This window comes from Pholis gunnellus (genome assembly GCF_910591455.1).
Source record: "Pholis gunnellus genome assembly, chromosome: 3".
Classification (NCBI taxonomy): domain Eukaryota; kingdom Metazoa; phylum Chordata; class Actinopteri; order Perciformes; family Pholidae; genus Pholis; species Pholis gunnellus.
The window spans coordinates 3,307,184-3,379,272 of NC_136529.1; the positions used below are offsets into that span (position 1 = coordinate 3,307,184).

The 72,089-nt window shown below is 41.5% G+C and overlaps 5 protein-coding genes across 5 annotated transcripts; 3 read left to right on the forward strand and 2 right to left on the reverse strand.

The window, feature by feature from the left end:
- Positions 1-1,895: 1,895 nt before the first annotated feature.
- On the forward strand, positions 1,896-3,688 carry LOC306693975 (P2Y purinoceptor 1-like). The gene has a single exon (XM_079156665.1). It carries the CDS (start codon positions 1,985-1,987, stop codon positions 3,017-3,019), a length of 1,035 nt encoding a protein of 344 aa, XP_079012791.1. The 5' UTR covers positions 1,896-1,984; the 3' UTR covers positions 3,020-3,688.
- An 18,859-nt stretch (positions 3,689-22,547) lies between these two features.
- serinc3 (serine incorporator 3) lies at positions 22,548-38,623 on the forward strand. Its single transcript, XM_079184345.1, has 10 exons — positions 22,548-22,648; positions 24,999-25,160; positions 25,774-25,967; positions 31,786-31,865; positions 31,974-32,111; positions 32,431-32,600; positions 33,851-33,941; positions 35,334-35,535; positions 37,104-37,331; positions 37,495-38,623. Exons 1-10 carry the CDS (start codon positions 22,610-22,612, stop codon positions 37,628-37,630), a joined length of 1,440 nt encoding a protein of 479 aa, XP_079040471.1. The 5' UTR covers positions 22,548-22,609; the 3' UTR covers positions 37,631-38,623.
- A 662-nt stretch (positions 38,624-39,285) lies between these two features.
- On the reverse strand, positions 39,286-54,535 carry LOC306715797 (tyrosine-protein phosphatase non-receptor type substrate 1-like; the record flags this gene model as incomplete). The annotated part of the gene is made up of 5 exons (XM_079186273.1): positions 39,286-40,134; positions 40,750-41,067; positions 45,628-45,960; positions 47,200-47,538; positions 54,205-54,535. 5 exons carry the CDS (start codon positions 54,533-54,535, stop codon positions 39,791-39,793), a joined length of 1,665 nt encoding a protein of 554 aa, XP_079042399.1. The 3' UTR covers positions 39,286-39,790.
- Positions 54,536-65,888: 11,353 nt separating this feature from the next.
- On the reverse strand, positions 65,889-67,539 carry tp53rk (TP53 regulating kinase). Its single transcript, XM_079156672.1, has 2 exons — positions 67,303-67,539; positions 65,889-66,642 (listed from the first exon to the last, which is right to left on the reverse strand). Exons 1-2 carry the CDS (start codon positions 67,523-67,525, stop codon positions 66,164-66,166), a joined length of 702 nt encoding a protein of 233 aa, XP_079012798.1. The 5' UTR covers positions 67,526-67,539; the 3' UTR covers positions 65,889-66,163.
- A 1,260-nt stretch (positions 67,540-68,799) lies between these two features.
- mrps33 (mitochondrial ribosomal protein S33) lies at positions 68,800-70,429 on the forward strand. Its single transcript, XM_079156678.1, has 3 exons — positions 68,800-69,129; positions 69,609-69,861; positions 70,065-70,429. The coding sequence occupies exons 2-3, from the start codon at positions 69,647-69,649 to the stop codon at positions 70,168-70,170; spliced, it is 321 nt and encodes a 106-aa protein (XP_079012804.1). The 5' UTR covers positions 68,800-69,129; positions 69,609-69,646; the 3' UTR covers positions 70,171-70,429.
- Positions 70,430-72,089: the final 1,660 nt, after the last annotated feature.

A 72,089-nucleotide genomic window follows, 5' to 3' on the forward strand; every position in this document is an offset into this window, starting at 1 on the left:
TAAACCCTAAGCCTATTTTGAGACCTCTGCTCGAAAATGTCATACCCATACTCAAGAGAGTGTAAATCTCTAACTACAAGGTCTATTTGAATAATTTAAATGGCATAATAACACAAATAAATGTGAGCTTTGTTAATATGTGTACATATCATTGTATATGTTACTGGTAAATGCTGGCCGAATGTTACACACAGCTCAAATAGAACATTTTCAGGTTCACTTTTTGTTTCCGCCTAAAAAGCACTTTTATTGATTTGAAATGATGCAGACGAAGGCCTAAACTCTCCCAAATCATATCACAACACGTCAGCAGTTCTTTTAAAAAAAGAATTGGCTTTGATAAAGTGAAGTATGCCTGAGAAATCAAGGCCGGTGTGCAGGTCAGCTGAGGTCAGCCAACGTCAATTCTGATTTTGGAAGCAGCACATATAGCTGTTTCATTGTACTTTTGTATACTATATAACTATATATTTCACTTCTTTTATCACTAATAGTGTTCAATCTATCTAATACAGCAGTTTGGCATCATCTTGAGAGCCTATGGGCCATATGAAAACCTGTACAACATGGCTCATCTTCGTCTGAATTTCAGTTTTACGGAATGCAATTGATCCTTACCAAAGTCTGTGATTGGCCGATTTGCGCATATGACACAGTTCTGAACCCGGAAGAGTCTGGGCAGTGTAATGATACGTTCTTTGAGTTGTTTGACTGAATTTTAAGCCAATAAAATAATCGAAAACCGTGATCCGCCCCCATGGGTCAAACCCATTGGCCGAAACTGAAATTATTACTCATTCGTCATAGAAGCTTGTAAAGAATTCGTTTTTTCGAAGAACGAAGGACAGAGAGCTACTGCAAATAGAGGAAAGGATTAAAACCATTTCGGGGCGATTGTCTTCCAGAAAAAACATCTAAAGGGTATGAAGCGTTTCAATATTTATGATAATGCACTGTGTGTTGATCCGAGGGAGAATAATTGTAACTTTGTAATGGTTTGAAGTAGAAGAATTCTGAAGCTATGGTTCGATTCAGTGTCTTGTCCTCGTGCTCTTGGATATGCGGTGTGTGTGTGTGAAAGTGCCGTAGATCGCAGCTGGGATCGGTAACGGTGAATATTGCTTGCCTTCTCCTGGCGAGAAATAGGTGAAATTGTAGTAGTACTTGTAGTATCTTGAAGTACTTTGTCTATATATATGTTTTTGAGTGATTAAAACAGGTTACATGGTCCATTTTATCAAAATTTCTTTGTCATGTAGGTTTTTAAAAAATATCATTTTATTTGTTCTCAGAAGTGATTTGTACCTACATGTGTGTACTCTGATCCCCCTTTAAAGGGGATCTCGGGTGCAAGAGGTAATTTCTTTCTAAAAGATCTGTTTTGACTTCGAAACAAAGCTGCAGTCATTAAGAGACATGTCTGTTTAATCAAGAACACATTGCTAAATGCTGATGAAAAAATGTTCAATAAAACTGACTTGATGGTTTTATGACTAGTATGAATAGCACAATGGCATCTGGTTATCTACATTTGATTGAAACCTTGGCACACAATCCACCTGGTGTGAAAAGTTATTACATAAACGTGTTTGACAAGAGGGAGGGAGTGTGTGACTGATTCAACAGACAGGGCCACATCTCAAGGAGCTTTGATATCTAAGTTATTTGACTAAACGACAGTTAGTTGCGCGTGCAGGCTGTCGTGACAGGCAGAGATGATGTAAATGATTTCGCAGGATGTGTGGTGTGTTCTTGGTAAATAGCTGAGGTGTGATTTGTTTTGCTTTTTTCCCATTTCCATGCGTGCCGCGTGGCTCTCGGTGTGTATCTCAGCCGCCTCCGCAGACTCGGAAGTGGGCGGGCGTATGTTGCTTTCGCATTCCCTTCCAGTATAACTTTGCGCGACGCACACGTAGTACCCAGAGGAGATGTGTGGTCTGGTTTGTGGATAAGTTAAACGAACGAGAGATTTAAAAAAGCAGACATGTCTGGAAATGTCACGCATGGAGCCTGCGGGAGCATCAACCTGAAGTTAACGCACGCCTTACTGCCGCCCGTCTTCGTTACCGTGTTCGTCGTCGGGACGCTGTCCAACATCTGGGGGCTCCGGAGCGTGTGCGCCAGCTGGCGCAAAATCGGGAGCATCAACGTCTTCATGCTGAACCTGGGGGTGGCGGACCTGCTATACCTGGCCACCCTGCCCTTCCTCGTACAATACTACGCGTGCAACAGCAAATGGCTGTTCGGAGATATTTTCTGCAAGGTGACGCGCTTCTGCTTCAACCTCAACCTGTACGGCAGCATCGGCTTCCTCACGTGCATCAGCGTCTACAGGTACCTGGGCATCGTGCACCCCATGTGGGTGATGGGGAAAATCACCAGCCGCCACTCGCTGGCCGTCAGCGCCCTGGTCTGGCTGTTCGTCATCATCCAGATCCTGCCCGATATGTTCTTCGACAAGAACGGTGGGGATCCGAACTCCTGTTACGACACCACTTCGAACGAGCAGATCCGAGGCTACCTGCCGTACAGCATCGTCTGGACCGTCACGGGGTTCGTCGTGCCATTGGTCATCATCCTGGTCTGTTACGGGCACGTCGTCGCGGTTCTCGCCACGAACGCCAACGTCAACCCGCTGCTGAAGCAGCGGTGCTTGAAGCTGGTCGTGATTCTGGTGATCCTCTTCTCCGTCTGCTTCATTCCCTACCACGTGTTTCGAAACGCCAACCTGATGACCAGGATTATGAAAGAAAATGGGGATTGCCGCGCGAGCTTCCGTGGCATCTACATCGCGCATCAGGTGGGTAGATGCCTGGCGAGTCTGAACAGCGCCTTAAACCCGCTCATTTACATCGTCGGTAACGACGAGTTCCTCATGAAGCTCCATCACCTCAGCGGGCGGGCCCGGCGGTCTCTGGCCGGCCTGACAGGAGCCGTCCTCTACCGCAAACCGATGGAAGCAGACCCGGATTCGCCGTCGGATACTCGCGTTAATAACTCCGAGCTGATGCAAGGATGAGACGCACAATCGGGTTCACCCAAGGTATACTGTTATCGTGCACCGCCAGAACTCCCACATTGCCGGGAACACAGTACAATGATGGCCGATGATGAGCAGGACATAAAGCCTACTATCTGCCGTAAATCATCGGGTCACCAAGGTGTCAGCACTCTGCGTCTGCTGCCCGTTATAAAGACAGATGTTGTTATTTGCAGCTGGAGCTCATGTTTACATCTCATGTCTTGTCACTATTGTACCGAGGTGCTGTTCATGTTTTGCACTATTTTAATGTGTTGCTGTATCCTGTGATTGCTTTGTGCAGAGGAAGTCCCGGTCACGTGCTGCGCTTCAGCACTTGTTTGTAACTCCAGACATATTGCACTATACTTTACCTTTGCACTGTTACAGGTGAAGCTTTTGACATTCCCCCTGGTTTATGGAACTGAGACTTTTGAGAAGAGCCACGTGTAACTGTTCCCTCAGCTCTTTTATTATAAGACAATAGACGTGGATTTAATAAGGAACTGCAACGATGATGTAAGAAATATTCACAGTGAAAGTACAAATACCACGCTGTAACAAAAAGTAAAAGTCTTACTTCAATGTAAGTACAGAAGTGTTATCAACAAAATGTACTTTTGGTCGTCAACAAAATGTACTTAAACACCACAAATTAAAGTACTCATTATGCAGAATGCCACCTGTCACACTGATGTATTATTCGGTCACTGGGTCATTATTATGTGAACTGAAACTAATGCAGTCGTCCTGCTACACAGGTTTATATATTCAGTTATAGTTGAAAGTGTTTCAGAGAGCTTTTTTAATTTTTTATTACATATAAATATATAGGTTATGGTATATAGTACCTTAAACTATAAACTATATATGTTTGTAAACAGTACAATACTGTTTTGGGCTATAGCCTAATGATATTGATCATTATGAAAATTATAATTATAAGCAGATGGTTATTAAGAACACTTTTTTCTTTAATCCTCATGCAGATCATCATCTAATTGATATATTCATTACATGAATATAAAGTAATGAAACTGACAGCTTCCCTAATTACTGAATTGTTTTGACTGTTTCAAAGTACAGCTGTTTCAAACAAATGACTACGAATATTATTACCAAACTGTGCATTTATTCATTCCTCGCCCTTCAAAGGGAATGGGACGCCACCAAACGGTGCTGCTGGTGTTGCTTGCAACTCATAAGTGTGGTAGCTCATCCGGCGGTCAGGGACCAGAGCCGTGGATCCGTGCAGGGACAGCGAGACCAAGCCTCGTACCACAGGGGGCTCATAGTTAAAGTGTTTTTTTAGGTACGGTCTTGATGTGTTAAACTGTGTCAAATAAATGCGTAAAAAAGCATAATAATTCCCTCCGGAGTGTAGTGGGGTAGACGTATAAAGTAGACGATCACAAAATGGTGCAAGTACCTCAAAAGTACAGTGCTGACACACAACTATAGCAACAAAACTCTATTTATTTTAAATGGTCTGGCTTCCCCTGTGATCTTAAACAGGTAGAGATGACTAATAATATCTCATCCACTGCAAAAAAAAAGATTTTTCTGAATGCTGATAATAATAATGCTGATAATAATACATATGAGGACTAATTTAGAAACGTACGTGATGCAACTGAACATCAGGGAAATTCTACCTTGAACAGATTAGGTGATAGGTGAAAAAATGTGACGGCATGACTTATCTGATTGTCATGACTTATGATTGTTTTGCAGGCGTGCTATCAAAAAGTGATCAGATGTTGTTTTTTTAAATGAGTACATCTTGACTGCAGCCGCTGACGCCGGTCTGCAGAGGTATTTATCTGTCCTCTGCTAACTTCACAATCTGCTGAGAGAATCTCAGGAAGCTGCAGCCGCTGCATGAACAATCTCTGTAGCTCTCTGCAATGCTACGGTTACAACTCGTCACCAAATACGACACAGAGTCCACGTTCAAAAACTCTTTCTTCTTGGTAGTTTTTTCCAGCCTGTGAACACAGCCTTTGATTTAAAGAATCATTTCATTTTATGAATCATGCACCAATACAATAACTGGTTACAAGTTCCTACTTGTACAGGTGAAGAAAACAAGACTATGAAGAACAAGGGAGTCACATTGCATCATTTGTTCTTACTGTGTAATTGAATGATAAAAAGTGGAGAATGGTCAGTAATACTGGTAATACAACACCAGTAGGAACCATTAAGTATTTTTATTGGTATCATATTCATAGAGCAAAATGACACTGTACATTTGTTTTTAATAGTATTTTAGATCTATAGGATATGGAGAAATTTCGCAACATGTTCAACTGTTTGTCATCTGCAACGTTACGGGAAAGGGTGTAGCCGCCGGGTTCAGCCGCCTCACTTCTCTGTGTCAGGTAGCGACAAAGTGAAAGTTTAGATGAATTCCTGAGAACCGTTGATCATTACTGGATCTATTATTGAGGGTTCTTTGGAACTGCATCATCCGTGAAGCAGAGCATCCGGTCCTCAGTTCTAATGGAGCAGGAAGTCCAGGCCGAGGGCGTGGAGCCGGCAGGCTTTCCCCAAATGACTTATTAGATCCTTGACCTTGACACACGAGTTCCTGGCTTGGTAGAGGTGAATTACTCTGGCTTGCGAATCAGACCAGGCTTGTGCTATAAACAGGAACATAGAACATATGAGGTTATACTCTCCCAGTCCAACATTCCTTCTGGCCCATTGAAGTGTACACAAAAGCCACAAGTGGTTTCTGGTTGGACCGAAGGCAGAGAGATAATAATTCAATACTTCTCGATTCTGCACAAATAACATATGCACAAGCCGTTCTCCCACCAAAGCAATGTTGTGTAAACAGTGTGTGGTGAAATGATATAGAAATACAGGAACTTTTGCAAAATTTCAACAGAGCATAGAGCGTCATTTTTCCTTCTCCTGTGGTTTCACACTGCAGAGGTAAGACATTCATTTAAAGAGACGGTTCACCCCAAACGCCCTCATTCTGAACCAGAACCACTGAATATATTCCTGTCTTGTTCAGCGGTCTCAAAGGCTGACAGATGAGAGCTCGCTCAATCCGTGTGCTTTGTGCTTTGTAAATATTACCATCTCGCTCATTCTCTGATTCTGTAAACGCAGTCTGGTAAGAAAAACACAGAGCTGCATGATGAATGTGCACAAGCACTTAGAGGAAACACAAGGATCAGCTACACCCAGAGACCCTGCAGTATTACACAGGGTTGGAAAATCAGAGACATTGCACTTTCAACCTCATACTTCAGACTGTTGCAACACCTCTTCAGGCTGATTTCAGTTTTGTTTCACTGTCTGACATTGAGCCTGACATTGAGTTCTAATAGCAGGTGAAGTATCCGTCCCTGAAAGTCATTTTCAGTGTTCTGTAAGCTGGAGTACTGATCGATAGAAACAGTTAAAGTTGTTCACGTAGAGCAAAGAAGTGTACGAGTTGTTCTTTCTGTCCGTGGATTTGCAACAACTTGTACAGCTGCATCTATCTCTACACAGTTGTCTCTGAACCTTAAATGTTAATTATTATAACATGACGACAAAGGTCCCCGAACCTTCATTTCAACCAGAACCACGATTGTTTTCTAAACCTAACCAAGTTGTTTCTGTGCCTAAAACATAACCAAGTGTTAATTGTTGAAATCAGAATGAAACATGGACTTGGAAAAACATACTTCTTTCAATTGATTTGAAGGACTTTTTAAGATTTACAATATGGACGTGATTCCACGGATACTGGTCTGACTACAAGCAATTTTAAAACCATTTTCCACCGAAATTATGCCAAAAAATTAAACACACGGAAACCTGCTACAGACGATGAACTCCTCTCCCATTGCCAGTAGATGAGTATTCTTTTCTGATTGTTTTTCTGGTGTTTCACGTGTGATGTAACCGTGCCGGAAAACAGGGGTGGTAAACGGTGTAAATGTTACAGCGGATACTTCCTCTTTATATCTGTTAATTACTCAGTCTCTCTTTCAAACTCTCAGAGCAGAGCTGGTGATTGTTGGAACAGTGGAAAGGTTGTATTTTGTTTCTGTCCAGTTTGAATAAAGTGTGTATTACGATCAGAGGTCAAATGATTGGTTGTGTTGATGGAGTCTTGTGTCTTTGAGGAGGGCATATTAATTGCATGTATTGTACGTTAATTGAATATAATTATTGTCCATCCCTGTTGATTGTATTTATCATATATTCACTTCAGCGTGCGTCACATGGCATTGTGCCGGGAAAGGGGCAAAAATGAGCATTTACACTCGGGTGTCCTGATTCTATCACTGCTGATCGGAGCTGGAGCCGATAAAGACCTACTGTGAGCCATTTGTCCTGGTAATGAATGCCGATTGTAACCTTTCCACTGAAGACAGAAGCCAGATGTAAGTGTTTTTTTGTCCAGTGCTAAAAAGGCTTTATATGACTTTAATGAGGATAAAAGTCAACAGAGGGGGAGGAAGGACTACTGAAAATGTTTAAAAGCTTTATTGCTGATATTCAAATCATATTTCTCTATTGGTTGCATATTGTATTAGCTGTTTCTTTATTTTGAACACCTGATGACCATGGCAAGAAATAAAATGCTTTCCATTATCTCACATACCATTCTCAAGGTGAGCTTACTAAGCCCTACGTCATTGATCTGCATGGCTCACATACAATCCGTATTTTCTGTTTAGTGGAGGTTTCACTCTGCAGCTGCTGCTGATTCAATGTCACAATTTATTTAGAGTGTGTGTTCCTGGATGAAAGAAATTCTGTTGTGTTGGTGTGTCGAGATGTAAAGGGTCTGTTGAGGTGTCGGCCCTCACAGCAGCATACATACTGAGCGAATACATTTTGGATTTCATTGGCATAAAATGACAAAGGTGAGAAAATATAACCTAGTCTGTCTAAATCATCAATGATGAGAGGAAACCATCCCCATCTGATCAATCATAGTTTACTGAGCTAATGTGCTCCATCAGGACTGAGTGGCGCATGGTTGTTACAGAATTGAATTAAGATTGCTGTCTCCCTGGCAACATAAGCAAACAACCCGGCAACTGTCATAAGATTGTGATTCTTATTAAACTCCCATCTACACCCACAGAAAAGATACGAAACCTGAAATCTGGAAGCTGTGAAGCTCCTCACTGCTAAAAGCAAAATAAACATCCTATTTTTAATATTTTGCTATAATTCTTTTTTTCTTACAATGGATTATTCGTGGGGATCTCAGTCTGTAGTCCTTGTATTTTAAATATGTTGGTAAGAGGAAGGTTCTGGATATTTTAATGTGAACATAGCAATAATATAACATTTTTGAGATCACTTCCCCTTTTTAATGTTAATAAACCACAGAGTTCGCAGCCTTTGTATGCCATGTTTAACTTGACTAACAGATGCCTGAATGCATCCATCATAATGACATATTTACAACATATTAGACAATTTTTTCTCCTCAGAGGCCTCTGTCTGAACTCATTAAGATATGAGCAAGTAAAACATCTCACAACTCACAAAAAACAAACATTTAGAGAGAAGAACAAAATCATCCAAGCCCAAAGCTGATAACAGTTTTCATGTGATTACTTAGGTTCTGATCACACTAGCCCTCATCTAAATATTTCATGTGGGTCAGAAGTTTAACGGGCCGCTGTGCCATATGTGTGTATTTTTCAACTTCATTGTCCACCAAGAGTCAAGGTATTTGGACTAAGCAGTTTAAAATGCACAGTTTTTTAACTCAAGACAAATTATTTAATTTGCAATAAAGCCAGTAAATATATACAGGTTGAGAATTCTTTTCATTCTCTTCATGTTCAAACAGGGACATCTTGCTCTTATTTGGAAACATCCAAGGTCGCCAGGACGATGGCGTCGGTCCACAGTCCATACACCATCTCGGCATCTACCCTCTTGACAGAGAACTCATAGCACCTGTCAGGTATCAGGTTGTTGACCTGTAGGTTGTACGACTGGCATGTAGATTTAGTAACGCCATACAGCAGTGGTTGGGTGAAGGCTTTTGACGTGGATCTCAAAGTCTTGGTTCAGGTCCTGAGACTGCTCGCCTGCGACTTCCCAATGCAGATGTCACGGTGTTGGATGTCACGCGCGACTTCAATCTGTTGATCATCACTGGCAACTTGATGTCCAGTGATGCCCTGAGCCATCTTCTGGGAGTGTTGCCTGTGTTGGGGATGAGTGGGTTGGGCACGTGCAGCGGGTGCAGCGGGCCCAGATTCCGAGTCAATCTGCTCTCAAAGTTGTAAAAGTCCTGGTGGGTTTGCAGGAGCCTCTGCTGCACACATGCTGCTGTCTACCAAACCCTGGTCGTACCTGACGATAAAGGCCTCCAGCTCCCGACAGCCCCTGATGATCTCCTCGTAGAGCAGTGCCTGAAGAGTGAGGAAGAGCTTCACCTGGGTGTTTGCCAGGGCCAAGGCACGCTGCAGCCTCTGCTTGTCAATGAGAGTCCACAGCAGGCTGTCAGAGACGTGCATAGTGTGCCGCTGCTCATCCACAGTCGGCGGCAAATCGTGGCGTTGGATTTCAAGGAAGTACGAGCTCCTCTGCATGAGCTGCAGCTCTTCTTGCATCACCTTGGAAATACATCACATGAACTCGTGAATCCACAGGAGCTCTGCTCTGTACTCAACCTCTCACACTAAACATCACATCCTGAGGACAGCACATTCATACCAGTGACGGCTTTTCGAAGTTTAAAGACCCTGCAAACCCACACAGGTGTTTTCAATAACTCGGGTTAATTAGACCTCTAGCTAGCTCAAGGTCGGCTGGAGCTAGGATGTCTTTGAACTTGTGTGGAGCTCGAGGAACTCGTCCAGAGGTCTGTTCAGACCAACATCAGCACCGCATGAAAAAATGCAGACCCCTCATCTATTTCAATGAGGCCACTGCTTGGCAGGGGTGTACGAAAATATTGATACGCTTGAGTATATTATATATTATATACAATATTATGTTTTGTATTGCTGTATCCATTCTTAAAAACACTTGATTTTTTATTGATAGTTTACATGCAAAGATTCGTGGCAGACGGCGGCTCAGATTGCATAAAAAGTAGTGCTATGATGTTAGATGTTGTGAGGTCTGTGATACATGCAACTGCAGATCCCACTGTAAAAACAAGTTAATTATTTTGCTGTGTTGTTTGGGTTCTCTATGCAATGACAGTTATCGTAAAATTGATTTATAAAAAGTCGCAATATATAGCCCTGCTTACAGTACCCCAATATATATATAATACTGAACCCTGTATCAGATTCTCGCCAATACTCAGCTCTTATGTATTGACACAGGGGCTGTGTTGATGCTGAGGGCCCCAGCAAAACATTTGACCGCAGCTCAACTGCAGGCAGCACTTTATTGGCCAATAAATGCACAGGCATGTCAGAAGAATCTGCTAAAGGGCAGTTGTTGTGTATTTATGGTGATTATGTTGTTAAGCTACGTTGACAGAGGTAGTTCAAGTAGTAGTAAAATCTTACTTTCACACCTCTGTACCTCTGTACCTCTGCCCAATTGCTACATGAAGCAGGTGTGATTGTCGGTTTGTTACCTTGGGCTCTGGGAAATAATGATGGACATTTGTCACTATTTGATTTTTCTGATGGAACAACTAAGTGAATAATCAAGAAAATAATCAGCAGATTAATTGATTGACTGCAGCTTCCATGACCTGTCCAATATGTTTTATAAGTCTGACAACATAGGATAACACATCAATAATAATACAGCGGTATATAGCTTGTACCCAGCGGTATACTAACCATGGTCACTAAGTCTGGTGCAGAGCAGCTGTAGGTCTGGGAGGCCATCCATCTGAGTCCTAACTCCTGTGCTTGATGCTCATCTGAGCTTCTACACGCCAGCTTGACTTCATCCATGGTAACTGTAACGTTTACTCATGTATAGGTTATAGGCAACGTACTGGCATGTATTCATAGGGGATTCTCTGTACATTCTCTTAGGGCACTCAATTGTTTAGGGACACCTACTATATGTTTTACTTCGGTGTAAACTACATCAATGCTATCATGAGGTACCTGGTGTGGAAATCAAATAGGGTACTTACTATTTAACATATTTCCAACGTACATTTGTTTTAGACTCCTGTTGCTATGTTATAGTTCAATGGCAACTCCTGTTTATAGTTAATCGGCATGATTACAGTGTATCTTCCATGATTATGGAATGACTTCCATTTTTAAACATTTTTTGTAAATATACCTGTGAGTCATATTAGAGAAGGAATTTCTTTAAAACCACATTTCGTAAGTCATCATTTTGGTAGTGAAACGTGTCTGAGCTGCAGTTCACTAGCTGGTTTAGCAGAAGCCTCATAGCTTGAATGTTTTTTTTATCTCTGGGGAATGGACTGCATTTATCCAGGGCTTTTTTATTCTGGTGCTTTTTGTGCACAAGCCAGCATTCACCCATTCACACACATATTCATACACTGGCTACCATACAAGGTGCCACCTGCTCATCAGGAGAGATAAACATTCTGGGTTCAGAGTCTCGACCACCGACACTTCCCCATAAACATGACGGGGATCAACCCTCTGACTCCTGATTAGTGGACATCGCTCTACCTCCTGTGCCACAGCAGCACCCAAGTGAATATTTCTGAACGAAAGAAAACCTTTAGATAACCACCACCTTAAGGTCTTCATTACAGTCACTCAAAAGAAGTATTCATCTGCTAACAATGCTATCAAGAGCAGCCAAAAGGTGAGTTTGGATAGAAATAGTGATAGATAATTCCTACCCTTGGCTCTGAGCCTGTTAGGCCTTTTATTGGAAATCTGATGGGAATTCCACTAATCACAAAACAATACGGACAGTACAAAAGTCAGGATTGGAATGACCTTTTCTCCACAATGGAAAACAGAGCATGTCTGCTGATGGACATCTATAACAGATGTAGGAAATGAAACCATCTCCGTCAGTCCAATTAGAGATCTGCAAATGATCTAAGCCCAGTGGGGCCCAACGGGCTCTGGTCAGTGGGATTGAATCTGTGTTTGGGTTCTGGGACATCAGCTCAGATCGGGTTTCAAACCCTAAACCGTTTAGGCTATGAAATTGTGAGACATGTGTGTGTGTGGGGGGGGGCTGAGGGTGAGGGTTGAGGGTGTTGACTCACTTACGGAGACTGGTAAGATATGTTTCACTTTTCAAATGACATTCATAGCTGTAATGGATTGATGAGTGATTTACCTGGAAGTGTTGGAGGGGATGCTGACTGTGTGTGGGCCTTGTTTTGAGCTTTCAAATTGAGCAACATGGCAGCTATGGAGTATTTTCTGATTGTTGTCAAGCAGTGTATTCTGTTTTGCCACGGCTGTAAAGTGTACCAGGCTGTTGGAGTTGGTTGATAGAAGAATACAAATGACCAGCAGTCTGTACAGACAGAAAAAAAGTTCCTTCCCTGGTTGCCATGTCCACTGCTGTCTTGGCCACAGCTGCTCTGTAGCTATTATATTGAATCATAAAAGAATAAATGTCACCTATGATCCCCCGTCTCTTTACATAATGTTTGATGGTGCCGTGTGGATAGTAACTCCATTCAATTGGCTTCTGAATTCTATTTGAGCGCTCACCTTGAATTATTACAGATCAGTGTTGATATGAAACAATGTCACAACACAAAACATAAAACCATCATTTTAAAGTTCCTACAACATGCATTGTCTGAACGGACACGTTTTTCAACAGAATCTAGATTTATTACATATGATGCTGTAAAAATGTTTCCAGCACACCACAGCTACAAAGGCAAACTCTAATCGTGATTTGTCTCCACCTAGTGGTTGAGTTGAATCAGACTGGTGAGAAACCACAAAACAGTGCTTTCATTCTTGATTAGAATTGAACTAGCAATAATTCAGCATGAGTCAAACATTTACAACTATGTATGTATTTAACAGCAAACTATAATAAATGGCCTGTTAAAAGCCACAGTCAAATGCAGAGTATAGGATAGATGAGTCACCTTCCTTCTGCAACGCTTGAATAAGTTGAGAAGTGACTACTGAAGACTGACTATAGTCTTGAAAGCAAACTCTTGGTCCATTTTGTCCCAGAAAAATCTTAGAGTGATAATTAAATAAATTCCATAGACGCAGACCTGACACACACCGTAGGAAAGGTGGAAAGGTGGTAAACATCTATGAGATATTGGGAACAAGTGATGGTAACGTCAGTCCGCAACTTTGGTCCTGACTGAAATATCTCAACAACTATTGTATGCTGAAGACATTCATGTTCCCCAGAGGATGAAGCATAATCATTTTGTTGATTATCTTTTCCCAATTTTTCCTATATTTTGGTTTTAATGACCAAAAATACCTGCAAAATGAATGGCTTCCCCTTGGCTTCAGTTGTGCTTTGTGTTTAGTGCACATGGTAATCATTATACCTTGCTGTGAGCATGTTAGCATTCTGACATTAGCATTTAGCTCAAAGCAATCCATCTGGGCTCAACACTGTGCTCTGTCGGTGTACTTAGATAACGAATATTTAGCTTTTTCAGTCAAGCATCAGCGGGTTCAGAGGAAATGGGAATATATGTCTTACAAGCATGAACTTGAAGTTAAAAGTGGAATTTCAGGTTAAGTTCATACTTAAACTCCTGTGGATAGAGGACAAGACGCAGAATCCAATTGTTACATGTTATTCCCCATCTCTCTCTGCCTCATTTCCTAGCACCGCTCTACTAATGCCATCGATACAGGTATAAACATCCAAAAAATAAAGCTTGAACATGTACTGGGGGATTAAACCTTTAGTCTGGAACTCAGCTTACTGTACTTGACATAACCGCACCAATCAAGCCTGTTTGTACATGACTAGATGATTCAATTCATGCTTCCGGTCCTGTGTTACATCTAACTGTGTGTGTTGACTGCGTAGAGAAAGCATCACAAATCTCCGCCCACTAGTGAAATTGTTCTGTCATATTTCAGCTTAACAACATGAGGGAATTTCCATTTTTCCTCAAAGTCGAACCAAACTCGATTCTCCACATCTGTCCACCAAAGACAGACCACCAGTGTTTTCACCTGGACCTGGAAATAGTTGATGCAGTGAGTTAGCAAGAAGTATGTAAACGGGGTTACTCATTCAGCCTAAAATAGACTAAAGCATCTGCTGGTAAAATAACAACAGGTCACTGGGCGAAATGGTGTCCAGCTGCCTCTGTCTCACCACAAGTCACTAGCGATGAGATTTTTCTCATGCTGGGTTCATCAAACACTCAGCAAACCTGCAGAACCAGGCAGATTGTTTCTATGCTGGCTTGAGCTACTATTTGAAACTCTGCAGAAATACAAAATCTCGGCAGGCTCCCATATTGCCACAGAATGTTGTTATGCTTATTTTATGGATTTTGACAAATTTTAAAGCTCACTGTTTCTTCTTTTTTTCTTCGTCATACAGACTTGTGACAAGACATTCTTTCATACCCCTCACTTTGTTTTAACACATTTTTGTGCTAAAAACATAATATCATACGCCTCCATGAAGCATTCAAGATGTGGACATAGGTGATGCTGGGAAAGGACATGAAGACAATGTAACACTGCTTTTTAACCTGGATACTTTCTCCAGAGTTTCTGTGCCACTGAGCAACTTCCATATGAATGAAGGGGGCTCAATGTTGTATCCAGTTCTCTTTCTACATCCATGACATAAATAAACCAATAATTATTGCGGCTGCAACCGACTCTACTGGAGTGCACCGTAGTAGCGCCTAGCCTGCCAAAAAGCCAGAATAAGAATACGATTCTCATTTGACTTAAAGTATAAAAGCTTTATATGATATTTGTATGGGCCCACTTGCACTGTGTTTGGTCTATTTATTCTTCAATTCAACAGTTTACAGGAATTTAAAAAATCGTAAGATACTGTAATGTTACTTAGTAATTATAGTAGACATATGTATGGGTGAATGGGTATGACTGGTTAGATCGGGAGCACCTTGCATGGTAGCCCCTGCCATCAGTGTTTGAATGTGTAAAACATCTCTGGGTTCTGTTATTCGCTCGCATGACTTCTTGTACCATTGTTATGCCGATGACACCCAGCTGGTCTTGTCATTTCCCCCCGGTGACACCCAAGTGTAGGCACGCATTGCTGCGTGCTTGGCTGACATCTCGACGTGGATGACGACACACCACCTCAAGCTCAACCTGGACAAAACCGAGCTACTGTTCCTCCCAGGGAAGGGTTGCCTGCACTGTGACCTGTCCATCACCATGGACGATACCGTGGTGACACCAACTCGGACTGCGAGGAACCTGGGTGTGACCCTGGATGACCAACTGTCATTCACAGCAAACATTGCATCGGTTACACGCTCCTGCAGATTCCTGCTCTACAACATCAGGAGGATTCGCCCCTTCCTCACTGATGAGACAGCACAGGTGCTCATCCAGGCTCTTGTCATCTCCCGCCTGGACTACTGCAACTCTCTACTTGCCGGATCCCCGGCGTCGGCCATCAGACCTCTGGAGCTTGTCCAGAAAGCTGCAGCTCGCCTGGTGTTCGATCGCCCCAAGTTCTCCCACACAACTTCCCTTCTCCGTTCTCTACACTGGCTCCCTGTAACAGCTCGCATCCAGTTTCAGACTCTGGTGCTAGCCTACAGGGCAGTGAAAGGAACAGCTCCTTCCTATCTCCAGGCCATGGTCAAGCCCTACACCCCCGCCCGACCACTTCGCTCTGCTGCTTTGGGGTGATTGGTTGCCTCGTCGCTCAGAGGTCCCTGCGGCCGATTGACCCGGTCGCGGCTGTTCTCTGTCCTGGCTACACATATTGTAAGTCGCTTTGGATAAAAGCATCTGCTAAATGACTGTAATGTAATGTAATAATGTAAAAGCGCTTTGAGAGGTCGGACAACTAGTAAAGAGAAATACAAGTACAGTCCATTTACCAAGTACAAGTACAATATGGCAGGTCCTGCTGATTAGGACGTCCCGACCCACAGCGGCGTTGGGGAAACGCTGCTACATTAAACTTAAAGGGCTAAAGATTGCAATCAATTGTTGCTAGTCAGTATAATCTTAACAATGTGTTGACTACAAAACAAGAAGCATACATCTGAAGTGTCTGTACAAGCAACTCTCTATACAAAAGTCTCTGTTATTTTTTTTGAGCCTTCATTTATTCGTTTACATTTTGTGTAAACAGAGAGCAATGAGTGATGGGTTTTAATGATTTAACTGGTATTTTGCTATTGGTCTGTGTCTTCTTTGGCACAGCTGCTTAGAAACAGTTTAAGAAGAGTTTCCAGCTCCTCAGCTCCTCGCTGTGATTTCAGCCACTCTGACAGAACATTTCATCCTATACACACATTATAAAATATTTAAAAAAGGATCAAATGTAAACTGTAATTTCATGAAAACTCTGCTAGCTGTCAAAAAGGCCCATTTAGCGTATTAAAGTTCCAAGTTTACTCCGTTTAGGTGTATAGTCATTTTACACGTTACAGTATGGCGAAGTGATATGGCCCCAAAGAGCTTTGTTCACGCCAATTTCAGGAATACTAAACAACAAGGTGATATTAGTTATGAAGTCATAAAGTTTATAACAACATTGACATGAAATTAAAATTCTGTTGGTTGTTTTTTATTTATTATTATTGTGGGAGAAAGTGGATTACCCGGAGAAAACCCAAACAGGCAACGCTCCATATTTGAATCACATCTGGTTCATGAACTGAGCCTGTGTTTTGAAATGGTGCTGCTTGTTGCAGATGGTGAGGGGACCTCGTCTTGTGATGTCTTCCGCTGCTTTGTAGTGTTGCAGCCTGCTGAGCTGAGCCGTGGTAAGCGTGAATGCTTTGATGTGTGTACAGACCGCTGCTTGCTGGTAGCTGCATGTGTGGTCAGGTCTTCATAGCCATCAGAGTGCTTGGTGGACTTTTAATGTGTCTCCCTGCTGAATCTGCGGCAGCTGTGGCTTGAGCTGGGTCTGACTATAGGTGAGCTGCACTTTCTCTGAGATGGGGGGGTAAATGGACATGCTTCGAATTGTGTTCGGCCCTCTGCTTGACTGTATCAGTAGATTGCTGCATGACTGGTGAGCTGTTTGTTGCATTAGTGCAGTCTGAGGTTGGGGTGGTGTTTGGGGAACTTGGTGTTGATGTTCTTTCAGACCCCTGGTGGACCTCTCTTGAAGCTTGCTGTCCGGAGCGATGTGGGGAGCGTGACTTATATTTGGGCGCATACTTGTCTAAAAAGTTGCTATTGGTTCTGTGAGCTTGAGTGCTTCGTTTGAAGGAAATTACAAGGGGCACAATTCTTTTCTTGAGTAAAATCTTGGTCTAATCTCATGGCCCTACATCTGGCGTCCAATTTCTTCACAAAGCTTTTCAAAGTTTGGTATTGGTGATGGGGGCCATGATGACTTTGGGAAGTCAAAGATTGACTTTTCATTGTTTCTTGTCAATATGGTGGCTGATCTTGCTGCCTCCTCCTGGTCAGCATTCTTCTTAAGGCATTCATCTTTCCCAAAGAGGCCTTTGTAGGAGCCTGTGTTTTCCCAGAGGCGAACCACGCAGTAATTTTTTACAACTGTTTACCCTGAACATTTAAAAAAGTGACAAGGTGACATTGCCAGGAGCCCAACAGAGGCGGTTGAGTCAATGACATGCGCCACCCATGTGTAACCTCAAACAGCCCTTTGTTTGCCTGTTTTCGAAACCCAAATCTTTGAATGTCCCACTGACAAATCTTGCCAGTACTATCCCCAGTCAGTAATGTATGTTCTTTGACGTCAGTCGACATGGTGGTAATGACGGCACCTTCCTCATCTACTGCCCTGAACTTTCCTAGCAAACCTCCCTTGATGTTAACAGACCAGGCACATATGCAGCCGTCTGCAGAAGTCAGCAGTGTGGCTGTGTCAGCTTTGACATCCCTTTTCTTCAGACATTTAATTAGAGGATGGGCTTTCACAGCAGTCTTGTTCGTAGTCCGAGATTTTTTGAGATTCTTTTCATCAGACAAACACCCTATCGTTCAAGCAGACACAACCTGTCACCTCCTTTGGCAAGGTAACAGGAAGAACAGCAAGCAATGTTTCAAGTTCCAGAGTCTTAATTTCCTATCCGGAGAAACAGTGATTAGTCTGCGCTGTGGTCCATCAAATGCAATGGCAGTGTGCCCCACATGCTTATCAGGAGTTACCTTGAACCAGACGACGGCTTTTTCTGTTAAGACGTCCCACACTGTCACCACACCATCTTGGCAAACAGAGACGACCTGATTGTAAATGCTGTGATAGAGAGCACAGCACAGGGGCTTGTCATGGGATGTTAATGCATTTTGAAAAACATCTGTTCCTCTTCCAGGATATGCTCCTATTTCGGTATTCGCCAGTAACTCATTGTTTTATGTGTTTAACACATACTGGTGATACAGCCATGTCCCATTCCTTGAACCTGGAAGTTTTGCAAAGGCAGCATTTCTTCCTCGGAACACACATGAACATTCTTGTCCTCAGATAAAGTGACAAAAACTTGATCTTTGGGATTTAGGCTAATGTGGGTGATGGGTTTGATGTGTCCTGCAAATTAATGTTTGCACGACATGGTATTGCAGAGATACCACTCACACAGTAAGCCATCTGTACCACCAGTCACCCAGTCAACATGGAGTGTTCAACACAGGTGAAAAACTCCTTATCTGCAGTGCTCTCAAAGACTGTTCTCGGGAATTTAGCTCTGTGTGTCTTGGGTAGGGTAACAAGAAGAGGCCAGTTTCCTGTATGTTGTAGGAGATCAACACATACAAAAAAACTTTCACACCCACAAAGGACAATGCCGCTTTAGTGCCATTGGACCCCTAGTTTACTCACTGTAATGTCCTCTACAACAATTTAAGATTGAGAAATCAGTTCAACTTCCAACAGTGAACAGAGTGGTCCGTGCACGAAGTACAATTCATTTTGCATTGTATAATGAACAATGTTAGTTTAGGGGTATTACCTAATGTCATTGGTCTACTTGTGTTAATGCAAATGTATTCTGCTACGTGTGAGGTCGTTGTTTGATAGCCGATGCTGCCTAAACGTGGTTAACGCTTTGTCTGTGTTGTTGAATTATATTATCAATTTATTTTTAATAAAGTCTTCTTAACCTATTTGGGTGAATGTTTCAGGCTATAGTGTTGAGACATTTGATGAGTCTGACTGTAAAAAGAGTTGATTTACCCTGAATTTTGACTCTATAGCTGTCCACTAATATCCCGTGTAGAATCGTTCAAATGTATTTACTGTTTGCACTTTTAACTATTCTACATAAAATAAATAAAAAATCATTTTGCAGGATTATTCTCTGGGCTATGTATAGCGTCCTTTAACATAATGTGACAGTTGAGCTCCACACCATCCTCACTCTACCTGTCAGCCACTCCCTCCCTTCACCTGTTCACTCACCTGCCTCTGATCACTAATCAAGCCACTATATTGACTCCTGCCTCAGACACGCATTGTTCTCTTTGATATTCGATGCCAGACTTTCCCACGCTTAATCTCGGTCGGATTTCCTGTCATCAACCTTTCCTGCCCCTGATCTACCCGTCTCGCCATTTAAGAACAATGTAGATTATAGATCAATTGTAAAAGGGTTGAATTAGGAGGATGTTTCTATTTTTTTCACAAATGTGTCCATCAGCCCCGCTACCAGGGCTTCTAGTTGATTGGCCAAATCCATGTGTTCCGAATCCGCTGGTGCAGCTCCATCCATGGGATCACTGGTATAGATTCCGGCCTGAAGGAGTCATTGTCATCCAGCTGGTGAGGGAAGCTGCAGAGGTCCACAGTGGCAAAGGTTTACGCATTAAGGACGCTGCAACTGGATGGTCTCATACGTGTGTGTGTGGGAGGAGCCTCTGGGTGACAGAGGTCACCCAGAGGTGGGTGACCTCTGTGTACAAGCTGTGTACACAGAGGTCACCCACAGCTTCTTTGCCTGCTGGGTGATCGCTCCAGATGTAGATGCTGCAGTACAAACAAACAAAGCACTGATCCTCTCAGACTTGGTAACACATGGTAAAAGCTTCTTCTTCTATGTATTTTGACTATCTATGATCTATCATAATCCAATATGATTCTGTCATGAAGTTTTCATCCCATTTCATATGAAAACAAGCTGTGATCCTCAGAAGTATTGTCTTACCTGCAGCCATCTTGGCGGCATTGCTCTTGTCCCTCTTTCTCTTTACTCCCTACACAAAAACAAACACGATAGACTTTCCATAGCATTCTGGTGTCAACATGAGTTGTACATAATATGTAATTGCTGGGTGACCAGTCAGGGTGGTGCTGAGCATGTACACGTCTCTCCATGTCTGCCTGTTGGTAGTATTTCTCCTGCTCCTCGTTGGACAGAGACTTTCTGTGGCAAGAGGACAACATTAATGGGAGCGGGCTCCCACAAACTCCCACAGTGCATTTGTGTTAGAACAGTTTGTTAGAACAGAAACCCCAGGCTGCAGACTTTACTGTGAGTCAGAGATGAGAACGATGGATCTCAGTGACTTGATGCTGACTCCTTATGAAACGCCTCCACCTACTGACAGAAATCCAGAATGGCTGCAGAGGAACATCACTCGTCTCAAGCTGATTGTTGTGCTGTTAGTGTGTTTGCTAATATACTGGCTGAAGACTGTCTTTTTGTTAAAACATCATGATCTGGCTCAGTGTTTGTGGTTTACCTCAGACACTAACTGATCCCATCATTTTGACTGTGAGCTCATACTCGCTGTCTGAGGGAAGATCGTTAGTGTTTGAACTGACTGTAAAGACACATTTCGAGTCTGCCATTCAAGACTTTTGTCTGATATATAAAGAAGAAACCCTTTAAGGTCTAATACATGTATGTCTCTGACATCATGCACACATTCAATGGGCAACATGTTTACTGTATAAGAATATAATCATTTAATAAATGGTTTGTAACATACTTGTGCTGATGTATGTATATTAGTGTATTTGTCAACAACTAAAACACCTGTTGGCACATTAGTGAAGGATGCTGTTGGTGAGATTATAATTGTTTTGGATTTTGCAACAGTAGTATAAATGTTTGGTTTGGTCCTTGTGTGAAGGTCATGAAGTCGGCAAGCAGCCTGTTTCCAGCCTGATAAAGCCAAATAAACAGCATGACAGGTCTTCGTGCAGTCAGAGTACTGAGATATTAGCAGTCCTATCGCCATCAATTCAATAATAACAGAAAAACAACACCGTAAAAACTCAATTTAAGAGCAACAAAATATAAGAATACTGTATGTTAATGATGAAGTTAATTTAAAGTAGAGAAACATAAAAAGGGAAATGTAGGGAAAACACAATCTAATTAGGGTATTTGTCTACATGTGTCCGTGTAGTGAGATGGTCTTACATCAGACTTAGGTTTAAAGAGCACATTGCAAATGTTGCAAGGTGGCATATCCTCACCAGAAATGACCACAAGTACAAGAAATAAAAATCTGTTGACTACAAAATAAGAATCATACGTCTGCAATGACTGTATAAGCAACTTTTAAGTGAACTTAGCTGTCATTTACCGTTATTTTCTGTTCATTAATTTCTGTAGTATGAGTTTTCATTTTGCGTAACCATATGAACCATGTCAGACATCGCAAATATCAATAGAGAGGGTTAGGGATAAGCCCACAGATTAAGTGCAAGCATTATATTCAAACAAGAACCATAATGACAACCCATAAAATGAAGAATCAATCAAACAAAAACATATCTCGCATTTGTTCAGGCCACTCAGCTTTACATCATATCCTACATAAAGCATCGGGCTGAAACATGTAATTGATGAAATTGATTAGGTGATCGACAGAAGATTTTTCAACAACAATTGATTTTCCGTTCATTTATCAAGTAAATGTGCCATCCATTCTCATGGTTCAGGCTTGTCAAATGTCAGGATTTTTGTTTTTCTCCGTTTTATATAATTAATACAGATTATATTTATTTTTGATTTATATTATATATTACATATAAGTTATGTACCTTTAGATTTGGGACTTTTGGCGGGAAAAAGAAAATTAATTCCTGATATTATACAGAATACAACAGGATTAGTCAAAAATAGAATCAATTGACAACTAACAATAATTCAAATAAAATGTTGGCATATTACTGTATAAACTGAGTGTGTTTTAATGTCAAATATTACAAATGAATACAAGTTTAAGTAAAAGTTCCAAAAATCTAAAATAAATCCAAGTGAAACTTTGAATTACAATGCTTTTATATTGATTAGATAAATAGGTCAAACCACATGGCGCAGTTCACGTCCACAGGTCAACGTCGTCATGACGTCACCTGCATGACGCCCTCTAGCCCCGGAGACGATCCGGGATTCACTGTCACACTGAGCTCTTTTACCTGTCCGTGTGGCGTCCTGCGCGGCCGCCTCAGCCTGTTAACCTGCTGTATGTTTGGACTCCACCCTGAAGGAACAGAGTACAAGTGACAGGAGGAAGAACGCGGATCTACCGTACGGACTGTCCGCTCCTGTAACGGTACTGGAACTGTGCAGACATGGGAGCCGTTCTGGGAGCCTTTTCCCTCGCGAGCTGGGTGAGTTCTGACAGTGCCATTGACATTATTCACAACCACTGTTTATCATTGACGGGACAGGTAAGAGACGGTGACGTCATGAAGAGTGACCCGCAACAGGTATTATCGCTCCACCACACAGTGGCTACACACGCCAGACTCAATTCTAATGTCTGCTGTTTTAAGCCCCAGTCCTCCGCTCATAAGATACACAGCACGTCATTTAGTACTTGAGCTCGCGACTGTGGTATTGGTAACTTCTTCTCAATGCAGGACTTTTTTCATTATTCCATCATTGAATCGTCTCATTCTGTCCCCGCATTAGCAGGGAGACGGAAAGCCAAACTCCATTCAATTATCTCGCGCTTTTTTCTTTTCCTCACGTTGATTGAATATAGATTGAATATAACTTGAACTAGTATATGAAATATTTCCGTTTAGTGGTTGTTTCTGCACTTAACCTGATTCGCTTTGCAATGCATCATTACGTCTCGTTTCTATTTCCACAAAGCGAAACTTATTCTGGCTCGGTAACGCGTTAGAATAACCTCTATGTTCGTTCAAGGCGTCTGTTATAACGTGTTCTCACGTGACGGACGGTACAACAGGAAGCCCACGGCAAAGCAAGGGGGTAATCATAACACACGTGATTAATTGGATTAACTCATCGGCGTTGGTGTAAGGCAGGAGCAGAGCAGAGCAGACGATCCATATCACACACATGATCAGGACAACAACGTCCACAGCGGGGACATTCGCAGGAACACAGCAGCAGAGTGGATAGTGCAAACGAACAACAGACATAAGTAAAAAAACAAGAAGTATAATAAATAGGTAATCACACAGTAAAAGTAGTGCACTGAAAAGTAAAATAAGTAATAATGAAGAAAGGTACTAAAAAGCACAAATATATAAGAAAACTGAAGGGAAAGCTCAACGGTGAGCAGGAGCTGCCACTCCTGTGGCGACTCAGGATTCATACAGAAATATATAAATAAATAAACAAAACAATGGAAACATCACAAGTTGTCCAATAATCAGACATTCCTGGTATTAGGTGAATGGTGATTTAAAAACAGAAAGAAGAAACATATTCTCACAGGAGCTGTGTATATGTATTTGATGAATAAATAAATAAATCCTGTCTGTGCTTTTCAGTAGAGGACTGTCAAATCTGCAAAGCTCAAGCAAAAGTAAACACCACGTCTCAGTGGATTGTACTGTAATAAACCAATTTCTGTGGCCCGGTTGGTCATGTACTGCCTGCATGTTATCTGGCACACCCCGGCCTAGTCTGTGGTTGTACTAAGCTGACCTTGTCTGGCTGGCAGGGGTATTAAGTTGTTGACAATCCTCCCAGGCCTCCTTTGTCTCTTGACTCCGCTCAGTTGTTGGTGTGGCAGAGAGAAACTGAAGCAGTTTATTGTAACTGAACACACAGGCTGTTTGAGCACTGTGCCGTTTTTTTTCATTGAAGTAAAACAACTGAACATTAATAGTCCTCTCCAGAGGGTCCTTTACAGGATCACAATCAGTATTTGTTCTCTACAATATTCAGAGCATTATGATAGCAGCCAACTAACCATGTATTGCTGGTAGATTAGTTCAAGAGTTGAAAGGCAGCGAGACTAAATAGCAGATTGATGCAATCTTTTAGTTCAGACACAGACCCAGTCAGTGATCATCAGATGGTACTGCCTCGGCAGATGACTCTCAGATGATGGTCTTCTCCCTCATGTTGAATCTGATTCACCATACTGACAAGCAGAGAGAAGCCATTAGCCTCAGCCTCCTGCCAATTAACAGAACGACATGGGAAGTTTTTTATGCTCTGATATCTCTCACTGCTCCTCACATGCTTTCACAGGGCGATGACAATGGTTCACTGTAAAATACTGAACATTACCCACAAAGAAGATCACCAAAACTGAGTTTACAACTAAAAAAGGCTGCTTTATCTGAAGAATGAATTCATATGCTCGCTGTTGAAACATTTGTTTAATACAAAGAAGAAGTTCTGCTCCTGGCCCGGGGGAGGAGCCGGATTTGGGGTGTGTCTGTGGAGGCCCCGCTGGAGTCCAAGCTGAAGGAGTTTCTGGTGAACCTGCGTGCCGTAAATCGCTTGACCCGATTTGACAGAGAATCGGACACGATAACTCTAAAGAAAGAGCCAATTTTCTCGCTGAACGCTCTGGTTTGCTTATGAAGGTCATACAGGGGCATCAGTATTAAACTGAGACTGTTTCATAACCGGTTAAAAAGTTCCTCGTACTTTAATTATATCATTCAGTAAACCTGTATGGCATCTGCATATTTGTATTTTTGTCTTTCACAGGTAGATGCTGAAATGTATGCTTTTGTCTGTCCCCAGGTGCCGTGCCTGTGCAGCAGTGCAACCTGTCTGATATGCAGCTGCTGCCCGAGCACCAGGAACTCCACGGTGACCAGGATCATCTACGCCTCCATCTTGCTGCTGGGGACCATCGTTGCCTGCATCATGCTGTCGCCGGGTGTGGATGAGCAGCTGAAAAGGGTACGAGTGGACTATGGAGATAAAGAATACACATTCTACTCACAGTAACGCTCTATTTCTGTGTCAAACAGAATGGGAAGTAATCATATAAATGATAAAGTTTACTCATATTACACAGTTGTTAATGTCAGCTAACACTATATGCACAGGTTTAATATTGCTGTAGCTGCCTGCTTATTGTTCTCACTTAACAGCCGATGCAAATACCCAGAGAGATGGCTCGTTGTAGCTCTGAATGATATCCACCACACCAGGATTTTTAAGGCTGATACAGATTTTCAAAATCAGAGCATTATATATAGACCAATGTTGTTGTTTTTACATAAACATATGCATTCATACAAATGTGAATGCATACATACATAAACATTTTTACGCCCCAGTGACACCTTTGACTTGAGGCATTATGTCTGTCTGTCTGATAATGAGTGATTATCTTTGATTTATTATCCTGTTCTTCTGATCAATCTCCGTATGGCATCACTAACGTTACCTGCAGTGGACGAGGATGGACGGCTGCTCCACAAACCGTAGAAAACTGAGCGTTTGTGCAGATTGATGCCCATTGTTTATACGTAAATGTTCAAATGTGTCCTCCTGTTATGTGCTGTAGATCCCAGGCTTCTGTGAAGACGGGGCTGGCTCTTCTATCCCCGGCCTGCAGGCTGACGTCAACTGTCAAATGTTCGTGGGCTACAAGGCTGTGTACCGCATCTGCTTTGGCCTGAGTATGTGGTTCCTGGGGTTCGCCGTTCTTATGATTAACACCAAGAACAGCAGAGACCCTCGAGCAGCCATCCACAATGGGTAAGCACTGCAGTAACACCCAATGTACTTCATTACCAACACGTTGCAGTGGTGTGTCTCCTTTCCTGCTTCTGTTTTTAAAGACTATCAACCTCAACATTTACACTGCAGGTGTTTCATGCGTGGAAGGTGCAGAGACAGAGTAGGCCTACATCAAACACATTAACTAAAAGAGAATTAAAGACCTTTGGCTTTCTCTGTCCTCTCAGCATTTGTGCACTGTAACACCAGGTCAGAGGTGTTATAAGCTATACAACATGTCGTTCAGCAGATGGCCTTTGTCCTGCACACACTGTTGAAGTCCTAAGATTCTTCTACTCCCTTTACTTTCCAGTCCAGGTTGGATGGATGGATGGATGGATGGATGGATGGATGGATGGATGGATACTTTTTTCATCCCCAGGGGGAAATTTGTGTGTTACTGCAGCAAGAATATTAAAAAATGCACAATATATATACTAAAATAACAGAGTAGGACATATTATATAAGAAGATAAAATAACAAGAATGCACAGTATATACAATGAAATAGAATAGTGTACTAGGTAATACTAGGTAAAAATCAGTAGTGCAAAAAATCAACCAGCAGCAAACAACAATAGTGTAGCGGTGTGTAGTTATGTGAAGGATGATCTGGCCAAAGGTGATTTATTATACAGTGTTATAGCAGAGGGCAGGAATGTTCTCCTGTATCTGTCCTTGTGACAGTGGAGCTGGATCAGTCTGTTGGAGAAAGTGCTCCGCTGTCCCTGCAGTAGGTGGTGGAGAGGGTGGTCCAGGTTATCCAATATGGATAATAGTTTCTTCAGTGTCCTCCTCTCCACCACCTGTTCCAGATAGTCTTGTTTGCAGCCAATGATGGAGCCGGCCTTCTTAACCAGTTAATTAAGTCTGTTGGTGTCTCCGGCTCCAATGCTGCTCCCCCAGCAGACTACGGCGAATTACAGTGCACTGGCCACAACAGACTGGTAGAACATCTCCAACATCTTGCTGCACACGTCGAAGGATCGAAGTTTCCTCAAGAAAGAAAAGAAAGAGTCGACTTATCCCCTTCTTGTACACAGCGTTGATGTTGGTCTTCCAGTTCAGTCTGTTGTCGATGGAGACACCCAGGAACTTGTACTCTACCACCATGTCCACATCCTCTCCCAGAACTCTCAGCGGTTGTGGGGCCTTGGTGGAGTCTCTCCAGCTGTCTCCTAACCTGGCCAGTCGTCACAGAGAGGGGGGGGAGGGTCATGGTGTCCCCCCTTGAAGTGAAGGGCTCTGAGTCCATGCAGCTCACCAGGGGGGACAGAGGGGGAGGTGTTTGGGAGGTGTGGTGTGTGGAGGAGACAGATGAGGGCTGTGAGCTAAACCTATTGAAGAAAGAGTTTAGCTCGTTGGCCCTCACCAGGGAGCCCCCTGGTTGACTTCCTCCAACCTTGAAGCCAGTAATCTGCTTCATCCCGCTCCACACCTCCCTCACATTGTTCTGCTGGAGTTTGGCCTCCAGCTTCCTCCTGTAGGTGTTCTTGCACTCACAGGTTAGTCCATGCCGCTATTTCAAGCGTCCGTAGCAGCAGAGATGGGCAAAAATACATCAAAATGTATTTTGATACAAAATACAAAATACCCCCAAATGAATGAATTACAACAAAATACAAAATACTGGTGCCAGAAAATGTAACAAAATACATGTATTTTGTATTTAAAATATAGGAAATACTTTTTTCTGGATTTTCCGTTTTCTCACAATGTGGTATAGCAGAGCATTCAGGTTTATATAATGTACACAAAGCTCTGGTGAACCCCACAAAAAGGAAGAACAGTCACAGAATGTCAGTGTAACTTAGCAAAGCTATTGAAAGACAACAACTTGATTGATTACGTATATATATATATATATATATATATTTATTAATGGGACTTAACAGCCCATAAACTTCGGCTTTGTATCAACAAGAAAATATTCATCACATATGACATACAAGCTCCCAATCTCCCTCTTCCTATAGCTAGCTACTCGACTGATAAGCTAACTTGCTAAACACTGGCTATGCACTAGCCTAGACAGCATGCTAGCGTCATTAGCATGTTAGCATCGATCGCTAGCATGTTAGCATCGATCGCTAGCTTGATATTATAACCATCACTATGTATATACGTAGCCAGACCCAGACATAAAGTATACATCAAGCTAGTTGACATCTGTCACACTCAGATACAATATTTAACTTGACAGACAATCCGTTGAACTTGAAGATCTGAAGACTGAACTCGTGAACTGTTTTTTGATTCGTGGAGAAAGTATTTTGAGTATTTTAAATACAAAATTACTCCACTCTAAAGTATTTTGTTACAAATTACATTTGATTTTTAATCGGCCCTATCAAATATAAATTACAAAATACTCAAAAGTAATTGAAATACGTATTTCAAATACAAGTAATAGAAATACTGCCCATCTCTGCGTAGCAGGTAACTCCAAGGCCCAAATAACTCAGGATTCAATTGATTCAGTACAAGCACCTGTAATGGTAACATATATTTTACAACTACGTGTCCTTGCTGTGAACCCGAAACTTACATGAGGTTGAAACTATGCAGTAATGAGGAACTTGTGGTTGAAACGTCTCGTCTTACCTTGAATGTATCGAAACTGAGGAAGGCCAGCTGCATACAACAGATAAGCCCTCGTGGGTGCGACTCCCTTGACAGATAACTTGTTGCTGTATATATAAAGGAGCTTGTGTGATACATACTTTGAACCTTACGTTACAGACTACTGAATTTGTGGTGCATTTTTCCCTTGCATGTGATTGAATCTTTTGAAGACTTTATTATTGATTTGTGAACAAAACTCTCTTCTCCCGATTAACATAGAAATCTTCCATCACACACCACACAGATTTATCTGTAATGCGAACTTTAAAGAAAAAAAACAAAGAAAACAGATGCCTACCTTCTGCTCCGACAGGACGATCTAATCACTTCCTCGTACCACTTCGCCAATCCGCATTTCTGCATCGTCACCATTTAAAAAAAAAGGGGATTGAGGGGATTTGTTTACGAACGGGGTATGTCTGTGACAGGGCTGGGGATGTGTGATGAATTAACATATGATAAACTCCCGTGGTAGTGATAGCTACAGTAGACTACATGATAAACAATCTTTTACTTCTATGTTTTTAGTCAGTGTCCCACACAACCATTGAGTGGTCATATTCAGGCCTGTGAAACAGGTTGCTGTGAGTTGTCCGTGTGGGAGCCTACTTGTAAAAATGCTGTTATTATTTTGCTTGACTGAATGCTAAGCAACTTTTGTGTTGCCTTTACAATGTTTTTATGTTGACTACATTTTATGTGAAAAGGTAAAATGGGACATGCAACAATCAATCATAGTAAACAGATTCTGGTTTTGTACGTAGGCAACGGGACAAGATTTAGCTATCGGCAGTGTTCTTTTTTTTTTTTTGTCCAAATAGTACTGAATAGTCACGTCCCAGTGGACTTTGGTTGAATGTAGGTAAACTCTGTGGACCCACCGGCTATCATCTGACCATGATTTAGCTTTTTATTGGATTCAAATTAGCTTGTCAACTGGCAAATTGTGAAAGAACCCGGTCGCACACCTCCAACTCCAGTCTCACATCTTAAGTTGCTAATCGGTGCAATGAGCAGCGCACGGAAAAGGAATTCTTGGCCCAGATATCTGCTGGCTATACCAGAACCCATACAGCCCATTGATCCCAGAGGCTTATCGGACATCAGACCAATAGCTGATGGGTTCTGAGATTATGCAACAATATAATCAAAGACTTTTTTATTTTTCAAATGAAATAAAAGCATGTCAGTAAACTATATATCTGGCCCTCATGATTCTCATTTCCCAGTGTGGTCCTTAGTGAAATAGAGTTTGACACACCTGATTTAGTTCATACAGTTAAAGAAAAGTGAACAACAAATGCTCATCAAAATCATTTTAGTTCATGGGCCACATACAGCCAATTTGATCTCAAGTGGGCCGGACCAGTAAAACCGTTGCATGGAACTCAATGAGTTACTACTCCTCCAAAGGTTTCCCTTTCTTTTAGTGTCAAGAAGTACAAGTACATTCTGAAGAGTGTGTAGGTGAAGCATTAGGTCTTTTTAATTTGACTCATTTAGCGGCTAGCTAATTAGCTCGCTGACGTTAGCTTGCTAATTCCACATTACACTGGTTACCGAAAATGAGCAAAAACCGCTTCGGAGATGGGTTAGGGTTTGAATACGAGTAACTGCTCGGAAGCTGGCGCACAGCTCTCCTCCCGGCGAAGTAGTCTCCCAGCGGTGGGCAGTGAGGAGCAATGAACAGTAAATTCATCAAATTCAGTGGCCCATGCCATATGACTGTTTACCAAGGTACTGTAGCTAGCTGTCATCTGCTCATATTTGGTCATATTTGTTGACGCTGCGTCAAGGTCATATGGAAGTGGGCGTGGTTTCATCTCAGCCACATGGGGGATCCACCTTTGGGGATTGTTGAAAATGCTGAAGTGGGTGGACTTAGGCTCAGACCTGAGGGTGAAGTTACACTTTAACCTCTGTGAAGAAATAAGAAGTGGTTGTTACCACTTTTCACCTTTTTGACCAATAAGTTGGAATTAATGACTTCTCTGCAATTTCACACGTTGGTCATCCAGTGGGTTTGAACAAGGCGGCAACCTCCGGTTCTGCCAAGCGAAGCCGATGTGGAAGAGTCTTAAAACTTATATTCTCTCTAATGTCCATCAGGGGGCGACTCCTCTGGTTGTATAGAAGTCTATGAGAAAATGACTCTACTTCTCTCTTGATTTATTACCTCAGTAAACATTGTAAACATGAGTTTATGGTCTCAATCTCTAGTTTCGAGTCTTCTTCAATACAGCATGATGTTCATTTAGTAAATTATGGTCCATTTAGCAGAGTATGGTTTAGGGCGGGCTTACTGTGATTGACAGGTTGCTACCGCTACCAGAGCCGTATCCAGCATCACTAAGTCACTCCTTTGCATTCCAAATTTGGTAACTACAGTTCATCGGTTGCAAAAAAGCCAAGATGGCGTCGTACGTATTTCAAGAGGCTCAGCTCTCCAGTCAAAGCCAATTCATGCAATTCTAAGAATGTTGAATGAACCCAGTATTCAGACATGTTTAAATACACCATTTTGGAATGGGCACAAATAACATTACATACATTTATACTGTATGAAAAACACTGCTTGGTTTGCGCCCCTAACTGCATGTGATTATCATAAAGTGAACAGGTCTGTAAAGGAGAGACTCATGGGAACCATGGAACCCATTTTTATTAACATATCTTGAGGTGAGAGGTCAGGAGACCCCTGTGAAAATGGCCATACCAGTTCTTCACTTACCAAAATTTGGAGCGTTATTTAGCCTCCTTCCCGACAAGCTAACATGACATAATTGGTACCTAATGGATTCATCAGGTCGTCTAGTTTCATATGATGTCTCAAGCCAGCTACAGCCTCTTAAAGACCGTTATGTCGGCCAATAAAACAGAATAATGCTAGCTAGCTAGATGGCTTTACATCGCAGCTTTGGCCTATTCCTGGAGTATTGGATACGGAGTGGTTAATAAACAGTCCAGTACACAGTAACCACATGGTTCCTCTGCTGATCACTCAGCAGCTGTCACACATATAAACCTTGTTGCATGTTATTCTATTGTTGAAAGTATCAAGTGATGACATGCTTTGGTTATTGTTTGACTTTGAGGATCACGAGATAGATGTGCTCTTGATAGAACTCTAAAATGTATGTTTATGTACTTCTACTGTGTAATTTGTTTTCAGATTTTGGTTCTTTAAGTTTACTGCCTTGATGGCCATTACAGTCGGTGCCTTTTACATTCCAGATGGGCCTTTTACCTACAGTAAGAACTTTATCTTTTAAGTTTTTGGCATCTCAGATCTTGACATCCAACGCGCACAGAGTTGTGACACTGCATGACAGAGGAGTAATTGAATGTCTGTCGTCGCAGCGTGGTTTGTCGTGGGCTCCGGTGGAGCTTTCTGTTTCATTCTGATCCAGCTGGTGCTGCTGGTGGACTTCGCCCACTCCTGGAACGAGTCCTGGGTGGACAAATTGGAGACTGGCAACTCCAGGTGCTGGTATGCAGGTCAGTGACTCAAGCTGTGGCACAAACACATGCTGCTTCCAACTGTGTTCTGAGTGTGCACTTTAAAATTCCAAAATGAAACATGCAGATTAAAATTTGTTGATTTTTTTAAATTTGGGGTGTTGATGGACATGACACTTGAATGATGCAAAACACAATGGAAAACTGCTCGCAGCTGAAAGAAACATTTAAAAACTGTGGGTGCTGGGACTGAACACTATAAATTCGAAATATATTGTTTACTTATATACTTCGTTATAAGTTTTAGGCTATTTTTGTATCAGGTAAGGTAAATACCTTTTCTACCTTTGGTTTTCAGCTTTGCTGGCGGTCACGATCCTCAACTACATCCTGTCATTTATTGCTGTCGTGCTGTTCTTCGTCTTCTACACCAAGCCTGATGGATGCTTCATAAACAAGTTCTTCATCAGCTTCAACATGTTGTTCTGCTCCGTGGTCTCTGTTGTCTCTGTGCTGCATAAAGTACAGGTAAAGTACTTCAGTGTCAATCATTCAGGCAGGCGTGAGCAGGCGTGAGATGCAACAATACAAAAATGTGCCAGGCTTTTGAGATACACAAAGTGGAAAAACAGCAGAGTATGCTTTAAGGCGGGGCTACCTTGTGATTGACAGGTTGCTACCACGGCGTTGTCCACTCTGGGAGTTGTCCGTGTTTTTGTCTTAAACTTTAACCCTTTTACACACGCTACATCCACACTAATACGTTTTCATTTAAAACCGGGGTGTTAAAACAAAAATGATCTCTGTCAACACGGTTCCAGCACTGTTTTCTCAATGACTTCCGTCCATACTAACATGCCTGAAAACGAATGTCGCGTGACTATTCACGTACACTGGGCATGCGAGTGCCGGTGTAAACAGGAAGTAGATTGGTTCTTTAGTTACAGAAAATACAACAGAGTATTATGGTAGTCTTTAATAATAAAAGGTCGTGCTTGATACTTAAGATCTTCCCCTATAAACTCAAACATACAAATTTAATGGAGAAAAAAAACAAGTTTTACACACATTTCCACAAGAAAGCTCAGTAACGGCTGTATTTCTTAAGGAAATTGAAAAAGAACAAAATGCCCTTGCCATGTTCTTGTTAACCTTTTCGAGAGGAGTAGTAGAATGCATCCTGACTGGAAATATTACAAACTGGCATGGGATGTGCAAGACCCAGGACAGGAGGGCATTTCCGCTTGAATCGGTGAGGTGAGGTGCCTGAGCAGAGCCCAATGGATATTAAAAGGCAATACCCACCCCAGCCAGCAGCGATACAGAGGTATCAGCTGCTTTAACACCAGACTACAGAGCAGCTTCTTTCCCCTGGCTGTAAGACTCATCCTCCACACCCATAACTACATGACATGGAACTTTCTGTTACGCTGGTTTTACACATTATCGTACCAGCGTCTTTTGCACTACCCTCATTCCCACCAAACCAAAGTCTCTCCTGGTATATATGGATTTGTATATAAGTAACTATATACATTGTTTTATTTAATTTTATTCTATTCTAAGATATATATTTGTATTTATGTTCTATGTGTTGAATAAGCACTGAACATTGGAGCACAACCTATTCCCAAACCTTGACAAAATAATCTCAACTCAATGTCCACTCACTGGCATTTTCCATACTTTCAGCCACATTTTACATTCTTCATCAGTGAATGGAGTTTGCTCAGTTATCATGGAGTATTTCTGACTGTTTTATCTGTGTTTGTCCAAAGGAGTCTCAGACACGTTCAGGTCTTCTCCAGTCCTCCATCATCACCCTCTACACCATGTATCTGACCTGGTCTGCCATGACCAATGAGCCTGGTGAGGATGTTTGCTTGTTGCCTGAAATGTTGCTTTAAACAATCATGCAGTTGTGAATTAGCAGAAATAACAGCCATCCATTTGCCCCAAACAAGAAACCAAACATGTTTCCGTCCTTGGCACTGTTGTTATGCATTGTTACAGTCATTTTAAAGAAATAGCATCCTTTTTATGCCATATGAGTATGAGTTATTGATTTTTGTTAGTAATGCTTTTGGTTGTTCTTTTCAAAATGCATGATGTGTGTTGTGGCAGCGCAACATGCTGTAGTTAAATAATTGATTCCTCCATAGAATGTGCAAAGGTATCCATGCACAAAGCATTGCATTTGATTTGGAAGGGTTCAAGTGTCATTTTCAAGCTACTTTCATGTCTTGTGCTCACACGTCACATAGAGCACAGAAGCTAGGGGGCCGCGGCAGGGTAACTTTGGAGTGATATAATATTTTTCATGAAGTAAAGCCTAAATTGTATAGTAGTATATTTATTTCTCCAAAGTCATACTTCAAACGAGCCAAACAATATTAGTCACTGTCTCCCACTGACTACTGCAATAGTACTGCAAGTTGAGTTGAGGAGCTCAACAGTCACAGAACATGTCACTTAGTTTGGTTTCTTATAGCTCTTTCTAGCAGGCAGCAACCTCCGGGTCTGAAAAGTGAAGCCAATGGGGAATTATCTTAAACCTGCATTCTCTCTAATGACCATCAGGGGGCGACTCCTCTGGTTCTATAGAAGTCTATGAGAAAATGACTCTACTTCTCTCTTGATTTATTACCTCAGTAAACATTGTAAACATGAGTTTATGGTCTCAATCTCTAGTTTCAAGTCTTCTTCAATACAGCATGATGTTCATTTAGTAAATGATGGTCCATTTAGAGTCAAATAGATCATAAAGCAGGGTATAGGCTTGAGGGCGAGGCTACCTTGTGACTGACAGATCGCTACCACAGCGTTGTCCGGTCTGTGTTTTTGTCTTAGAACGTCTTTGTTTTCAGTCCATGAAGTTAATTGTAGCATTTTGGTCGCCTGAAAATGTGTAATTCCGCATACTTAGCTCCACCCTCTCGATTCACTTCCGGTAAAAAAAGAAGATGCCGACGACAAAAAAAGGCTAAACTCAAGGCTTCAAAACTGTAGTCCACAAACAAATGGGTGACGTCACAGTGACTACATCCACGTCTGATATATAGTCTGTGGTGCCTTTTAAATGGTTCAATCTGTTATTTTTGACAGCCCCTTCATCCTGTCACTGCATCCTTGCGCCTTGCTTGGGTAAAAAGGTGGTTTGTAACACAGCTCAATACTCTGATTTTCTATCAGAATCAGTCTCTGTCATCATTCTAGCTGTAGATTTAAACATTGTACTTGTTTTTTCTCTCCTGCTCTCAGAACAAGAATGTAACCCCAGCCTACTGAGAATCTTCCAGCAGATTGCGGTCCCCACACCTGCCCTACTGGAGATGGAGAACCAGACAGCCGTAGTGATCATCGGCACAGAGGAACCAGTCCTGACATCTCCATACCTGCAGTGGTGGGACGCCCAGAGCATCGTGGGACTCTCTATATTCGTCCTGTGCATCCTCTACTCAAGGTGAGACAAGAAACAATGTGACCGATACTTGCAAACCATCCCGGTGTCAGTCTTCGGTCACAAACTCATGACTAAGTCTAGAAATGTTCTCATGACATGACGTGACGGTTCTGGTTAAGTCAGGCACTTTTTCAAAGAGCAAAGAAAGCTTTGCCTCGTTTCCACTGAGATGATTTAATTAGTACGGGCTGTCTCTAGGAAACTGTAAAAATGTTTGTCACAAGACTCTCTTTACAGTTCAGCACATGCAAGCCCTCTTCACTGTCATAAACAAATGCATGAAACACAAAACAAATAAAATGATGTGACAAACACTTATTCATCATTTATTAACGTTGAAAAGATTATAATTCCTTCTCCATTTCAAAAGGAATGAAGTAAACTGAGTTTCAAAGTTTAGTCTCACCTCAATTTCTATTTAGTTTCTGTTCTGGAGCTTTCAGTCATATCTTATGATCTTCATCTGCCAGTTCCCTTTTCCAAGGTCGTGAATGATTCTTGAATCTCAACTTTTTAACCAACAATGTGGAAAAGTATTTCCAGCACTCAGGGCGAAAAAAGATTCAAGTCTGCTACGAGGAACTTTAATTTTGTGTTGATTTTGTGTCCCTGTGGACTAAAGCTGAAGTGCTTCAGAGCACCAGAGTCCCTTCAGAAAACCTCTCATGTTACTGCAGCAGGGTCTGACAGTCTGCTCCTCTCAGTCCTGGTTCTGGTCCTCCCGTGCCTCCCTTCCCTCCAACGGGCCCAGCAATACGGGCTAACGCTCCATCAGCGTGGTGTCGGTGTCGGTGAGGACCGAAGGAGCAGAGAGGAGAAGCTCTGCTCCTGGAGGAGGAGGAGGAGGAGACGCTGCTCCCAGGCGCTGAGCTCTCCTCCTCCCTCCGGAGCTCCAACTGCAGCAAAGCCGGATCTGGGTTGGTCCACGGTGGACTGGTGTCTGCTGGAGGATCTGGGTCTGTCCACGGTGGACTGGTCTCTGCTGGAGGATCTGGGTCTGTCCACGGTGGACTGGTCTCTGCTGGAGGATCTGGGTCTGTCCTCGGTGGACTGGTGTCTGCTGGAGGATCTGGGTCTGTCCTCGGTGGACTGGTGTCTGCTGGAGTCTGAGCTGAAGTTTCTGGTGAACCTGCATGATTTCATCTGATTTGGCAGGAATCCGACCCTGTGGCACCGATGACGAGCATTAAGAATAACTCTATAGAAATAGACAATCTTCTCTCTGATGGTCTTGTTTACTTAAGTAGATCTGTTAACAATAATAACCACTTAAAAGTTCCTCATAGTAACTTTAAAAATCTAATATTCTATGTTAACTGGACAAAGTCCATCTGCAGAGGAAGATCATGCGATATGATCAAAAGTCCCAGAACAGCTACTAGATGGACCTGAGGTGACATTTCCTTGTCAATCTTAACTTTGCTCGAGTGGCTAAAGAAAGATTTTAAGTAACCAACTATATCAGTATGATAAATGTATGATGTTGTGGTGTGCACTTCAGGCCCATTGCAAAGAAACAGCACAGTTTGGACATACAGTATCCATCTATCTCTTTATTCTTCCCTCAGCATTCGTTCGTCCAGCACCAGCCAGGTGAACAAGCTGACCATGGCCTCCAAAGACTCGGCCATCCTGGCTGAGGGCGGCAGCAGCCCTGACCTCTCAGAGGAGTCCACAGGACCCAGGCGGGTGGAGGACAATGAGCGCGACATGGTCCAGTACAGCTACTCCTTCTTCCACTTCATGCTCTTCCTGGCCTCACTTTACATCATGATGACCCTCACCAACTGGTACAGGTCAGTCCTCCCCTTCCCAACACAGCCTATATATCCATCCAGCTGGATAAAACAGTTTGACAGATGTTGGATCTTTTACAAAAAATGTTTACAGCAACTTTAGACACAAAGTACATAGATATGGAAGACTGAGAGACCTTTTGTTGTGTTCGGTTCTTGACAGCCCGGATGCAGACTACACCATAACCAGCAAGTGGCCAGCAGTGTGGGTGAAGATCACCTCCAGCTGGGTGTGCTTGGCCCTGTACATGTGGACCCTGGTGGCCCCCATGATCCTCACCAACCGAGACTTCAGCTGATTAGTGACCCAGGCCCTGTCCTCCACCCTGTCCTCCACAAACCAGAAACTCTGACCACATTGCCTACGTCTTAATCTCAAAATGAACTCGCATTTTATACATTTAGCTGGAGTTTAGTTTTATTATTTTAGGTAAATAATTGGGTCTGGTTTACAGGTGCCATAACAGCTGGTACAGGTATTTACTGTAGTGAAAACATCCCATCTGTTTGTGTACATTTGTAACGTGAACTGAAGAATAATGTGAATTGTAAATCACGTTTTAAATGCTCCTAACAATGCTAGTCAGATTTAATCAAATACAAATATGTTCACTCTGCTTAGAAATACGAATGTATTACTGTAATGACAATGTAAACTGCACACAGTAGTAAGCACATATAGTTTACTGCTATGCCTTCCAATGCCTTATAGTCTGTAAAATGTGAATATATTAGGAGTAATATGAAGTACATGAGTGTAGGAGTAAACATGTTGGTGAACATGGCACATTCCTGCAATATGACTTAAAGTCAAGTTTCTGACAAATATTTATGGACCAAGATGTTCAGTGTAACGGTTTCTCTGAGATGTGATAGTTTCAGGTTGTAAAATAAATCCAAACAATGACCAACCTGCACTGAACACACAGATACAATCAGAAAGATTTCTTTAAAGCTGATATGAGTGAGGCTGTTATTATTCTTTGTGCATCATTGTATGACTCCAAATAGTATGCAAAAGCCTTAATGTTTATATTATGATTTTACTTGCAAAGAATTTGTATCTAAGAATGTTTTGTAAGAAATGTCTGGAAATGCTAATAGAATGGTTAAATATGTTAAAGAATATGAATCAAACCAGACGTATATGATACAAACGCTGACCAAATGCCTTGTAAGCCAAAGTGATTTACTGTAATCAGTATATGCTTCTGCAGTTTCTGTTCATTGATGTTTGCTCTGACTCTGCTTTCACAACAGAGATTCTCTGTAATAAATGAGCTGGTCCAACACTGGTCCAATCAATCATTGATTCATGCTTAAAAAGTTCATTATCAAATGATCCGTTTAAACAATAACTACTTCTCATCTACACAGATAATGCAGTGTTTCCACATATTCACACAGTACAAACTACAGAGATAAAGAGGTTTTAAACTTAAAACTAGAAATAAATTCACAAAACTGTCACAAATTCTTTGATTATATTATTAGGACATACATTCAACCACAATTTACAAAACATGCACTAAAGAAAAGAGTTGCATTGTCGAGTCAGAGTACTGCAGGAATGATGTATTTATGTAGGCTAACCAGGAAGTTGGCCTCGCACTGGTTCCTTCAACAACAACAACAAAAAAGGTTTATTATCATGAACACGTTTTGTTCAGCAAGATAATTTTCACAAATGAACGTAACTAAGATTTTTGAAGCTTGAATGCAATAGGCAGAAGTATAAAGTTTACGTTATCAAATATATATATATATAACGTATATATACGCTATAAAACTACTCCGTGGTCACGTGACTAGGAACCGCCTTTTTAAGACGTTTAACGTTAACATCTCTACAGCTTGTCAACCACAGACCAGCTTATTTCAGGCATCGAACCAGAAACACATTCACTTCGAGACTCATTTTCACGTTTGGGGCTCATTCTTGCAGCATCTGAGTCTGTGTTCTGCAAATGAATTAATGATATTTGGTTTACTACATACTGATTTAATACAGTCCATGCTATAGGTTCTAAAGCTATCAAATACATGTAGAGTAGAGTAGAAGTATACAGTAGTATGAAACAGAGTATCTCACATATGTATTTACTGCAGCTCCTTGAGTAAATGTAGTTACATTCCACCACTGATGAACTATCGGACAGGTTTATCTGCATGTTCATTGTGTAAATCAATACAATAAAATGCTATGTGTTTGGTCAGAGGGAAACAACAGTGCATACAGTATATAAATAAGTTATCAGACAAGCATTTTGTAACGTTTCTTTTCAAATAGAAAATGTTCAAACTGAATCTGGGAGCTTCCCATTAGTGTGGAGTAACCTTGAGAACATTAATGACTGGACTAGATATCTTTTTTAATGTCCAAAACTCTGGCTTGTCTCTTCTGATCAACAAATTGAACCACCGTAGATGGAAATACAAGTGTTTCCACAGTGAGGACATCAGCAGCCGTCCCTCAGACGCCGGCTGTGGGCTGCAGGCAGTGTGAAGAGCCTCTCCTCAGGCTCCATCTGGGCGCTGTGGACCACCCGGCACCTGAACTCAGAGCCCCAGTCGTCCTCCTTGGGGGTGTGTTTGAGAAAAGTGAACATGGAGTAGAGGCCGTTAATGTTCAGGCTTGGGGGAGTGTTGAAGACGCTGGTGGGAACCATCTCTCCATCTTTAGTCCAAGTCACTGACACGTCCTCGGGACAAAAGTCTCTGATGCACAGGTGCAGAGTACACTCTTCATCCAACAGAGGACGCTGTGGCTCGCAGTCAATGAACATCACATCAGGAGGAGTTCCTGTTCACACATGCCATGAAACAAAGTTGTTACTGTGTGGGCAGCAGTTTGACGTGAATACATTGTCACATTTGATGTACAGTGCCTTGCAAAAATATTCACCCCCTCTTGGAATTGTTATTCTATTTTTAAAGTGAAACTTTGTGTGTGCATATATATTTCCCTCCTTTGATATCTCAATAATACCTCAATAAGATCTGGTGCTACCAATTACCTTTAGAAGTCACATAATTAGTCCAAATAAAGTCCACCTGTGTGCAATCTAAATGTCACATGATCTAACGGAGCATCATCAAATCCATTATTACAAACCACAACAAACCTGCCAAGAGAGGCCCAAAAGTCACGGACCAGACCAGGAGGACATTAATCAGAGAGGCAACAAAGAGACCAAAGATGACCCTGAAGGAGCTGCAGAGATCTTTTTCTGTCCATAGGAGCAATTTAAGCCGTTCCCTCCACAGAGCTGGGCTTTATGGAAGAGTGGCCAGAAAAAAAGACATCGCTTCAAGAAAAAATAAATAAGACAAAACATGTTTGGAGTCTCCCTCATGCCTTTTGGCGACCTCCAAACGTGTTGTCCTATCTTTTTCTTTCCACATTCGGTGCAGCTACCTTGAGTATTGATGTGGTACAGGACATCTTTGTATCCCGGAGCAGGGAAGCTGGAGTGGTAAATCCGGCAGGTGTAGACGGCCCTCTCGTCCTCTCTGGCCATGCGTAGATGAATCTCACTCCACACGCTGTAGAGACGGCTGTGGTCGGAGAAAGGTCCGAAGTGAGTGACGGTGCGGACCTGCTCCCCGTCGCTCCTGGACCACTCCAGGTCGATGTCCCGGGGGTAGAAGTTCTCCACCCGACAGCAGAGGACCAGCAGCCACTCCACCCTGGGGATCTGAGGGATGCTGTTGATCTGAAGGAAAGACGGCTCCACTGTGGGGGGGGGGGGGGGGGGCAAAGACAGTCGTGTTGAACAATAAAAGAGTTCTTCAAGGGAGAAGATAACAATACCAATACAGAACATACAGTCATATGTTCCATCTGCAGAAAATATCACAAAGCATTTCAGCAGTGGCGGGCCGTCAGGGCCTGCAAGGCCTTCTCTGCTGGCCTAAACAGAATCACAAAGTTATAGCTATTTTATCATTTAATATTTTTTATTAAATACACTATATATATGATCATTTATAAAAATATTTTTCCCATTATCTTATTTTCTCATTGAAAAATGAAAAAAAGGCTTGTTTACATGATCTACTGTATTTCTACATTGTTTTAAATGTTACAGCTTTTGTCTTTTTTTTTTTTTTTTTTTAGTTGCAAATTAATGCTTTTGTTTTTACAAGTTCTGTAAATCTGCTGAAAGTGTACATTTAAAAAATAAAAACACACAAAAGGTTTGCTTTACTACTGTCTTCCTCAGTTGCTCTGCTTCCAGTGCAGCTTGTTTTAAGTAGAGCTTTTATCCAATCAGATTTCACCTCTGTGTCTCTAGGTAAGAAGAGAGGCCCGAGGCCTGCAGACTCACCAGTGCCTCCATGTGCAGTTTAAGTGAATGGGGACGATATTGTTGCTTGTCATAGTCTTCAACCAATCAGATCTTTAGTTTGACATTCTTTGACGCGCCAGAGCGGCTAGCTGGCCTACAACTACGTCAGCATTACGTGCAGCTCAGTTTGCAGGAGCAGCGCTGCAGTGGGGTGCAGTGTGTGCTGTGATTGGTCAGTGGGTGAGCACGTGACTATTGTGAAACGAAACTTAACTTGCCAGCAGAGCTTAGTTGGAGGAGTAAGAGTTCAAATTGAAAGATATGGAAGAAATGCTAACATTTTTAGGGTTTTGATTGGTGTAGTTTATTTATTTTTTTACCTAGCTTTGTTTTTTCAACACTTAACGGCTGAATAAGGAGGAGAAACGGATTTAGTGGCGGAGTTACTGACAACGCCTTTCTCAAGAAAGACATTTCAGGAAAAGCTGGACATCGTAAGAAATGGTCAGTCAACGCCACAGCTGGCAGCCCTGACTCAGCAGGAAGAGGATTTGTATGAACGGTGTTTCTTACTGACAGCGTCGGAGAAGCGTTGCACATTTTATGGCTGGGTTATGCTGAGCTATGCTACGCTAACCTGAGGAAAGCATAGCATTTGAAAACTTTTGGAGAGACTCGAGTGGATCTACAACTCAACGAACACATTCGCAGGGAAACATCTCCATAACTCCATTTCACCGGTCTGCTGCGGCAGACCGGTGAAATACAACTGGGGAGGCTCGACTGTCATCACTGGCGTCCATGAATCGAGAAGGACTTCTTACTGGAACTGAAACGATGTACTGGGATTAAACTCTTTAACTTTCAGTAAGTGACAAACTGCGTTAGTTTTTTTACATAGTAACGTTACTACTGTTCATTTGTCTATCGTGTCGTTTTTATGAATAGTATTTGAATGGCTCGTGCTCTTGTGTGGTGGAATGCGTGGATCCGCTGCAGGTTTGCTGGATTGATGTGTCATAATGAGGTTATTAGGAGGTAATTCAACTGTAGTAGGACAATGAAGGCCCAGGTATAAAATGCACGGCCCGCCACTGCATTTCAGGTTGGTCTTCACAGATAGAACTAGTGTAATAATGGCACTGGCAAAGTAACACTTACTTTTCCTTCAATTTCAAATATAATCTCACTAGTTAATAAATAATATCATGAGGTTAGTTCACCTAAACTTTACGCAAGAAGAAAAGCTTCTTTGAATTTGCATAAACACTAGTAAGTGTTATGCTGACTTGATCTTGACTGAGGGAACTTGTCTCGCTAATATATCTTGCATTATGTATTGACATAAGTTCATAGCTGTCTGTGGTTTATCTGTCCAGATAGGGTGCCTTTAATTAAAGTCAATCAACACTTTTATAATAACGATGTGAACTGCAAATATGCACAGCAAACTTATTGAACTCTGGTGAATAGTTTTCAAGATACCTCACCATGGAGCAAAGTGTTGATCAAAGGGAAGGTTTGACCTGATGGTGGCACTAGACAAAGGGTCAGGGGGTCAAGTATAACACGCTACACCAAATTACAGTTCACCATCAGGTGATCTCTCCTGATCGTTTCGGGAAACATAATAGAGTGATGTGAATACAGTATGCTCTCGGCACTACAGTTTCCCACCTTTTACCCGAACTGTGGTCTTTCTGCAAAAGCTCTTGCCCCTGAACAGCACCACACAGTGGTATTCGGTCCGGTCTTCAACGACAGTCAGACACACAGTCAGGACAGATGTGTGGCGTGTGCCGTCCGACTGGAGACAAGCCTGTTCACTCAGATCCTCACCGCCCAACAGAGAAACAGATTCGGACTGGACTGCTGAGTCATCACCGCTTCTTAATTGAAACCACTTCACCTTGACCTCCCGCGGTCTGGCTCCTTGGATGGTGCATTTGAGGTCAATCGGCATCCGAGCGTATACGATGCTGGGCAGGCAGATTTCAGAAACACTTGGTGGAGCTGTGGAGAAAGATAGAAATGCTCGTTGTTGCACAAATAAGACAGCGACAAATATTTTTTCTTCATTCAGATTTTTTCTTCAGAATTATTATGATGGTTCAAACTTTAATTATACATATATTATGACAAATGCAAGGCCTTCACAGTCAACAGATCTTAACCCAACTTTGTTCAGTTTGGAGTTCAGTAAATGAAGAACAAATGAGGGAGTATCTTTAAAGAATGTCTTCAGAATGTCTAAGGAGCCCTGACGCTGTTCTTGAGGCTTTAAACAACACGTTACTAATACACTTGTTTGGTCCTTATATTTGACAGACCAGTGTATGACTGCTCCATGTACTGTTGACTAGTTTAAGAACACGGCATCACATTTGACAATCTCATTGTGGTGGCGTGGGCGTGGTTGGGCTCACCTGCAGAGGGGACTGAGTGTGGGGAGGGAGTGGTTCAGGGAACGGGGCCGGGGAGAGGACTAATCAGCCTCAGCTGGGGACAATTAGTCATGGTATCTGTTCCCCTTTAAACGATCAGTAGGGACGGAGGCGAGAGGACTGACACCCAGGCGGGCCGAGCGACGCCGAGAGCGAGGAAGACTGACTAGAAGGATCGCGCAGAGCTGGGCGCTGGAACCCACGGCGGCAGAGCGCCCGGCCGAGACCAGCGTGAGCGGTGAAATAAATAAAAGATATTACGATCCGCTACCGGACTGTGTGGCGTCATTGTGCCGTTGAACCCCATGGTAACAGGGACATGTTACACTCATACATTTTAAACATGATCCCGCTCTGCAAACTAACCATTAAGATGAACATAAAAGTACAAGATTTCGCAGAAATATAGTGAAGTAAGACATAAACTCACAAAATGGAAATAGTGGATTGAAGTACCACTTGATGACCACAGGTAGCACTAAGGCGCAGTATTTGAATTATAGTCCCTGTTTGTTTGTTTTTTATTATCTTCACATCTGACAGAAAACGCAGTGTTTCACTCTGGTTGATCATTTCAAGTTTGTGTCACCTCTGAATGACTCGGGTCAGAAGACTAAAACAAGACTTAAAGTAAATGTACTTAGCAACATTACACATATGCTACTGCTTCTGGAACAACTAGTACTATCAATAGTGGAGGGGCTCCCTGGAGATCGCAGACCTCCGCCAAGGCCATGCTCTACCTCATAATGTTAACGACAGTGAAAAATAATGTTTCATGATTAGGATGTGCTCCAAAAACTGAATGGGTTCTTTCTTGGCCCGTACCAAACACAGGAATTTCACCCAGGAGACCAATGTTTGTGCCTCATGTGTAACCAAGTCAATGTTGACTTATGTTACTTTACTTTTGTTGCGTAACTTACATAGCATTCTTAGCCTAACCTAACCAAGTACACTAGAAACTAAGACAACCAATTTTGGGGAAAAAACAAGCGGAAATTGACACTGCGTCCCTGACACGTCCAAAACTGACACTATGCGGGGGCATAAAGTGTTACGTTTCCTATGATAAGTTGAGAGTCAGAATGTAATAGGAGGTCATAGCTGTGACAAATTTGATGAAATTGCCGCATTCTAATGAATTCAGGTTAAGATCTTTCTGCAGACAACCTGTTGTACTGAAGAAGTATACAGTGAATATGTGATTTATCAAACTGCATCGCAGTTACATCACATCCGCTCACTTCAAACTCTGTTACTAAGTCTAACTGTAATTATTTAAAAAATAGTTTCAATAAAACAAAATGCACTTTGTTCATATTGAGACGTACCGTGACAGAAATAGGTGTAGAGAAGCAGAGCGCCTCCAACAACAGAGGTAACCAGCAGCAGACTGATGACACTGGTGACAGCTATCAGAGTGACAGCACTGTAAAGGGGCTGTGACGGAGCTGTAGGGGGGGAAAGGATTCGAGAGATCTAGATTACATAACAAATATGGATAAAGACTTTAATTCAAGTTTAGTTTCAAGAATGACAGACGGAATGGAATCCCACCCTGAACAGTCAGTGTAACAGATCTGTTGTACGGCTGGCTGAACGTCTGGTGCTCCACCTGGCAGATGATGCGCATCTCTCCATCCTTCACGGTCGAGGAGTGCAGTGTGATGCCGCTGCGGATACTGAAGGTGCCATCTGGATTGCGAGTGGACATTTCGGTGCAGACGCGGGAGAGGAGGTTGGCCCTCGCCTGGACAGTGTGGGAGCCATTTTGGATGTGCCATGTCACGGACAGTTTCTCCGGATAGAAACCTGTGATGTCACACTGTATCATCTTTTCCTCCCCCTCCGTCACCGCCGCCGTTTCCGGGAGCGAGACTGAAGGCCGAGCTGAGGGAGAGATGAAAAAACAAAATGTTTAAGGCTGTATGTTTTTTGGTGGCGTGTCACACCTCGATTCCTCATAGCCCTTCATTCCTATGGGACCCTTTTGGTCTAATGTCTTTGCCTCAAGTTTGTTAAAAATGTGTACCTTTTGCGACACAGGAAGTTTAATGCTAACTTCCTGGGGGAATTAGCGAGTAAATAACTGATCCATGAATGTAATACAATTTTATAATTTCTTTTCCCATGTTTGAAAGCATAGTTATCCAGCTTTGTGATGTATTTTATTAAAAGACGCATGTAACACGATATGCATTGCACTCTATTTGTTACACAGCTATCATGCTACCAATGCTAGCTAAATATGCCATTGAACTTTCCACTTAGAAAACAATGTAGCAAAATGAGCGAAAAACAGACAAAATGAAACTGACATATACCACAGCCCAATCAATAACAGCACAGCAGATTAGCGATTAGCTTCCACGGTGGACATAACTGTAATGAAGCAAATCAGCTAAAGAGATAGAAGTTTGGTGGAGACCAAAACAGAGCTAAAAGAGGAGTGGGCATTTAGGTGAACAGAAACACAACTCCACGTATAACTAAGCAACGGTTTGCTAGTATGCCTTAACAACTTTATACAGTGATAATTGTCAGTATTGCGTTTCAAGCTTGTCCAGCACAAAAAATATTAAGCCACAGCCAGCAGCAGGTTCATTTAGCTTAGCATAAAGACTGGCAATGGGGAAACTTTGAAAGGGCCAGGGCCAGGCTATCTATTTCCCACTGTTGCCAGTCTATGTGCTAAACTAAGCTAACTAGCTGATAATTTCATGTTAACCCTAAAGACGTGAGAGTGACATCAATCTTCTCACTAAACCCCTAGCAAGAAAGCAAATAAGCAGATGTCCTTATATGAACAACTCCTTTCATTTATCGTTATCGTTATAATCGTTATTATGTAAGCAGGGAGCGGCCCCCAAAAAATGTAATCTGATATGCAACAATGACTGCCAGGGGTCTTTGACATTAGGAGGAAACCTGTGTTTAAATTAGAGTATGACTTTTGTGTAACCTTTCTCAGTGATAAATAGGATTTCTATGACATATAATTTACTGAAACACAATTAGTATTTTCTGGGCTGGTTACGAAAAATTCTAACCAAACCTCTGACAGTGTTTCCAAATCAGAAGCACACGTGGAGTATGTGACACAGATTAGAAGCGGTAGAAACAGAATACCCAGCACTTCCAGCAAAGTGGTCTCCGTGTAGACCACAGGTGTGATGATTCTGCAGGTGTACAGCCCTCCATCTCCCACGGTAACGTTATGAAGCTGCAGAGATGCATCGCCCTCTAGCAACTGCATTCTGTCCACCACAGAGCCATCTCTGTTCACATGCGCCCTGCCATCCTCGAAAGTGTACACGACACTCTTCTCCGCACGCTTATCCACCACGTTCCACTCGATGGTGAGAGCACTCAACTCCGCCAGCTTGGACAGTTTGTCGAAAAGGCAGCTGAGAGTCACCTTTGCACTCGCCAAGACACTGATCCTCCTTGTCGCGTCAGCTGAGGAACCTGAAAAACACAGAAGAGATTATTAAAGTAGGATGGGAGTCAGAGCCTTCAGTTATCAAGCTCCTCTTCTGTGGAACCAGCTTCTAGTTTCAGTTCAGGGGTCAGACAGACTCACCACATTAAAAGTATAGGCTTAAGACTTTCCTTTTTGATAATGAGTACAGTTAGGGCTGGCTCAGGTTTGTAGTTAGGGCTGGCTCAGATTTGTAGTTAGGGCTGGCTCAGGTTTGTAGTTAGGGCTGGCTCAGATTTGTAGTTAGGGCAGGCTCAGGTTTGCCTTGGACCAGCCCCTAGATATGCTGCTATAGGCCTAGTTAATGCACATTACTAATTTTGTTTCTTCCCCGGAGTCTATGTGCTTTCTCTCCTCACAGGTTTCTATGGATCGTGGTTATATCTGGACCCTAGTCCTGCCTCCTGCTGTGGTCCTGCTGACACCACTGCTACTATCATTATTATAATTAGTCACATTACTATTACTATTACCGATGCCATTACTGCTTTTATTATTATTGTTATTCTACTGTATCCACTGCTGCTCTTATTAGTAGTCATACTTTTTCCATCATTATTCTGCTTACTACTCTCATTATATGAATCATTCTGCATTGAATGTGTTGTAACTCTGTTATACTGTTCATTCTGTACACATGACATCTATCACACTTCTATCCATCCTGATAGAGGAATTCCTGCTCTGTTGCTCTCCCTAAGGTTTCTTCCTTGTTTTCCTCCTCGTTAAAGGTTTTTTGGGGGAGTTTTTCCTGTACCAATGTGAGGGTCCCGGGACACAGGATGTTATATATGTACAGATTGTAAAGCCCTCTGAGGCAAATTTGTGATTTTGAGCTATACTAAATACATTTAATTGAATTGAAATACCTGAGTGCCTGAGGGTTTGCAAAAAACGATACAAGAAACTGTGCAAAAGAGAAACACTGAGCTTTCCTTTTCAACTTCACACTGGAACAACAAAAAACAATGTGTGACACTTACCTCTACAGTACAAAACAATAGCTATGACTTTAATCATCATTTTTATGTTCCGTAGGTGCTCCATTTGGACTGAGATGTCACGCCATCAGTACATAACGAAGCGACTACGAAAGCAATCTTTGACACTCCAGTTTCGTCCGAGCGGGTTCAAAGACTTCAAAGAGATTCCCTGGACTGAGCGTCACATGGTGCTTGTGTCACGTAGCGTGGGGCGGGCCAGGTAAACATTCACCTGGCTGCTCAGTTCTTTTTGTTCTAACACACCTCCTCCTGGACTCTGACCTGTGGCTGACACGTTGTCCATGCACCCTGCAGAAATGCATGTGCTGTTAGTGGGACTCATTTCCTCCCAGTAGCATATGTGAAATAATGAGTACTCTTGAGCCAATAATATGACGAAATATCACCAAGATGAATCAGCTACATTTATTGCATGTGAAGAATGTCGCTCATCTCCTGCAGATTTTTCTGTTTAGCTGAGAGTCAAATGGACAGCCTTCCATTTACGGCCTACACCTACTCATTAGCAAAGCACTTCAGTTATACATATACATGTGTATATACATATATATGTACATACAGTATATGTACATATAGGGGAAATTTCACATACCTGGAGTCAGCCACACTTTATTAGGCCTTTTTTTCTCTTTTCCTAAAGAGTCTCATGCAATCGGGTTGTGATTATACAGGTCTCTGTTCTTCCCAGTGTGTTTTGCCAAAGTTGTTCTTAATTATCATTATCGTTATTATTAATGTGAGGCATTTAGCCGAAGTTGACAGGAAAAATGTGAAGAGAGTTAGGAGGATGACATACAACCAGTGGTGTATAGTAACGAAGTACAAATACTTCGTTACTGTACTTAAGTCGTTTTTTTGGATATCTGTACTTTACTTTACTATTTATATTTCTATTGACTTTTACTTTTACTTCACTACATTTTGCAAAGAAAACTGATACTTTGACTCCGATACATTTCCCCTGAAACCTTCGTTACTCGCTACAAAATAAAATCTATCTTTAGAAAAAAAATGATTCATGAGACCAACGTCGGGGACTGTGGTGGAACACAGACGGCAAGCAAGCAGGTTTGGTGAATCAGTGGACCTAGCTTGCAAGTTAAATCATTTGTTAATCACGTTAATGCGCAACTGCAAACAAGTGCTCTCAAAGCCGCGGTGTTTTGATTCCCAGTGATGCCCAGGATGCTCGCTAGCGAGCGACTACATGAGTAGAATTCCACTCTACGATGACTGATTTCAGAAATGGAAGCACCTGCTGCTCCCGCAACAAAACGACGGTGGTGACGAAGACCAACACCCGTGGCCATATATTGCGAGAAATGTTTTCTTAAGTTTCTTAAGTATCTCAAAAAAATAAAATATCTTTTAAAAAGTAGTATTGTATAGTATGCCATAAAAATATCATAGTGTAAGAGGCAAAATATACCTTAAAAACAGTAGTATATAATATATATATATACCGTGTATATATACTGTATGTATATATAAAAATGTCATTAAAAAATATAGTTTGCCAAAGTATTATACTATGGTATGCCATAGAAATTTCATGAAAAGATATCATTGTATAGTATGCCATAAAAACGTAATGGAAAATGTCTTTGTATAGTTTGCCATAAAATATTAAAAACATCATATCACTATTTCATAGAATGTCGTAAAATACCATGGTATAATATGTCATTCAGATGTCATAGCATTCTGCGTATGGTTTGGACTATCCTACATTTATAAACCACAGAGCTTCTTGGTGGCTGAATGGTTAACATGTGCTGTCACTGGAATGTCCGTGGTCAGATTTCAGCTGGGAGCCTTTGTTGTATGCAGTGGTGTATAAAGTACCCAAAAGCCATACTTGAGTAAAAGTAAAGATACCTTACTGGAAAACGACTCCAGTAAAAGTGAAAGTCGCCTATTAAAATACTACTTGAGTAAAAGTCTTAAAGTATCTGATATTTACTGTACTTAAGTATCAAAAGTAATTTTCTGATATTAAATGTACTTAAGTATTGAAAGAAAAAGTACTAGTACATGCTGTTATTAAAAAAGCAAAGAGTCAGAATTTTGAGAATTAGAAAGTTTATTCTTTTAAGTGCTGTGGCCACCATGACCAAGGACAAGGAGTTGTGTTGAAAATAATTGGGTTGGCTGTGATCCATCCAGGAGCAACAATGTTCAACATCATATATTGTACATAAATATACTTTTGCATCTATGAACTATGGGCCTGATTTGAACACAAAGGTTTTGCTCAAGCTGAATCTGCAATTGGTCGACTGCTACCATCATAACTCGATCTGATCATCCACCAAATGACTCAAATATCAAAACATGATCAATACTAAAGTATTACAAATCGTAATGCGGCGCTCTCGTTAGCTAACTAGTGCTGCAGTGATTATAACTATGATGACTCAAATCAACAACATCTCACAACTGTCAACACTTCCTCAGCTCACTAACTCGCTAGCGATCTGTCTACTACACTAATTCTCTCATTTGATTTACGATAGCTAGCGAACGTTAGCCTAACATACACCATGTATAGCTAAATTAGAAGATCAGACACCTGTCTCCCCCCCTCCCCCGCCAAAGATATACTCCAATCCTGTGGGAAACACTACTAGATATCTTAACAGGTTTATGATAATTATGATAACTAAACATTAACGTTGCGGCTCATGGGATCATGCACCTCAATGTGTTTCCTGTGGTTGGATGGGGAGTTTTTGAATGCCAATATTTCAGTAGCTTCGGGAAAGAGGCACTTCATCCGGTACGAAGAATCTTTCACTCCAACTTAAGAAAACATTTCTCGCAATATATGGCCACGGTGTTGGTCTTCGTCACCACCGTCGTTTTGTTGCGGGAGCAGCAGGTGCTTCCATTTCTGAAATCAGTCATCGTAGAGTGGAATTCTACTCATGTAGTCGCTCGCTAGCGAGCATCCTGGGCATCACTGGGAATCAAAACACCGCGGCTTTGAGAGCACTTGTTTGCAGTTGCGCATTAACGTGATTAACAAATGATTTAACTTGCAAGCTAGGTCCACTGATTCACCAAACCTGCTTGCTTGCAGTCTGTGTTCCACCACAGTCCCCGACGTTGGTCTCATGAATCATTTTTTTTCTAAAGATAGATTTTATTTTGTAGCGAGTAACGAAGGTTTCAGGGGAAATGTATCGGAGTCAAAGTATCAGTTTTCTTTGCAAAATGTAGTGAAGTAAAAGTAAAAGTCAATAGAAATATAAATAGTAAAGTAAAGTACAGATATCCAAAAAAACGACTTAAGTACAGTAACGAAGTATTTCTACTTCGTTACTATACACCACTGCAAAACACAGTATCATTATAGATGTCTGGTGTTTTTGTTTATTGAATTCAACACCAAACCATTCAAGTTGTAAAAGCGGTGTTCAGATGGCGACAGCTTCGTGAGTGTGTGATGAGCTTTCAAACCCACCGGCACGGAGGAAGCAGACGATGACAGCTTCTCAAGGGGAGAAGAAGGCCAGCTGGAATAGGCGGCCGATGGCACGCTTACATCCACAGCCTCATTTCGGTGAGTCAGACCAGGGATGGACCTCTGTCGTCCTACCCTCATTGTTGACCCACTGCCTCTTCGGAAAGGGTTTGGAGTCTTGATGCAAGAAGGGCACTGACGGTGGTTCAGTGGTCTGCTGTGATGCTGGAGCTTCCTGGGATTGATTTGCACTCACAGATGCCCCCAAAATACCAAAGACACAGCACGAAACCTGCCCAATGGAATAGAGAAACATGAGATGGATCATTTTAGACATACAATGTTTTCATTGATGCACTTATATATTAATTATGAACTTACTTTTGTCTCTTATAGCCATCTACACCTTAAGAATTATGTGTTGTATACATAAAAGTATAACTGAGTAAGATGAACACTCTTAATAATCATATTTATTAATGCATAAAATATAACTATTAAATAAGATAAATAACTTGCCTCTGCTGTCTACACCAGATTAAAAAATAAAAAGTGTAATCTTTGAATGAATGAATAAATATGCATATGTCTTTCACTATAATGGAGGAAAGAGATTCAAAGTTCATTTAAAACTCAAATTTATTTTCATTGTTCAGTGTTAAATATCACATTATAGACTGAATATGTTGGCCCAGCCCAAGCTCTCTAAGAAAACGAGGAAAAACTCCCCCAAATCCTGATTGCAGGAAAATGAGAAGAAACCTCGGGAAAGGCAAATCAGAGAGAGATCCCCTCTCCTCGGACGGCTGGGTGTGCTACAAGATCTGCAAAAGCAGGAGTTCCTCACGTTCTCCTTCCTGTCAAAGAGGCAGAGCAGCGTTAGTATTTGAATGACACTTATGCATGACATTAGATAATATTAATATAATAATTCCAAATACTAAAAGGCTGTTCTTTTGTAGCAAGCAAGTGTTCTTAGCCGGGAAGCCCTGGGCAGGCAAGCAAAAGAAAAAAAAAGAAAAACACCCAGAGGAACATCAACTGTATGGTAATGTTGTGTTAGCTTTTTGTAAAGACTTACACTGATATGTTAACACATGTGAAGCACATGCGAACCCACAGTTACACACCCAAATATTCTTGTGTTTATCCTGGATGTCATAGAGCTTTCCAGAAGTTCAGAACATTGTGTTTCTAAAGTTTTTATTTTGTTTGTTTTACAGTCACTCGTCATCAGAGATTGAGGATACCAGCCAGACTCTGCAGTCAAGTCCTCTTTCAAGGTGTTCTCTTTCTTTATTGTTTTCATTCATGTGTGAGTGCATGCAGTTCAAATTAATTATAAATGTGTATAAGACTTGTTCTCAAGCTAGACTGTGAAGCAGTTCTAGCAGTGAAGCAGTAGGTTACCGTTAATTTACGGTGAAATAATTTAGAGTATGGACAATAGACATCCTCCATACTAAATGACAAAATGGGCAGATTAAAAAATAGTTTGCCTGCCAAAACCTCGATAAAAATAAAATGTCACTGTCCTGTAGTGTAATCTATCCAAGCAGGTAGTTTTATCTGTCCAGTTTTTGACATATCTTTCTCTAGCCCAATACAATTAAGGTGAATGCAATTTATTTTCTGGTGCTCACAGCATTGAAACATTTAACAACAACATCTATTTCCAAAAACAGGCTCCTTGTTTCTCTGGATAATCTACAAGCCTCACTGTAATCAGTATCTATTGGACCAACCTTCTACCAAATAAATAGTCCAAATGAAACTATCGTGTGTTCGATAGATTATCCATCCAGGGTACGTTTTTGGAAAGAGATGTTGCTTTTGAATTTTAAAATGTCAAATGTTGATGCTGTGAACACCAACAATGAAATTCCTCTTTAACACCTGGGTGAAATCAAAACTCTCAGACACAGATCTTTTAAAACCTGAGGAAACCTGGGAGAAATTATCCAAACTATCTGCATAAATAGATACCATTAGAGGGAAGGGATAATTGGTTTTCTTTGTAATTTAGGTGAACTGAAGTCTATTCAGATCAATTTACCAAAACCCCAGTTGATGTACATTTCTGTAAGAGATCTGAGTACATCTTCCACCACTGTCTGAACCCCGTGTTTAGTAAACTGATGATTGGATACACTCCCAACAGCAGATTCACATGATCAGCTTACCTTTCCCAGAGTGCTTTGAGGAGGATGCCGACTCCTTGCCAAAAAGGTTGAGGCCAAACAGGTTGAGGCCAAACAGGTTGAAGCCAAACAGGTTGAGGTCAAGTCTTCCCTTTTTCTCCTTCTTCTTCGTTGGTTCTCCCTTTCCATCTTCTGTGGCTTTCCTCTTTCCTCTCGCACTGAAGCATTCCTCAGAGGTGGTTGGGTGGTTACTTTCTGAAAGCCTTTTCCTTTTGATGGGGGTTAAACTATCCGGACAGGTCTTTCTTTTAACCCCCCTAGTCGTGTCATCCTTTCCGGGAGCTGAACTTTTTGACCACAAGATATTGCCCATGCTGATATAGTTATATGTATAGATATATATACACGATAACTTCAGAGCAACCAGTGTGTCGAACCAATGCTTGATTCTAACTGAATGAATTTGCCAGTGTGTGTGTTCTTAATCTGTGGTGAATAGAATGTGGAACATGATGAGTTGTTCTAGCATGAGGTCATGTCTGTACCATCACAGTCAAAGTTATGGAATATGCAAATGAGTGTTTAGTGCTTTTAATTGAATTGTGTGTATATTCTTATCCACTGAAACGATGCATACAATCCATAAAATAAACAAGCGTACAATGCTTGATATTGACTCCCTCTCAGTCAACTGGATGACTTTACCTATTGAAATGCCCGTAGGTTGTTTTTATGAACCATTCATATTGGTCTAAAGTCAAACATTTTAAGGAATAAATGCAAAACTATTCTTTGCTTTCTGGTTGGCAATGTTGTTCTGTCTGTCAAGCCACCATTTTGGTCCAGACTGAAATATCTCAACAACTGTTGGATGGATTGAACTTTGGTCCCGTCTATCCTACTGACTTTAGGTGATCACCTCATTTTTATCTAGCAACGCCAAGCGGTTGACATTTCTGGTTTTTGCATGTGAAGAAATACACATTCCTGCCAATGTTACAACATTGTTCCACTGATCATTAGTTAACAGTAATATGCCAAAACAATTATAATGCTGCACTGTGCCAGCAAAAGGCAGGGAACAACACAGCTAGCAAGTGAAAATGGATAAGCATTAACAATGCATTTTTAAAAAAAGGTTTTTTTTTACAATATAAGGGACATTTTTGTCCAGAGTGAGCTCTTGTCTGTAACTATTGCCAACTAGCTGGCCTGACTGTTTGCCCAAAACAACAAAAAAACATGAAATGCATCATTTCTGTGTGCCAAAAGGAAAAATTTGAAATGAACACCAAATGGAAAGTTTTCATTAAGTTGTTATTCATCTTTTTTCTTTCACATGAACTCAGCAACAGAGTGCATTTAAAATAAACGTTTGTTCCCCTAGTGGGGTCTGAGGATGGTCGTGTTAGCTGGTTGGTCAGTTGGTCATTTTCCTTTTTAGCAATGCTTGAGTCCATGACACTGTCTTGAAAACTAGCAGCCAGTTTCTTATGGCCTTTCATATTGAACCAAAATGTCGGCTCGTACACAGGGGGAAAAGTTGTAATGGGCCGATTGCCATGATATTTACAGAGTACATTCATGTTTTCCAGAGGATACAGTATTTTACGTCACCTTTGCTTCTCCTCTGGAGCCACTCTCAATTATACTTTACAAGTTCAGCCCAACACTGGTAAGACTGAAAGACAAGCAAAATCATGTGTGCTTCAACAAGAACGATACACTCACATAGAAAGGCGATGAACACTGACTTTTGTACTGTTCATTAACATATCAATTATCGTTGCAATAAAAACATTAAGCTAACAAAACGGACATTCAGACACACACACTTTTGTCCTGCATCTACATTGGCGTTTGAGAACAACATGTACTCAAGTGCTTTTCAACCTTTTCTGAGCCGCGGCACACTTTTTACATTAAAAAGATCCCGCGGCACACCAACAACCAAAAATGTTACAAAATGACACCTTTAATCATAATACAGCATATATGCCATGGTGTCAAACTCAATCTCAGAGAGGGACACAACAAAAAATTGGGACTACGTTGAGGGCCAAATAGAGTCACCATTTAATAAACAGGATAGAAGGGATATTGGACAAAGTGCAAAAATAATAAATGTTTAGGTAGCTACATTATTGTATGCATATGTAACAGAGCCAGATGTTTGGCATCTTTTCTTGGCTGCTAGTTCATTAATATCTGGGGTTAGGTTCTGTGCTGTGGAAACCCTCAAGATGAAGTGAAGGTCTGCATCAGTGAGACGACTCCTGTGTGGGTTTTTGTTCATCTTCATCACAGAGAAAAGCTGCTCACACAGGTATGTGCTTCCAAACATGCAGAGCATTTGAGCAGCATGTACAGTAGGCGGAGTTAAGGCATCGTTTCGGGGCTGAAGCTTGGAAACTGTGCAGTCCAAACTTTGCCGTGAGTGGGTCATTACACTGGAGGTCTATCAGCTCCATTTGGATGTGCACAGGTGCTCTTTCCACAGCAACTGTAAACGGATTGCTGAGCAGTTCAAATTTAAATTTCTGAGCTCCAAAGTCGGAAAATCGCCGTGTCACACATGTCTGTGATCACACGTCCCCGTCCCTGAAGCTGGAGGTTTAGCGCAGTGAGATGCTTCGTTATGTTGCACAAAAAGCCTGCTCACATCGCCACTTTTCGTCCTGGAGCCCTGTGGTGGCGGGCCAGTTATGATAAACAATGATATTTTCTGGTGGCCCGTTTTATGGATGTATGCTGACAATTTAATGACAAGTCTCTAAATGTGTTGATCCTTACTAGGCTTTTCATCTGGGTTATTTTGTCCAGGGCCCAGTTCAGAGTCTGCATTTTTCCTTTTAAAATATTTCTCCATCGCTGTTTGTCTCGTCACCGCAACCTCTCCCGCACGTCATTGAATTCTACTGTTTTAAATTACCAAGGTATTTATTGCGCTACCTACTGCCACCCACTGGCATGTGTTAGGACCGAACTTTTGGACACAGAGAAATCGCAACCCTCCCTGCAGCCACGTGCTCCTCAACTGCCTCCAAAACAGAACAGCAGGTTTAAGTCAAAATCTCAATGGATTTATTATCCTTACAAACATAAAAACAGTTACAAACCGAATCAAACTATCAATAACAAAACAAACATAAATATGAGGCCCCGTTCGGGCCACACGACAGACATGGCTGCCCCATGGCCAGGAGGAGGTCTGATCCTCTCCTGGGATTCACAGCTCCTTGTCCCTCCAGAGTCTCTGAAATGTCTCATGTTACACCTATCGATCAGCTCAATGATTGGCTGACATCCAATAAGCCCCTCCTGGGCCGAAGACCCATTGTTCTTCAGGATCAGACACCTCTGCTCACAGCCACCTTCGTCCATCCCCCGCTCCCAGCAACATCCTCCCCATCTCAATACATTCCTTAAACCCCCTCTTACACTCAATGACCACACTGTTACCAGTAAATATACTGTATCACATAATATCCATAATTAGGAGTGCTTTAAAACTTAAATTCCTCACACATGGAAGAGTATTTATTACTTAGTCAGCCACTATATTGCAGCTCAGACGCTCAACAATGGCAAAGTATTTGCAACAACTAAATAATATTTTTTTGGACTCATTAAGTGAAATCTCCAAAAGTACCGACGCTCAGTTAAAATGAAACACATTCCCGGCCATAACATGTGCAACGCTTCTCCGACGCTGCATACAAATCCTTTTCCTGGGTGGTCAGGGCTGCTAGCTGTGGGGTCATTTCTTACTGTCCAGTTTGTTCAGAAATGTCCTTCTTGAGAAAAGCGTTCCCAGTAACTCCGCCACTAAATCCGTTTCTCCTCCTTCCGCCATTTCATATTAAAAAAACAAAGCTAGGTAAAATGTCTTTCAAATATTTCCACTTGAACTCTGCTACAACCAAAGCTCTGCTAGCAAGCATTATGTTTCGCGGGCACATAGTCACGTGCCCGCCCACTGACCAATCACAGCACACTCTGCACCTTGAGGCAGAGAGGCATCTGGACTCCGAGCTGCAGTAATGCTGACGTAACTAGGCCTGCAAACCGCTCTGGTGCGTCCATGAATCTCAAACTAAAGATCTGATTGGTTGAAGACTATGTCAATCAACAATATTGTCCCCATTCAATTTAAACTGCACATGGCAGCACTGGGTGAGTCTGCAGGCCTGAGGCCTCTCTTCTTACCTAGAGACACAGAGGTGAAATCTGATTGGATAAAAGCTCTACTTAAAACAAGCTGCACTGGAAGCAGAGCAACTGAGGAACACAGTAGCTGTGCAATGAGATAATAAGTATAATAATAATAATTTTTATAAATTATAATACATATAAGAAAAAATTAAATGTATTAAGAAAAAATATTAAATTATAAAATAGCTATAACTTTGTGATTCTGTTTAGGCCAGCAGAGAAGGCTTTGCAGGCCCTGACGGGCCGCCACTGTTTTTTAACCTACTGGTTTCCTTCCGTGCGTGTGTTGAGTTCGCTTAAAAGCAGCAGCTGTTTTCTGCCTCTGTCGCCTGATTCGTCACACATTCACAAACATATTGCTGGAGATCTATAAACCACATCTCATATCAATTGCAGGGATTACGATTGTATAAGTGAGCACTACATCACAGCCACGTATGAAGAAATACATTGAAGAAAATACATTTATAGAAAGATCGCAACAACCTGGATTCAAACTCTGTACAGCAAAATAGTAAAACTCCCTAAGGCAGTCGTGCTACGCACTCCCCCACTTCTACTTGATAGTTTGACTGATATTTATTATTTATTCATTAAGTCATACCTCGTCAGTACCCAGGAAACATTTTGGTTTAGGGTGAACTGAAACAACTGGTTACCTGGGGGCGTATCTTCGAACACTTCCAAACCTTTTTATCAACGCTTTTTCGCGAGGCTTTGCCCAGACACCACCCACACATTTGACAAAAACAAATGTACTTTTGTGACGATTGTACTGTGAAAATACTCATTTGCGAAAACTAAGCCACAGGAAGAATAAAATATCAGTAATGTTCTATCCACAAAACGTAGAAGAAATGGACGTAGTGATGTACAGGGTCATTCTACATATTGTATGTGTCTTGTAACGTTATAGTGAAATACAGTGGCTCCCATTCCGACGGGTTTAGTTAAGTGATACATGTCGGTATCCACAGCATATTATAACAATGAAAAATGAATGCCAAAATATACAAAAAAAGTCAGTGTAGTAGTAAGTCGGAATCGAACTACCATTCCTACAACCGCAGTCGACTGGTGCAGTACATCGCGCCACAAAGACCTTCTTGTTGACCTAAGGACACTACATAAATTCTAGAGTTAAAAAACTGCAATTATAAGGAATCAATCGTCAAACTTTGCAAGAATACAATTGGTCGAAAAATGAAGGCCTTAATCGTCTTATAATTACCTCACAGGCCACAATTTATAAACAAATGGAAAATAAACCACTATAGCTACAACATGCTTTAATATCTACAAGGGCAAGGAAAAACACAACCAGGAAGGAATTATCATTAAATTAAATTTATTTTGTACAGCCTAAATCAAAGATTTGCCTCAGAGGGCTTTACAATCTGTACACATGACATCCTCTTGTCCCAGAACCCTCACATCAGAACAGGAAAAACTCCCCCAAAAAAACCCCTTTAACAGGGAGAAAAGAGGGAGAGACCTGTGGGAGAGCAATAGAGGAGGGATCCCTCTCCCAGGATGGACAGAAGTGCAATAGATGTCATGTGTACAGAATGAACACTATAACAGACTCCTCTGTTACAGACAACATGCTGGACAGCAGAAGTCCTGCTCCAGTGGTGGTTTGCCAATGCAGAGCCAGTGAAACCAGAGACTGCATGTTGTACACTGGATCTGAGGAGAAGCATGGCAGATTAGTAATTTATTATATTTGTAAGATTACAGAACTGTCAGTTTAATCTTACCCAGTCATCATGGCCATCTGTATTTCTCCCTGGACTTTGGCATGCATTCCCACATGCCCTGCACAGTTCTGTCAAGTTTTCTAACACATTACACAAGTGCAATTACTTTCTCAATGACATCTAAATGTATATGACAAAACATTAACAGACCAAAGACAAACCTGAGTCAGTGACCAGTCTACAAGCTATTTCTCTCAACTGCGTAATAGCAGCCTCATCCGTAGAGCAATCCATCAGCCCACCGGTTAAAATAAGCTCTGCAAACTACACAAGATATGTTTCATCAATAACATTCGGTAGTCAACAAAGGGTCAGTTGCACTCTTACCTTGCAGACAAGTGCCCCACAGGATGTTGAGTCCTGCGGTTTAGGATGGCTCACTGTAGCACAAGTCCACCGAGATATATGGACATTTTTATGTCTCATAAAAGCTCTGTTGAATAGAAAAATATAGTTTCTAGTTGTAACGAAGAACATTTTATATGATATATATGTTTTTAGATGTATAACTTGCCTTGTCATATTCTTGCATTTATTTAGGTCATCCAGAGTTTCACCTAAAGGATTAAGGTAAAGCACCCGCTTCTCCTTTGGATAAATGACCTTCACAACATTCAAATTCATGTAAAGAGGACTAATTATCACATTCAATCATCATGCTAGATTACCACACACGAGTCTGGACACGCCTCCACATGGTTCTACATTGTCTTTATGGTAGTGTATGTATTCTCACCACAAGTGTCCAGTGCTGTTTGTCACAAACTGGTCCTATGAGGACATCGAAGGCCATGGGGTCAAGCTGAAAACATACATAATTAATGAAAATGCTGCTATCTATAATCGTGTCTAAACAGATTTCAAAATGTTTTACCTTTTTTAATCCTCTGAATGATCCTTGCCACATCGCAGTCATTTGGAAGGAGTCAACCAGACATAGTTGTCTCTCCGTTTCCTTTTGTCTCTTCATAATGATTGCATGGATGAATGCATTCAAAACCTTAAGCGACAATTGTGGGGTGTTACATTTTTTTGCCATAAAAAAAATGTAAGACTGCATGCTTTTACTGTCTGTACCTCACTCTCTATCTCCCTTCCGGGGGCCAAGTTTCATAAGTCTGTGGCAAAAATCTTGTCGGGCCCCACTTTGCTCCACAGCACACCTTTACGTTTTCCCGCCCAGATGTCAGCTATTTCTGAGATTAGGAGACAGAGTTGTTTACCATGGCCTCATTTGTGATTTGATGTAGTATCAAGTTCCAAAACGTCACCGACACTGTCATTATATTAAAAGTATATGGACATTTATACTTACATTCCTCTGGGGAGGCAGCTGCATTCCATGACTGGAGACTGGAGCTCAAGGAGTCGGATTTTGGACTGGGGGATTGGGGAACCCCAAAACACCTCAAGGGGCTGGGCTGCAGTGCTGGAGGAGAAGTGGATGTGGCGGCAATCCATTTCGCAGGTACACCTCTGTTTCCACGTATTTTTTTTAGATGGTCGTTATTTATTTTTCCAACGTTTTTTCCTTTTAGGGTCATCAGGTCACCACTTTTTCCATCCATATTTGTGACAGCGTATGGCCCCAATAAGTCCGCCTCTAGCTTGCCCCCTTTTCTTTGTTCCTCCCGAATATTTTTCCTTAACACTTTGTCCCCCACGACAAAGCTGTCATCATCCCCCTTTTCTAGTTTTCTCTTTCCTTCTGCAATATTTACCTCCACTTTTTTATACACATCTTTGGTGTGGAGGCAAACGTCCTCATTTTTGGTCAGTGCCGTGATACGTTCCTCAGATATCTGTAACATTGGTGTAGAAAGATAAAGACAAGTTCACATTATAGATATACATATATAGTTGCCAAGCAGTTTATAGTGCTGGAAAAGGCCATCATACCTGCCACTTATCTGGAATTTCAGATGGGTAACGGGCCTCCCTTCCATACATTAAATAATATGGGGAGTATTTTGTCGTTAGCTGTTTTTTAGTCCGTAGGCCAAAAACAGTTGCTTGTACATATTTGTCCCAGTCACTGGGGTGGTCCTGCACCATTTCTTTCAAAGCTCTGAAATTGAAAAAAAAGAAATCCGTCATTCTCCATGTATGGTATATCACACATGGTTTTATTTAAATATATTTGGTAGAAAAGTCTTATTTTTACCCTTGAATTGTGCCATTTAGCTTTTCCACTAAGCCATTCGTTTGAGGGTGGTAGGGAGCACAGAGGCTTCTTGCAATGCCCAGCTTTTCACACAATCCTGTTTATCTAGAATATGCATAAAGAGGAAAAATAATTCTCATTACCATGGTGCTTTTACCATTGATGATGTGACAAAAAATACAGTTATATCATTTGTCTGAGAATTCAACTTACTTTGTTGACAAATTCTTTGCCACGGTCTGTCAGGATACGCTTTGGAGCGCCATACTTGTAAAAGAAATCCATTATGAATGGTGTGACCTCTTCAGCCGTCTTTGTTCTTAGAGGGTAGACTTCTAACCACTTTGTGAAGTAGTCCACCATCACACATATGTATACATAACCATTGTTGGTGCATTTAAGCTTGCCAACTAGATCCAGTCCCACCAGTTCAAAGGGCTCTGTGACCTTAGAATGCAAACCAAAGCTTAACACCAACAACTGAAGTTTCTCTTTAATAGAGGTCCTCTTTTTCTGGCAGGCATCACATTGGGCAATCTAACAAATTGAAACAATTGACAACACTCTTATATTGAATATGTAAATATTACCATAAGCTCCCCAGAAACATGGAGCTATAAAACACTCACCCATTTTTGGATGTCGGCCTTCATACCAGGCCAGTAATACCTTTGAAGGATTGCATCCAACGTCTTCTCTATTCCACAGTGAGCCCCAATGTCGCTGGCATGAAACTCCAGAAAGATGTTGTTGGCTTCTTGTGGGGTAACTACTACCTTAGCAAGATGATGCCGCTGCGCATCTTTCTTTCTGCGGCACTGGTAATAAAGTTCCCCATCTAGAGAGAACATTGTATAAATATTTTAAATTACATTTAATTTTTCGGTTAGGAAAAGATACCATGCTGTGTGGTTTGCCTTACTTACCACTTGGTAACTATCTGCCCTTCGTTTATGAACGTATCGCTCATTTTTGTTGCAATCTGTCGGTTAGTTATTGTTGATCTTAAACTCAAGCAATTCATTCACTCTCCGAGGGTCCATCGGTGGGTTTTTTTATTTTGCTAGCTTTACGAAATATATTTCTACTGAGCAGAGGTCGTACTAACTTCCCCAGTTTCCTTTTATACTGTTTTTGCTAATTAGTGTGATTGCTTAATCCAAGGTGTATTTTCGGATTTTACGTCTGTGATGCACTTTTTTAACTTGTGTAATACAAGTTTATCATCAGTGTTTTTAATATTATAATAGTCCGAATGTAATTCAGGAAAACCTGGGTGTGAACATCATACATTTGAAAAGCATTGATACGTTTGGAAGTGTTCGAAGATAACGCCCCCAGCAGTGGCGGCTGGTGGAAAATGTTCTAGGTAGGGCCATCCAATCAATTTCATCAAACATCCCAGAATGATTTAATGCAAAAAAAATGAAGGTATCAAACACGCATTACAACTTTGCAGTTAAATATTTAGGTTTTCACTGTTAATTTACCATCTCAATTAAATGTTGATGCCTCCATGACCAAGTTAAGAAGAAAAGATGTTCACGTTGCCTAATATGTATCTTGACAAGAGTTCTCATGTGTGCCCTGGTGTTCTCATGTTTCCTTACCTCCTCATCCCTCACTCCCGTAACTGTCCATGCTGGATCTGTCCCCGTTGTTTTAAGTTATTAGCATGACTGCATCCAGCTAGCCAAACCTGTCTGGTGTACAGCTAGTAGAGAAGCTTCACGTACTGCTTCCCTTTCCTGCTAGTCTGCTGTCTGATTGTGAGGTCAGGCTGATCTGGGATCAGCTCTTTCACTGTACTTTTTCCTCAAACTTCTCCTCTCAAACGGGTCTTGGAGGAGTAGCGGTTGCGCTGGCGCTCGCGCTCGCCTGTAGAGACTTCTCCTGACGAGACCGTGCAGCTTGGGGCCAAATCGTTTTGGCCCCACTCTGAATCTATTTGAGGACACTGATTGGCTAAATTGTATGTCACTCATTTCTATCTTTAATCAGCAATTGGCTAAACTGGTTCATAGACCCGCCTAGGTGGGGCCAAATTAGCTGCGCGTTCTGAGACGTGCACACAAGCGGAGATGACGAGCAGACAGGCTGCATACAAAATCCGCTTCAAAATAAAAGCACAGTATTTGTTTTTTCTTTTTTTCTTTTTTTTCTTTTGGGGGGGGGGGGTCAAGGTGGGGCCAGGCCCCATGGCCCTCTATTGACCAGCCGCCACTGGCCCCCAGATAACCAGTTGTTTCAGTTCACCTTAAACCAAAACGTTTCCTGGGCACTGACGAGGTATGACTTAATGAATAAATAAATGAATATGGCGCAATTTATCCAGTAGAAGTGGCGGAGTGGGTTGTGCTTCCGCCTCAGGGAGATTTATTATTTTGCTGGACAGAGTTCGAATCCAGGTTGTTGCGATCTTTCCATAAATGTATTTTCTTCAATGTATTTCTTCATATGTGACTGTGATGTAGTGCTCACTTATACGATCGTAATCCCTGCAATTGATATGAGATGTGGTTTATAGATCTCCAGCAATGTGTTTGTGAATGTGTGACGAATCAGGCGACAGAGGCAGAAAACAGCTGCTGCTTTTAAGCGAACTTAAAAAAAAAAAGTCATAATGTATGTCGAAAAAAGTTATAAAAAAGTCATTGTATAGCATGTCGGGAAAAAATCATAAGTAAGTCAGGCTAATTTAGGCAGTTTTGACCTGTTCAGTTCCACAAATTGTTTAATTTATAAGATAAAATATTACCAGGAAACACATTTTGGATCAAAGGTATGCATATACATATTTGCCTACAGTAGCACAAATATATTAAGACAGAACATACAGAAAAGTAATTGAACTACACTTACACTACATAGTGTAACGAGGTAGGTGGGCTACACTAAAAGGAAATAGTTATAGAACAAAAAGTTGTAATGCTTGCTCTTCATTAACCCATTCACACGCAAATGATAGCAGTTTCAGTGTGTTGCCTAAGTTAGGCATGAACCCCAACCCCAACCCCATCAGTGGACAACCTGTTCTACCTCCCGATATACAGCTTCCACTGTAATGTGTATATAACATGTCATAAATGCCTTATATAGCTTGTTTAAAGGTCATAAAAGATGCTTGTCAGAAGTGGGATTCGAACCCACGCCTCCAGGGGAGACTGCGACCTGAACGCAGCGCCTTAGACCGCTCGGCCATCCTGACGTTGAGTTGAATGAAATTCAACTCAAATCTGGCTATTCAGAAAACTCATAGTATAATTAGTTATATACTAAATACATATTTTGATATCATTTTGCTTTGAGGTGTAGGGCAGATATCAGGGCACTGCTTGATTCGGTGTAGAAACCGGACCCCAAAACAACTTTAAACAAACATGAGCCAAAACAGTGTTCATATACATTTTAAGTGCAAGATTCCAACGATAACTTACGGTCAAAGCACACACTTTGTTCAAAGTGAATGCATCCAATTAGTTTTTTTAAGATGACTATGAGCTCCACGTCAATCAAACAGAATGTGGAGGTTAAAGAAGGAACGTGCTGTACGTGCTTTATTTAATGTCTGTATTAAAGCGGGGCAACAGGCTCTTACAGATATGCTACGATAATATTAGCAATACAGGATGTGAGGAAGCTGATGTGTCCCACTAATGAGCACAGTCTTGACTTTGTGTGTCAAATGTTTGTAGACGTCAACACATGAACTGTTACAAAATGTACCAACATCATTAAAAGGTCCATCTTTTTATAATATCGAAGAAATAAAACATACATTACAGTTTTCTTTTCAAAATAACAACTTTATTACTGTAACATCATTTCCAGAGAGGCTTGTCCCTGAACACAGCACGGATCATCAGCCCACCATCGACCTCTTCCTCCCTCTCAGCCGGACCTCATCCAGCTTTTTAATGACCGCCGAGGACTTCTTGGACGCGGCCGCGTAGCTCTTCAGCAGCCTCTCGAACAGAGTCTCTGTGTTCGGGTGGGTGCTGAGGAAGGCCTTCTCCAGCACGTACAAGTCCACCCCCTTATCCTCCGGCAGGGCGGAGATGTAGCTCAGGCCGAAGTCGATGAGGAACAGCTCGGACTCCCCGTCCTCCTGGCGTCTCAGCAGCATGTTGGAGGTGGTCAGGTCCCCGTGGACGACGTCCTCGTCGTGCATTTTGGCCAGGATCTGGCCCACCCTCTCAGCCAGCCACCCCAGCTCCTTACTGCAATCAGACTGCCGAGTGGAGGCGATGTGGTCGCGTACAGTCGAGGAACCCGCGATTTCCTCCAAGAAAATACAGTGGGATGTGTAGTCCACAAAGTAGACTACAGGGGCAGATATGCCTGAGGAGAGAAGTTGAAGGAGAGTTGTCAGTTGGGGTCTGAAGATACAGAAACCTGTGTTTTCTAGTATCAATTGATAGGGATGTCATTATTCTATATCAATAAATATCATGAAAAGACAAAAAAACAACCACGTGTTAGTGTTCCTCTAATTACTTTCTAACTCCTCTCCTCTGTCTGTGGCTCTCAGGGCCAAGACCACTGGTTACTACTGAAGATGTACAACTTTTAAATATATATTAAAATATATTTAAGAGATGGTTTATAATGTGATACGAAGCTACAGAGGACTGCGGCTCAATCTCTAAGGCCTTAAACCCTGAACCCTCAGGGACTAAACCACGTCCCCTGGTAATGAGTGTGTGAGACTGCGAAGGCTTCAGTTGTATAAATACGAATGTTGACGCCACACAATGCTCCGTAACTGGACACTCCCTTCTCCCCCGCCAATGACTTGGTCAACCCATCAGCTTCACTTGTAACGGAACAATATTGTGTTGTAGCACCGGCCGGTTGGCTGAGTTGAAGCTACTTTAGCTTCTTTTCTTGAACTGTTCTCATTTGATAATGATGGTGCGCTTTGTCAAAGCCACTCAGACCTTAGATTTGATAGAATTGTGTCCAGACTGGTTGAGACCAGCTGGCTGTTGTTGAACTTGCCTGCTCTCCGGCAGCGCAGTATGGAGCGGACCTCCTGGACCGTCCTTCGGTGGGTCAGCTTCTCGTCCAGCACCGGGTGTCTGTAACGCTTTCGGAACCGTTCTTTCACAATAGTCGGCTTTCCCAAGAACTCTGCCCGATACACCCGAGCTTCTGCTCCTTGTTTTATTAGCTCTGCTTTACTGAGGAACTCTGGGATCGCCATGCTCTTTTCCTGAGCCATGTTTACTTCCGCTCTTCTTCTGCTGTCTGTTGTCCTCCTGCTTCCTCTGCTCTGTTTCTACAGGCTGCCACCTAGCGGCCACCAATGAAACACACACTAACTACAGAGGGAGATGTCACTGGCACGGTCAAGTGAAAAAGAAAAGTTTTACTAGTTACTTTTCACCGTAATCAGCTCTAAATCTACGTACACAGATATTTATGTAAACTAAACGCTCATTTAAATTGCTTAATTGTTTACATCGCCCTAAATTTTAATTTAGGAGGCACACATATTCACAATTACAAAAATGAGGCAATCATTACACATACAAATTCAACATCCTCTAAACTCAACACATACCAAATTTGACATAAAACATGTACACAAGCATAAAGAAATAGCATAATAATAGTAGGATACGTATTTAAGATGAATAAATAAATAGAAAAATAACAAAAGAATATATAATAGCCATAGATTAGATTAATTAGATAGATTAATTAATATAGATCAAATAAATAATTTCTAATATTTGGATTTCAATAATTTGAGGGACTTAATATAGAGTTGACTTTCATTATAGGAGCACATGAAGCGAGGTGGGGTCTTAAAAACTTTTGACCTATGAATAAAGAAGTTGGTTGGAATTAGTAAAACATTAATCATTGGGTCTAATTTTTTTGTCTTCAGAAAAAAAACAATAATAATATTATTATGATCAATAGTAAGCATTGCTGTGGATTTGCCACTTAACAATTCCATCAACTGTGTATGAGATCTTGATGAACTTATTGATCCTGCTCCTATCAACAGCATAGAACACAACACTCCGTAAAATACCTACAAACAGACACAGCTCGGTCGAGCTAACATGTGTTTGCAAAACTAGTTTGCTTCACTCATTGAATGAACCTTCAATTGCTCACAGATCATGGCTGTGTGTCACTTTATCAATAACGTTCAATACAAATTCAAGATAAATTCAGTGTTTCATACGTATAAAATCTACATTCTCAGATTTCTCAGTGTTTTCTTGTGTTGGAGAATATATACAACCTGGTATCCTGCTATTTTTAAATATGATAAATGATATCTTACCGTTTATATTGTGGCTTTATTTTCAGGTAAAAAATACATATTGACACACACGATTCAAATGGCTGTATGTTCCACGATGAGTGCACTTCAGCTGACGGATAACCGGAACTTTGTGCATCACCTGTCAAACCCACGGACCTCTTAAAAGCGACGGACTTCCTGCGAGTGCTTAATTGCAAAAAAGTTACACCAGACTTCAAAATACGGAAAGTCTGTATTAATTTAAGTTGTAATGACGACTTATTGATGAATACATGTGTAATTTATGGAATGTGGCACGTGTTGGAAATAGAAATACCACTTTAAATAGGAAGTGAGGACAACTAACCAATCAGCTCCACGGAAAATGTGTCATGCGCGATAACGCTTGTGATGGCAGTATGGTGCGCGTGAAGGTGAATGTGAGCTAAAACGTTAGTGAACTGAACGGAACTCCAGTAGTCGTCATTTACAGGTTACTGCGTTTACCGGCATTTGTAGTGAGTTTCACTAAAGAACGGCGTGGACGTCCACTCAGGCTGCAGGTAAGAACATGACGCATTCATTCGTTTATGGCTGTTCAGCAGGGAAGTGTAGTTTCTCATCGTGTGAGGGTTTTAAGAAAGATTGGCTTCAATACAACGAGTAAAACATCACTAACATGAACCCACGGTGTTACGTCAGTGTGGTAATTAACAGAAGTGGACGGACAAACATTCATAACAACGTCAATATGCTCGCTTTTATACTGTAGATGCTAGCACGAGACTCGACACTGGCTGCTCACTTTCCTACTTTCTTTCAAAGACATGGCCGCCAAATACATGTTGTACCACATTTATTTTAATCTTTGATAACTTAACTACTGTGCAGGATTTGTATTTTATTGCTAAAATAAGTATGCTGAATATTTAACGCAACAAATAAACATCATGGTTCTCTGATAATCAGAAAGCTATCAAATATGGTTCAGCTGGTCAGTCAGTCTGACACGTGTTCTCTCTGATTTCTGTTTGATCTTCAGCCACTGGTGAAGTCTTCTCTCTGCTCTGCTCAGCGGTCATGGCCAGCCTGTCCAGCTATGCCGTGCGCATGGCCAGACTGAGCGCACAGATCTTTGGGGAGGTGGTGCGTCCGACAGACTCCAGGTCTATGAAGGTGGTCCAGCTGTTCCAGGAGCCTCCCATGGCCAAGAGGAAGGAGGTGTACGACTGGTACCCACAGCACAAGATCTACTACTCCATGACCCAGAAGCTCCGGTTCATGGGGCTGTTCAGGTACTCAGAATGACCTGCTTGATCATTTATGCCCTTAGCTCTGCAGGAAGGGTTTTCAATGTGAAACATCGATACAGGAAGTGTTGAGTGTCACTAGCAGTGGCTTTATATTGAGGGTAAAAACGGTAAAACACCTGGGTTATCAAGAAGACTCTGAGCAGCCAGTGAGAATGTTTGTTAAAATATTTGCTCTTCCTTCTCAGAGACGAGCATGAGGACTTCAAGGAGGAGATGCGTCGCCTCAGGAAACTGAGAGGAAAAGGGAAACCAAAGAAAGGAGAAGGGAAGAGAGCGGGCAAGAAGAAATGAGCTGCTTCTTTTTACTTTCTCTTTGTTACGCAGGCAGACAACATTGGACTGTGGACATGCTCCTTATTCTGCTCTCCTCAAGGAGGAACAGGAAGGACTTGTTGCTGCTCAGGTGCTCTTCTCTAGCCTGACTGACCCATGACCTCCCAGGAAGAAACAAGAAGACAGAGCGTGTCACTACAGACAGAAACACAGAAACTAATCATTATTGTTAGATATAAGATAAAAAATGTCAATAAAGATGCATCTGTTACCTCGAGAGTGTCTGTTATTACTACCACTACTGATAGTACTGCTACTACTACATATTGCTGCTGAAAAATGAGTGCTGTTACTATGAATACCATTAGTAGGCTATTACTGCTGCTACTGTTGTACTCTTTAGTAGGACTACTTCTGTTACTGTTGTACTCTTTAGTAGGACTACTTCTGTTACTGTTGTACTCTTTAGCAGGACTACTTCTGCTGTTGTACTCTTTAGTAGGGCTACTTCTGTTACTGTTGTACTCTTTAGCAGGACTACTTCTGCTGTTGTACTCTTTAGTAGGACTACTTCTGTTACTGTTGTACTCTTTAGCAGGACTACTTCTGCTGTTGTACTCTTTAGTAGGGCTACTTCTGTTACTGTACATACATACAAATAATTGAGGGCTAATAGAACATCAACAAACCTGACTTTAGAAGAAAACTAGAGGACAGAGGGAAACATTCAGTCGGTGCAAGAGGCACAAGGACGCCATGTAAGCAGTAGTGGAATTTCCAAAACAGGCTTATATTTTCAATCGTAATGTGACGTGATTAGATCTTTTACTTCAGTGCGAGTAGAAGTACAACAATGTAAGTGATCGTTTGAAAATACTGTGGTGCGTGTAAGAGTCCCGCATTCAATACCGTAAAAGTGTGTCACCACGTAAGTATTTATAGCAACCTCTCAATGTTATAGTGTTGTATTTTTAATACGAATGTATTACTATAAGCATCATTTTCATGTTGTAGCTGGAGGAGGTGAAGCTCCCATTAACTCATTTTTTATATAATGTTGAGTGGTTTAATGTGATCACCTGTAGGGCTGGCCAATACGGAGAATATCAAATACCACAATGTTTTTGACCAATTACCTCGATATCGATATTGTTGACCACTAATGCTTTTTTGTAAAATATGAACACATTGAGATTTTTTGATAAATAATCATCAGTTATGTGGACATAGTGACTAATTGTAAAAGACAAATAACAGAATAATCTGGTAACTTCAGAAAATTACATTACTGTAATTGTTACCGTAATATGTGTGTGTTCTTAATATTAATCTGAAATGTAACTACAGCTGTTAGATAAATGTAACGGAGTAAAAGGAACAATAGTTCCCCATCAAATGCAGTTAGGTGGGAGTATAAAGCAGCACAACAGTAACGTACTCAAATAAAGTACAAGTAGAACTGTAGTATTTAATTGAATATTAGCTAAATAAATAATCCAATACTAACCAAATAAATGCATATGCCTGTGAAATAAATAAATGAGACAATAAATATATAAGTTCAATAAATAAACAGATTTTTATTTCAAAAGGGACATTTGTCAAAGGACTACTTTATTTATTATTTATTTCAGGGTAATTTATTTAATAATTTTACATTTGTTTATTTCAGGGGACTTTTATTTCATAATTGCACATTTTTTTCCACAGATCTTTTTATTTCCATCAGTTACATTGAAATGAAGTGGGCGCGGTTATCTCCGATTTAGACCGAAGCACAAGAACTAGCTGCGTGCGCTCATCTATATTGGCTCATATGTACATTTACTTGTATTTATTGCCTCATTTGTTGACTTCCACATTTATTTCATAGATATTTATTTATTTATGTATTTATCTTCAGTAAATGTATTCAGTTACATTCTAATTGTGGTCAG

Coding starts and splice junctions, on each gene's coding strand:
- LOC306693975 (XM_079156665.1), top strand. CDS start 1,985: ATGTCTGGAAATGTCACGCATGGAGCCTGCGGGAGCATCAACCTGAAG.
- serinc3 (XM_079184345.1), top strand. CDS start 22,610: ATGGGAGCCGTTCTGGGAGCCTTTTCCCTCGCGAGCTGG. Junction 22,649..24,998: donor CCTTTTCCCTCGCGAGCTGG/GTGAGTTCTGAC, acceptor GTCTGTCCCCAG/GTGCCGTGCCTGTGCAGCAG. Junction 35,536..37,103: donor CTGTGCATCCTCTACTCAAG/GTGAGACAAGAA, acceptor TTCTTCCCTCAG/CATTCGTTCGTCCAGCACCA.
- tp53rk (XM_079156672.1), bottom strand. CDS start 67,525: ATGGCTCAGGAAAAGAGCATGGCGATCCCAGAGTTCCTCAGTAAAGCA. Junction 66,643..67,302: donor ACTGCGCTGCCGGAGAGCAG/GCAAGTTCAACA, acceptor TTCTCTCCTCAG/GCATATCTGCCCCTGTAGTC.
- mrps33 (XM_079156678.1), top strand. CDS start 69,647: ATGGCCAGCCTGTCCAGCTATGCCGTGCGCATGGCCAGACTGAGCGCA. Junction 69,862..70,064: donor CGGTTCATGGGGCTGTTCAG/GTACTCAGAATG, acceptor CTTCCTTCTCAG/AGACGAGCATGAGGACTTCA.